Source organism: Amphibalanus amphitrite, unplaced genomic scaffold (assembly GCF_019059575.1).
Source record: "Amphibalanus amphitrite isolate SeventyFive unplaced genomic scaffold, NRLGWU_Aamphi_draft 000572F_arrow, whole genome shotgun sequence".
In the NCBI taxonomy this organism is placed as follows: domain Eukaryota; kingdom Metazoa; phylum Arthropoda; class Thecostraca; order Balanomorpha; family Balanidae; genus Amphibalanus; species Amphibalanus amphitrite.
In genome coordinates this window covers 43380-115468 of record NW_024882066.1, presented here as the reverse complement: position 1 = coordinate 115468, position 72089 = coordinate 43380, and the positions used below count along the sequence as shown (strand labels likewise).

At 47.8% G+C, this 72089-nt stretch overlaps 1 protein-coding gene and 1 long non-coding RNA gene across 2 annotated transcripts; both read right to left on the bottom strand.

Annotated features, from left to right (window-relative positions):
• Positions 1 to 46183: 46183 nt before the first annotated feature.
• Positions 46184 to 62073, bottom strand: LOC122394087. Its single transcript, XR_006258797.1, has 3 exons — positions 61988 to 62073; positions 53425 to 53426; positions 46184 to 46392 (listed from the first exon to the last, which is right to left on the bottom strand). It is a non-coding gene; the product is annotated as an uncharacterized LOC122394087 (long non-coding RNA).
• LOC122394085 lies at positions 55828 to 60157 on the bottom strand. The gene is made up of 2 exons (XM_043390668.1): positions 59915 to 60157; positions 55828 to 58170 (listed from the first exon to the last, which is right to left on the bottom strand). Exon 2 carries the CDS (start codon positions 57949 to 57951, stop codon positions 56791 to 56793), a length of 1161 nt encoding a protein of 386 aa, XP_043246603.1. The 5' UTR covers positions 57952 to 58170; positions 59915 to 60157; the 3' UTR covers positions 55828 to 56790.
• Positions 62074 to 72089: the final 10016 nt, after the last annotated feature.

The window sequence follows — 72089 nt, the reverse complement described above, 5'->3', positions numbered from 1 at the left end:
CATAGCTCCGTGACCTGACCTGACCCGGTCAAGTTTCTGATACCATACCAGTATAGCGCCTTTTGGGGCGACTAACGGAGCGAGCGAGAGGGTGAGCCTTGCACGTGCGAAATTTCGAGGAGGTACCTCTAACTGACTTGTGCACGGCACCCTACTAACCGGTCTCTAACGATGTGCCAAATTTGAGCACAATCGGCCCAGCCGTTCTCGAGATCTGGAAGCGGCACCCTGCACGTGCGCACGTGCAAAATGGGTCCCAACTGACTTGTGCACGGCACCCTACTAACTGGTCCCTAACTGTGTACCAAATTTGAGCGCAATCGGTCGAGCCGTTCTCGAGATCTGGAAACGACCCCTGCACGTGCGCACGTGCAGCAGCACCCCCACTCTGGTACATGGGTATGCAGTGCCTAGTGGGTGCCTACCCACATGCCAACTTTCAGCGCAATCGGCCAAGTAGTTACCGAGATATTGCAACAATTACAAAACTGACACCTCTTCGTTTTGCGTGTGGCACGTGCGTAAGGGGTCACCCACATGCATCGGGAATAGTCCAATACTTGGTAGAAGGAATGAAGCTACCCTACAAAAATTACCCCGTGTAAATCGGTCAAGTGGTTGCTGAGATATAAGCCTCGCAAAAGCGTCCGCACGGCCGGCCGGCCGGCCGCTCATACTCAGAAATTTCCGTTAATCTAAGGAAAGACTACGCTCGCTTCGCTCGCTCCGTAATGATAGCCAATACTTGCTCCAACATGCATGGGAAGTTTCATCACGATCCATCAACCGATGTCCGTACCACCGGCAGGAAACCTCGGGCGTTGGCACTCAGTTTGTGAAAATCCGGCCGGAGGCTGTTCCCTTTGTGACGTCGTAACTCCGTGACCTGACATGACCCGGTCAAATTTTTTTTTATCAAAAGATGCGCAAGGTTTGCCCCATAAGGTACCCAAAATTTGGCGGCGCTGCGCGCCGCCGTTTTTGCACTATTTCCGAAAAGCCTCAGGGGGGGGGGGGGGGGGGGGGGGGTTGCACCCGCTAATGTTACAAATCTGCAACACTACGGTGACGTCACCGGGGCATACGCTCCCTGGCTCCATCCGGACCCTGATGCGGCGGCTGCAATCGCTGCTAATCGAAAAATTACTTGTGCAATAGCGCTTTTAAATGAGTTTAAAAAGGGGGAAAATATGATAGCAAAATAATTATGAGAATCCTTTGCCCTGACTGAGATTGTATGACCCCGCCACCTATCGGACAACGTCGTAATTAGGGTTGAGTTGGAGATCGCCAGGTGGCTTGTCAGTAAGCTGTCAGCCGGACAGGAGAGGGGCCGTCGGGCGCTTAACATTATGTAAACGCCAGATCATGCTCACGAAAATGCGACACGCTTAAGAACGGTCATTCATCTCGAAAAAGATGCGGTGCCCTGTGGTGATATGGCCCACATGACTCGGGACCCGTAGGCCGTATACGGCCTACGGGTCCCGAGTCATCAGGGGCCTTATAAGGCCCCTGTGGTCAACTGCAGCTCCCAAGGCCCCTACGGACGCGATACATGTTTCGAAAATCGCTAGACAAAGGACTCAGGGGCGCATCCAAGGGGGGAGGGGCACACCGGGCTTTAGCCCCTCCCAAATCTAGCAGGCGCCCTCTGGAAAGACGCCATCCAGGGCGCCGAAGGCGCCGTGGATGGCGCCTTCCACGATCATTCTGTGCGCCGATGGCGCATTTTCAGTGTCCAGCACTCTAGTCGCCCTCGACGATAAGCCATTGCGACGTCCTCATTCGGTACTGGCGCCCAGATTTACAATTTTATATCTCTTTGTGGGTGAAGATGCACCCACAATCCTGAAATGCCGGATATCCACTCCCAATCTCCTGACCATCTAGCGCCCTCGGCTCACCTTCAGCGCCCTTCTGTCTGCTCGGCGCCCTTCTGATCTGTCCGTGCCCTTCTCGCCTTTCAGCGCTCTCCTGGCCTGTCGGCACCCTCCTAACATTCGGCGCCCTCCGCCCCAGTTAGCGCCCTCATGGACATTATCACACAGCATCCTCCTGATCTGTCTCGCCCTCCACACTTGTCAGCGCCCTCCTGACCTGGCAGCGCCTATCGTATTATAGCGCCCTCCTCACCGTACAGTGCCCTCCTGACCTGTCGCCATCCTCCTCACTGTATAGCGGCCTCCTAACCATGCAAAGCCCTCCAGACCGGCGCCCTCTACGTTCAGCGCCCTCCTGACAAGTCGGTGCCCTTTTCACCGCAGATGCTTAACCCTCCTGATCTGTCGGCGCCCTCCTGACCGTACATCGCCTTCCTCACCTTGTCCGCGCCCTCCTCTTTATACAGTGTCCTCCTGACCTGTCAGCGCCCTCTTCACTCGTATAGTGCCCTTCTCATCGTACAACATCCTCCTCACCATGGGCGCCCTCCTGACCTGTCGGCGCTCTCCCCACCATACAGCGCCCTGCTGCCTTGTCGGCGCCCTCTTCACGGACAGCGTTCTCCAGATCTGTCGCAGCCCTTATCACCGTGCAGTGCCCTCCTAGTCCTGACCTGTCAGCGCCCTCGCCTGTCGGCGACATCTTCGCGTTCAGCGCCCTCCTGACCAGCCTGCGCCTTTTGCAACGCATAGCGCCCTCATCACCATGCATCGCCCTCCCGACCAGTCAGCGTCGCCGTTCATCGTACAGCACCCTCCTGACCTGTCGGCGCCCTCCTCACAGCACACCGGCCTTCTGACCGGTAAGCGTTCTCCTCACCAAGCAGACAATGTAACACTTGACAATTAGGAAAGCGTTAAGTAGCCTATGCTTAACCCTCGCCGGCACAGGCCATTTGGCGTCATTCGACGGCACAAGGGGGGGGGGGGGGGTACGACCCCCCTCGTGTTTGGCCCCTGATTGAGCTAGAGCTTCGCGGAAAAACGAGCGTGTTGCCCGTCACGAGAGGAAGCCGATGATATCCAATTTTAAGATCCTAGGTCATCGGGTGACCTTCTAGGTCAGGTCAATGACCCAAAAATTAGGAATATCGGGACCTGTTAGAAAGTCGTAAAGTGTGGCTGCTATGGAGTTCTCCGGGGTGCTTATCACGAATATCGTGTTAGTTTTGATCAGAGATGATGTCTTCAAGCATTTAGACCAGGTCGGGTCAGGTCAGGTCAGGTCAACCGGTAGAGGTCGTGACGGGTATTCGTAATACGTGTCAACCGCCTCTGACAGCTTCGTAACATGTTACGAAGGCACCAAAATTACTTTGTAAATGTTCAAATGGTTGCTAAATTCGAAATCAGCTCCAAAAACTGGCCTAGAAAGATGTAAAACTCGAAAAAGTGAACCGAGGTCACCAAAGGTCAATGACCTGACCTGACCTTCAGGTGACCTTGACATCCACCCTAATGCATAAGAGCAACATCAAATCACATGTTTGAACGTTTGAAACCACGAAAAGCTTGCAAACGCGCGGCTAATGCGAGCCGACATACGCCGAATCGCGATTCCGGCCAAACATGGTCTCGGAAAGTAGGTCACAGGTCAAAGGTCATTTGGGTCAGGGTCATGAAATTTTCAGGATAGGTGTACAATTGATCAATGCGAGGGTACTGAAAGTTCCGTCGCGATCGGCCGCTTTTTACGCTAGTTATTCGCGAAAAACCTTAGGGGGGGGGGGGGGGGGTTGCATCAACTCAACTCCCTGTGCCGGCGAGGGTTAAAGTGATTTTAGGCGCGAAGTAGTAATGAAGCAATTTCCGGAAAGTAAAAGGATGACAACGTTTCCAGCGTTTCCGGAACGTTTCCGGAAAGGAATTTGTTTACAACCGTGACCCTCAAAATCGTATTTAAGGCCAAACTTGCGGGGAAGGCCAGCTGACAAGTGTACGCCCCGGTGACGTCACGGGTAATGTTAAACAGTCGGGCGCCCGGTACATAGGAAAGCTCGGGATGACAGCCCCCTGGTTGCACCACCCCCCCCCCCTACATGGGCGAGGGTTAAGAATGAAACAGCTGCGCCATTTCCGCCTGCCATAGATTCCTTCCATCTTAGTATCAACTATAGGCTTTTCAACTAACTTTATGCTAAGTTTTAAACTATGGTTAGTATGTTATTTCTGGTTCATATAATTTAAAAATAACTGCTTTATGAATTTGGCTTTTCTCGTCAGAATGGAATGCTCTATTTATTCCATATTAAAAAAATATATCACCTTCCATGTAACTTATCCCGGTAAAATGGGCGCTTTCCGCGTCGTTGGTGTACCCGTTGTTCTATATACCCTGAGCTCGTCTACCGCCCGCTATGTCTGAATAATATTGTCAGATTTAATTAAGGTCAACGGCTTAGCATGTAAATAACAACTACCACCATCGGTATTATGAGAAAACCAATTACTTCGCAAAAATGGTCGCATTATCGTCATTTCGATACAATCGTGTTTTCTGTTCTCAGACGCGTCGATTTCTATGCTTTTTTTGTTAAAGGGACTATCCCACCTTCTAAAATGTTGTTAAAACCACTTAAATTGTGCCCGACTTTATAGATTGGATGACCAGGAACACGGTTCTGGCATTTATTTTTCATTAAACATCTTAGGCTTCCCATATTCCAAACACAAACTTTCAAATATGTGACGTCACAGCCCAAAATTACCTCCTTCCCCAGGCCACATTACTGTCATAAAGCTGATTCTTTTTACTCTGTAGGCACCACAACAAAGTTCAGACCAAGTTTTAAGCGATTTTTCAACGAACAACCCCATTTAAATCAGAATGACTTAACGAGGTGACGTCACACTGACGGTCGCTCCATGTTGAAGATAGGGCCTTGTACAAGGCCCATTTTCAAATGAAGGGAACGAATTTCTTCAACACCAAGAGGCCGCGGGGGTTGCTACAGGCCCATGTCACTCCACTTTTGACGACATCATATGGGGGCCTCAGGACAATAATGGCGCGGCGCGCCACAATCGCTTCAAAGCTACTTGCCAAAAGTTGCCATTTTTGAAAATATTATTTTGAAATAAAGTTCCAAGTAATAAAAATATTGTAATAAAGTTGTTGAATAAATCGATACCATATCCAAAAACTTACTGAAAAATGATTTATTCATGTAGTAAAAATATAAGCTCGATGCGTTTTTACGTTGCTTTCCTGCAACTGCAGAGGGTTTTTAAATCGTCTATATCTTCAAAACCGGCCATTTCTTAGCATATCGCTTCTCTTTTTTTATCGCTAGAAAATTAGTTGGACTTTCCAATGACATCAATGGTTGAGCGATATGTTTAGAGTGTCACCAACAATCTTCAAATGAAGTTAGTCATTTTTACGTTGTAAAGGAATGGAGTACCCCTTTCGAGCATCAGGGGTGACGTCACTCAGGATCTGTCTCTGATTGGTCGGCGGGGGAGTGACTGTACCTTCTATAGATGGCCTTGGGTTGCAACCTAGATAGATAGTGGTTTCTGAACCTCGCCGCAAACCTGGCTATCTCAACTCAAACCCCATGTTAAAGGTGGGATAGTCCCTAGGTGAAGCAATTTAGGATGTTTACCTACCTGGGGATGGTATTTAACTGTGGGTTGATGCAAGTACTGGCCCATGAATGAGCTATTCATCCATTATATATCAATGTACTTTAACTTCGGTTGTCGCGTCTCAAGCCGCACGACTTCACAGCATGAAACGAGCAGCCGAGGGAGATTGGCTGGAGATGGCGCGAAACGACACGAACCCAACGAAAAGGGCTGTGGTGTACATCAGGCCCATGTCACTCCACTTTTGATGACATCATATGGGGGCCTCAGGACAATAATGGCGCGGCGCACCGCAATCGCTTCAAAGCTACTTGTCAACAGTTGCCATTTTTGAAAATATTATTTTGAAATTAAGTTCCAAGTAATAAAAATATTGTAATAAGTTGTTGAATAAATCGATACCATATCTAAAAACTTACTAAAAATGATTACGGCGCGAGCGAAGCGAGCGGAGTCTCATACTGAATTAAGGGAAAATTCTGAGTATGAGCGGCCGGCCGGCCGGCCGGCCGTGGGGACGCTCTTCAAAAGCTAATATCTTAGGAACGGGACATCCGATTGACAAGCGGTCTTCTTTACTGAATGTCACTTGGACGTAAAAGTTCTGTGGTGTGATGGCCACCATGCGTTCTTGCCAAACACCGCACGTGGCGCGTGGTAAAGTTGGACATTTTTTAAGAACCCCCAAAATTGCAACCTCAATAACGGTACAACGGTTGGGCCAATTGAATTGAAACTCGGTACACAGTTAGGTCTCCATCAGATAATTCATCTGCATGTGTTAAGGTTGGGGTGCTACAGCACGTGCGCACGTGCAGGGGGCGCTCCCAGATCTCGAGAACGGTTGGACCGATTGCGCTCAAATTTGGTACACGGTTGGGGACCAGTTAGTAGGGTGCCGTGCAAAAGTCAGTTTGGACCCCGCTTGCACGTGCGCACGTGCAGTGTGCCGCTTCCAGATCTCGAGAACGGCTAGGCCGATTGCGCTGAAATTTGGCACATCGCTAAAGACCGGTTAGTAGGGTGCAGTGCACAAGTTAGTCGGAGGTACCCCCTCGCAATTTCGCACGTGCAAGGCCCATCCTCTCGCTCGCTCCGTTGGTCGCCCAAAAGGCGTTTTACTGGTTTATTCATAGTAAAAATAGGACGCCATTTAATTGCGTCCCAGAAAAGCTATTTCTGGCACCTAAAAGCTGACTCGCCCCAAAATTGGTCCTCAGCACCTATTTGGTGGATACCAGCACCAATCATGGAAAATGACCTTAATTAGCTGTTTCTGGCACCTATTCATCGGTACGCCTTACTTTTTTTTCTGAATCTGGCACCTAAATGCTGAGCGTAGCACCAATCTAGTAGAAAAATGAACTACTGGCTGGTAGAATCATGTTGTTCTGGTATAATGACCCCTGGAGTCTAGCCTAAAGGTTGCCAGTGCAGCTACACTCTAAGACAGCCCCGTAGTGATCTCAGCATTGTATATGACGTTTAAGTAAGCAAATAATATTGATTTGTTTGAAAAAAAAACAATGTCATTTAAATATTTAAAAGTATTTATTTGTAATGCTTAAAGGGAAACATTTTTGTGAGTAATTGTCCCGATTTTGACCATTAAAACGGGTATTGTATTTTTTGACGTCATCAAATAGCTCCAAAAAAGGAATGTAATGTTTTCATTCCGTTCAAGGCCGCTGAAGAAACGCGGGATCTTGCGTGGGACATTGTCCGTTGTTAGCCGCGCAGAGTTGTGCCGTGGTTGTGCCTTTTTCATCCGTTTCTTACTGATGTCATATGTGTGCATGAAGCTTTGATTTTGTTTTTGGTTATTGTGTGGCCGGTCAGTCAAACGCCCCTGTAGAAACCGGAGGCTGCGTTTGATCGAGATGGAGTCAGACGATGATTGCAGAAAGCTAATAATATTGAAAAGAGGGCCGGTTGCGTGGCATGTCTGTTCAGAGTTGACATTTTGCTTTCCTCCAGTTTATTACCTGAGAGCCTGGCTGGAAGTGACGGATCCAAACTTTTCACGTTAAAATGGCTGAGGGTGCAATAATCTCTAGTCTCTTCTCTACATAGCGGGCTGGTATAGGAGCGTCTTGCTATGCTGCACCATAGCTGGCTAGCGATTTTCTTTTGGCTAGAAATGGCATTAATCATTATCTCCACTGGCGAAAATGGCACTTGACATCACCGAATGCAACGTTCATGTTGTTAGGATACATAAAATCAGGAAGATTACGCGAATTAGGTAAGCAAACGTGGAATAAAATAGGTGCTGGATGTTTTGGTTTTGGTGCTGAATCAGCAAAAAGCAAATACGGAGTTCAACTAGACGATCTGGCAACTTTAGGCTGTGTGGAAGCATTTAGGTGCCAGATTCAGATATTAGGGTCGAATAAGCATTTTGGGGCTGATCAGCAATTAGGTGCCAGAAACAGCTTTTTAGGGACCAGAAACAAATATTCCCCTTAAAAATATAAGCTCGATGCGTTTTTACGTTGCTTTCCTGCAACTGCAGAGGGTTTTTTAAATCGTCTATACTCTATATCTTCAAAACCGGCCATTTCTTAGCATATTGTCGCTCTTTTTTATCGCTAGAAAATTAGTTTGACTTTCCAATGACATCAATAGTTGAGCGATGTGTGTAGAGTGTCACCAACAATCTTCAAATGAAGTTAGTCATCTTTACGTTGTAAAGTTATGGAGTACCCCTTTCGAGCATCAGGGGTGACGTCACTCAGGATCTGTCTCTGATTGGTCGGCGGGGGAGTAACTGTACCTTCTATAGATGGCCTTGGTGTACATGCACGATGTATGGAGAGAGAATCGGCCCACGTCGTCCCGTACCTCCCTGTGTGTCCAATAGCTCAGATGACGTCACACGAAGGGGCGGAGCCTAGCGCAACGGCCGCCATATTTGAATTTGCTTTATAAGAATGTTATCCATATTTTGGGTTTCAGTCAATTATTATCGATAGTTTTATCAACGGTTAGCTGTATCATCAGTGATTTATAAAGAAAAACACATTCTGCTGGCAATTTTGATTTAGATCCGACCCGTGCCTAGATTCGAACTCACGATCTTTGGATCACGGCGCAAGCATCCTAACCACTACACTACCGCGGCGGCGGGCGGAAGGGAGGCTGCATATACTATGCATATACATATAAACTGCGACATCTGTGTGCTATGATTCTAGTTAGCGATTAGCTAGGGCACCAGGGTGGATCCAGACTTTCAGTTTGAGGCAGGGCCGGGGTGCGGAGCCGGAGCCGGAGCTGGAGCCGGCATATTTTGCCCGGAGCCGGAGCCGAAGCCGTGAAACAATATAGCCCGGAGCCGGAGCTGTCAAAAAAGACTACGGCTGCTTTTTTGAAGAGGAAAAAATTATTCACCTAGCTCGGTTTGTCAAACTACTACCTACCTTACTACCTGGAACTCGCAGTTCCAGGCAGTAAAACATGCGGTATTTAAAATATGAAAATAACCTTGTTATACAAATGCAGAAGCAACGTGCACCAAGTCCCATCTTCTTTTTTCTGCCGCCCGTATTTTTCAGGGTAACGAGGGATGCGGAAAGAGGCTCACAGATAAGGAAAAACAGATCTGACCCTCTTGTAAGAAAAAAAGATCCCAATGCCCAACCAAGAAACGAACCTCACAGATGATCAAGGAAATCAAGGGGATCATCAAAAGAAACCCTTGAGGTGACCAAGGCTATAGAACTCCAGGTAAGGACACCAGCCGTTTGACCTTGAACGCCGCCGGCCGGCCGATGACGTCATTGGAGGCAAGCCGGCTCGGCGGACGCATCGGGCGAGCGTATAACGGAGGAGCGTTGGGACGTTGCGGGAGCCGGGGAGGGATTTTAAAGCGTTTTTTGCATACCACCATTGTTATGTTGATTGATCTAGACTGCATTCTTATAAAGTTCGACGCATCTTAGGCCTGGATGGTGCGTACATTCGTAGAACGGTCCGACGTCCGTGGTCGAAGCTGTCTATATGTAGGTACAGCCCACCGCTAAAGTAATGTAGGGTTTTACCAATCTCAACGGTTGGCTTTGACTGGCGATTGTTTAATGCGGAGTGATCGAAAAGAAGATGTCAATAGCTAAAGTTGCAGCTGCAAGGGTGATGATACATATAAGCTACATTCAAAGTTTCATAGTCTGGCTAATCGTTCCTAAGCTTCATAAGCAGAACACACCCATGACTGAAACCCCACATTACTTCTGCTGTGGACTGTACCTAAAGACGCCAAGACCGGTACAATAACGGCGACCTGATCCCGTCTCTGGCGATTCTAGGACTCGTTAGGACCCAGGCCGAGTCTGACCCGTCCATTTTAGGGAAACGGGGTGGGTGAATTGAGAACCGAATACCGATGGTTAGAGTGGATCCCGTCGTCGAGCGATGGTTGATTGACAGACAACACATGTAGTGGGGTGGGTGGGTGGATAAGCATCAGGGATGATGCCTGAACGCAGGCAAGCATAATTGGTCTGCCATATTGTTTAGGAATATAAAATCGTAACGGAGGTCCTTGAGGATATGATCTTTACATTACGAGGATTCGCCACCAGTGAAATTACTATACTGTTAAACCCTCAGTCCCGGGCAAATTCGGGGAGCTGCAGTAGTATCCGGCGGCCACCTCGTCGACTCGCAGGTCCTGTGTAGAGTTGCAAAATTTCCCTACCGCACTACCGGCATGCCGGTAATTTTTCACTACCGCAGTTTTTTTCGTGGTAGCTGGCATGTGTTGCCGGTAGCATGCCGGTATTTCAACATGGCCGAATCTGTAGTTTTTTATATTGTGATTTGTGACTCTCTATAGTTCATTATTTGGTTGGTACCTGTAACATTTTAGGAGAATGTGGAAAATAAGAACGGTTGTGGTAAATGTGATTGCTACTCACTGTGCAGTCTTCAGAAACACATTTCTGTGCCTAATTCAAGTTCTTTTTGTCCTTGCTTTTTTGATGAATGTGTTTATGCTTTTTTGTAGGCAATACCTCTTTGATTACAGGTGATATTTCAACATCTGTAAACTGGAATTGAGTTTCAAAATTGTGGTATTTGTGGGGCCAACAGCCAAAATCAGGCTGCTTGTAGTTTTGGTTGGACAATGGGTGGCTGCTGGGTGGGGCGGTTACTGAAATTGCCAAAATGTGGCATCTCATGTAGGGGTAAGCCAGAATCAAGAATGCAGGTTTTTAGTATGCCGGTAATTTGGCGGTTTTTTTGCTTGGGGCGTGGTAGCATGCCGGTATCCCAGAAAATTTTTGTGGGGCGGGGCGGTGCCGGTAGCAGCCCATTGGCAAAACTTTGCAACTCTAGTCCTGTGGGCTTCCGTGATACTTCAGTGCTTCACCCATAGAGGCACAGGTAGAGCAGTAGGATGTGGGGTGTGGTGTCTATACGCCTCTTCATTGTAGGCACGACGTATACAGCGCCCGGTCCCGCCGAAGCTCGATACTCGACCGTGACATATTCTTAACTGGCGTATCCAGTAGGGTGTGTCACTAATCGCAATGCAAGGTGCTCCATCGATTTTATTGTGCTCCACTCATGTGGAAAGGGCGTGGCATTGTTAATTTCCCGCAAATTTTAACCCCCAGGCGGCGCCGAGCGAGAGAAGTTTGCCCTATCTCACAACATAGGCGACCCTAGCGCCCCTGGCGGCTGTTTGCGAAACTAACAGGCCGTTGACTGTATGGGCTTATCCCTGCTCTCTGTAAGCGCGTCTAGGGACAAATAATAGTATGGGCAGATTGCAGAGAGTGCACGCTAATGACAAATACCTATAATGAATACAATATATTGCCACAGGGGCCCAGGAACATTCTTCAAGTTGGGGTGCAAGCCAAAAATACCTGACATGACGCATATGAAATAGTTGCGTAGTCAGGGGGTCCCAGGAGGCACATGCCATCTAGTCCCCCCCCCCCTATCGCATTCAGAGGACCCCTCGGGTCGGAGGGGCTCTGTGGCACCAGTTTACCGCTCAGGGTCTATGCTGGCCATATTTCGATTCAGAAATAATAGGGCTCGTGACAGCACCTCGTGAGTTCAAAGAAGCCTCACTAAATTGTCCATGAGGGTTACACGCCGGCTTCTGAAGGCTACTGGCGGCCTCTGAGGGCCCTTTACCGGCCTCTCATGGCCGCTAGCGTGCCTCTGAGAGTCCTTGCCGGCCCAAGGGGGGCCATATCTAGGGCCTTACGCCAACCTGTAATCAGTAATGGCCTCACACCAATGTCTCTGACGGCCCCATTACGACGACTGTGAGACTGAGGGCCCTCACTGGTGCTTCTGAGAGCCCACCCGGCCATAAAGACCCCTGCGGTACCAACTGACCTCTGAGGGTCCACGCTGACTATATTTCAGCTGAGAAAGACCTCACAGGTCTCGTAAGAGCACCTCATGAGCCCCTAAGTAGCCACACTAAGTTCTCCGTCAGGGTCTACGCCGGCTTCTGAGGATCCCATAACGGAGACCGTGAGGTCCCTCAGCAGGGCCTCTGAGGGTTAACAACCAGCACCTCTGAGAGACACACACCAGTGGTTCTAAGGGCCCATAAGGACACCACTGAGGGTCCCCCAAGCCAGTGCCATACCATTTATGCAACCCTATATTGGTGGCTCTGAGGTACCCACACCTGCGCCTGTGAGGGTTCGGCAAAAGCATATCTGACGGCCACCTCCTGCAACTCTGAGGGCCCTACACCAGAGACTGAGGGCCGCACTGGCGTCTCAGAGTACCTTGTCGGTATCTAAGGACCCCACAGGGCTTCTGAAAATGCCGCCGGCCTCTGTGGGCCCCTTGCCGGTCTGAGGTTCCCCTCCCCGGTCGTTGAGGGCCCCCTGCCGACTTTTAAAGGGTTCGCACCAGCAGCTCTAAGGGCCACACACCCACATGTAACGGACCCACACCAGTGTCTCTGAGGGTCCACAACGGCGTCTGTATTCTGTGAGGACCCTCACCGGCGCTTATGAGGGATTCACACTAGCACCTCTGAGGGGCCACACGGGCGTCTGTGAGGACCCCACACCAGTGCCTCTAAAGGCCCCTAATTGGAGGCTCTGAAGGCCCTGCATCGGTGATACTGAGGGTCCTACCAAAGGCACAACACAAGCCATTAGTCTCCTTCTGAGTCCCACACGCCGCCCTCCCACCATAGGCGGCGGAACGGGGAGGGCACCGGGGCACCGTGCCCCTCTGATTTGGGCATTTTAACATTAGCCCTATGGGCGTTGCATGGAAAGAATGGGACCAAAAGTCGGCAGTGTCCCCCCCCCCCTCCACTTAATTGAAGGTGTTCCGCCGCTACTGCCTCCCACCGGAGCGAGTAAACCTGTATCAATCAACGACTTTACCACCGTTGTACGTCATAATGTTCTCATCACGCCAAATCCAATACCATCCGGAACCCCAAAATGGTCCAGTATAAAATCTGACCTACCAAAGTTATGATCAAGTTCAGATAAAATCAAAGTGGGATGACAATAGCAGGTGTTCTTAAATCGATGCCGAATCAGCAGAAACCATTCACATGCAAGAGAAATACCTTGTGCTGATGTTTATATAAAAACAGACATGTAGGTCCATAAAAGGGAGCAGAGATCCTTCATCGTTGCATCAATGTTGAGGGGGCGGCGCCCACTCGGCTCTCAAGTTGGGGGGGGGGGGATAAGCGCCCCCACTGCCCTCCCTGTTCCCCGGGGTCTATGCAGTGAACGACGCTACAAAAAAAACATGTGACACCTAATAGCAGGCACTATAAACATGCGCTCGTACGTATCCCGTCAGACCAGGACGGGGATCGGGGGTAGTACTATGCAATATACATTAACACAGAACTATTTCGTGCTTTAAGATGCGTAACATCACATTTTCACCAACATTCTGAGTGCCAGACAAGCCAACAGCAAGGCGTCATTTCGGTAAAATGCATTTAATGATGATCGTAAGCTCACAAAGCATAGCGAGCGTGTTAGTTCAAAACATTGCCGCTAGGGGCGCTGAGGTCGCTAATGCTGAGAGATAGGCCAAAGTGTCGGCGGTCGGCGCCGCATGGGTGTTAATATTTGGGGGAAATAAAAAATGTCACACGGTTTCTACGTGTCTGGGGCACGATAAAATCAGTGGAGCACCATGTTTTGCGAAAAAAGTGCCCAAAATGACACACCCTAGTATCCAGGAAGCGGTCTTGAACACATCGGGGGGCACCCCCTAAAAAGGTTTCTGTGAATTAAAAAAAAAAACATCGGATTTTGATTCCTTGCGCTCTACTGTGCAGTTCGATCAATAAAATTTTCCTCAGAAAAGTTGTGAAGTTTTCGTTTTGTTCTTGAAAAACGAATTCGGACGCTGCCCCGGATGTGGGCCTGTGGGGGATAACATTTGTCCCAAACGCCTTCCCTTGGATCCGCCAGCGGGTTGCCCCACCCTGAGCTTAACTAAAAAGTAAAAACGTCTTAAAATCCCACCAGAGAGCCCGATGGTAAGGTCAATTCAAATCCGATAACTCATCTGTCTGTCCGCCTAAATTACTGCGCACCGTACCTACGGCGCCCGGCCCCGTCGGAGCTCTGAACCGACCGTGATATTTTTGGTTTTCCCCATCCCAAGCTCCATTAGAAACGTTCTCTCTCCCCATCAAATTGCTCATGATGTCATTTCAAATTCAATACCTACCGGCTACCTCATCTCTGTCTGCCCGCCCATTCATTGCATGCACCTTACGGCGCCCGGCCCCGCCGGAAGGATCCTAGCGCGCTGAGTGGTTGCCTCCAGCCGCGTCATCGCGAGGCCCGTAAATTAATACATTGCGTGAATAGCCGTGTCGCCCCCCTGGAGGTGACTACGAAACATCGCCAAGACGGTTAGCCTCTCGCTAAGAACGTTGCGAAGGGCCGTACATGAATACTTCATGTGCTTGTGAATTTCCTTCATGTACGAATTTCCAGTCGCAATGAAGGCCAAACACCCCGCGGGAGTGATGGTTCTGGGAGTGGTGTCAAGCGATAGGCACGTGGTGCCGCCCCACTTCTTTGGTCCCGGAGAAAAGGTCACTACCGACGTTCATCTGCTCGTTCTGGAGAAGGTGAAGCCGTGGAATGATCAGGTCACCGGAGGAGCGGATTGTGTTTCAACAAGACTCGGCACCCGCACACACGGCCAAGAAGACGCAAGACTCAAGAGTGGTGTCAGCAGAATCTCCACATGGTGTGGGCCAAGGCTATAGAACTTCAGTCAGTCAGTGGCCTGGGTGCTGTGATCAGTCAGCGGACTGGGTGCTGCGATCAGTCAGCTGCTGTGTCAGTGGGCTGGCCCGGTCTCACCTGGCGCCGGGATCGGGAACACCTTGTTGTTTGTAATGTTGAAAATAAATGTGTATGTGTATGTATGTATGTATGTCGCCCGTGGGAGTCTCCTCGAGTCGGACCAGCTCCGGTATCGACTCCATCAGGCCCTTCAGCGAGAAGCCCAGCGTGATGTACGCGATAGCGTGCCCGACCATTGCCAGGTGCTTCTGGTTGAACTCGTCCAAGTATATTCCCTGTGCAAATTAACAATGTCACCGTCACCGCCGTGAACTAACATGCAAAATCATACTTTCTTCTGAATGACTTTTTGAGAAAATCCATCAATGGTGTCCTAAAGTAGAGCCTAAATCAAATCAAAGAATCGCTACAATGAAACGAACGAAAAGACAAGTCATGTCTCGTGGACAACAGCTACATATCGCCCATACGACAAAGTGCACCATTTGATGGACGTCCGCGCTCCACCGCCCGGCTGCACCTGCCGGCGGCGGCCGGGGGAGGCGGCCCCGACCAGTCTCCAGCTGTCGAACTCGCCTGGGGGTGCTCGGCCACCAGCCGGAGGATCGACTCGCGCGCCTCGACGGGCACAGAGCCGCCGGCCGGCCGCCACGGCGACTCCGACTCGGGCGGCGGGCCGACCGGCCGCGCCGCGCCGCCGACCGCCGCTCGTCTTGGGCCGCCGACTGCGCTCCACCATTTTGAGCACGTGTTGGGTGGACGAGTCGCAGACGGGCCGGAGGTGCAGCTGTCCGCCGGGCAGCCGCTCGCAGCGGCACACGTCGGTGGCGTCGAGCAGCAGCTCCTCCGGCGAGTAGTAGCCCAGCCGCCGGTACGGGATCGACGTGTTGGTCAGCTCCCTGCACACCGACGGCGCATACGGACGGTTAGCACACCGACGGCGCCCGGTCAGCACACAGCACGGACGACCTGGGGCTAATGCATAGGAATACCCCTCTGAATGTGTGACGTCAGCGCAGATATCTAAGGATTTTTAAATGTTTGACTAAAACGTTTTGTAGCACGCGGTGGTATACGCTGCTTTGCGCGCAACAAATGCCGCACTTTCAAATAAAGTCGCTAGGAACAGCGGGGATCCCAAAAAGTAAACAAAAGTTAAAGTCTAATATCTTGAAAACCGGTGAATACTTTTCGATGAAATTTGGTAGATATTTGTTTTTGCTCTTTCTGAACCGAGCGACATCACTTTCATGCCAATTCATTAACTTTTCTGAAGGTGGGAGGGTCCCTTTAATAGATGGCGCCCGAATAGCCAGAAATCCCTTGTGGATCGTCGGGAGTTAGACGCAGGTGGGTGACGGCAGGTGATCGCCTGAGGCGGTGGGGGTAAAAATATTTTCGTCATTTAATGCTCAATGCAATCGCTGCGACTTTTTACAAGACCTTCTTCTCGTCGTTGTCAGGGGGCTGTCATCCCGAGCTTTCCTATGTGCCGGGCGCCCGACTGTTTAACATTACCCGTGACGTCACGGGGGCGTACACTTGTCAGCTGGCCTTCCCCGCAAGTTTGGCCTTGAATACGATTTTGAGGGTCACGGTTGTAACAAGGGAAACGTTCCGGAAACGCTGGAAACGTTGTCATCCTTTTATTTTCCGGTCAGAAGGGCGCTGTACGATGAACGGCGACGCTGACTGGTCGGGAGGGCGATGCATGCTGATGAGGGCGCTATACGTTGCAAAAGGCGCCGGCTGGTCAGGAGGGCGCTGAACGCGAAGATGTCGCCGACAGGCGAGGAGGGCGCTAACAGGTCAGGAGGGCACTGCACGGTGATGAGGGCTGCGACAGATCTGGAGAACGCTGTCCGTGAAGAGGGCGCCGACACGGCAGCAGGGCGCTGTATGATGGGGAGAGCGCCGACAGGTCAGGAGTGCGCCGAATGGTGAGGACTGAGGAGGATGCTGTACGATGAGAAGGGTACTCTACGAGTGAAGAGGGCGCTGACAGGTCAGAAGGACACTGTATAAAGGGGAGGGCGCGCCGCGCGGACAAGGTGAGGAAGGCGATGTACGGTCAGGAGGGCGCCGACAGATCAGGAGGGCCGTCTACGGTGAAAAGGGCACCGACTTGTCAGGAGGGCGCTGAACGTAGAGGGCGCCGGTCTGGAGGGCTTTGTATGGTTAGGAGGCCGCTATACAGTGAGGAGGATGGCGACAGGTCAGGAGGGTACTGTACGGTGAGGATCCTCACCGCCCTCGAGGGCGCTATAATACGATAGGCGCTGCCAGGTCAGGAGGGCGCTGACAAGTGTGGAGGGCAAGACAGATCAGGAGGATGCTGTGTGATAATGTCCATGAGGGCGCTAACTGGTCTGCCCGGAGGGCGCCGAATGTGAAGAGGGTGCCGACAGGCCAGGAGAGCGCTGAAGGGCGAGAAGGGCGCCGACAGATCAGAAGGGCGCCGAGCAGACAGAATGGCGCTGAAGGTGAGCCGAGGGCGGCCCCCGCCGAAGTTAGTTGGTAGCACTGCTGCTCCACGGCGTAGGGTTTACATGTTAAATGGCCTGTTTTCGGCGAGCGATATCTCGGTCAACCTTTGAAGGAATCAATGGTTCTTAGTCTCAAATGATAGATCGATGAATTTTCATTCGACAATTCCTCTACCATTTTTCACGAAACCCAGCCGATCTTCTACGGCGTACAGGGTAAAGATTTCTCTGCACGCCAGCACCCTCGATCCGCCTCTCCGATCGTCGGCGCGCGATCCTCGGTAGCGCAGTCGGTAGCGTATCGGGCTACGGATCCAAGGGTCGTGAGTTCGAATCTTGGGAGCGCCGAGTGATTTTGGCTAGAATTGAATGATGTAGATTCTTGAATGTTTGCATAATCAATTATTAACAGCTAATTGAATGTATCTGCCCACTAATCGGCCCCTAAAACCTGTTATTTAAGAAATTTAAGAAATGAATGTCACGTGCGCGCCACGACTGCCAACCATGAGCGCTACCATATTCTAGTTTGAACTAACTTTTTGCTAGTCCCGACTACATATAGGTTTTCTAGTAGTTATACTAGAAATTCCTACCAAAGTTCGTCCTACCCTTCACTCAATATACCCTGAGCCGAGGGCGCTAGATGGTCAGGAGATTGGGAGTGGATATTCGGCATTTCAGGATTGTGGGTGCATCTTCACCCACAAAGAGATATAAAATTGTAAATGCGGGCGCCAGTACCGCATGATGACGCCGCAATGGCTTACCGTCGAGGACGACTAGAGTGCTGGACACCGAAAAGGCGCCATCAGCGCACAGAATGATCGTGGAAGGCGCCTTCGGCGCCCTGGATGGCGTCTTTCCAGAGGGCGCCTGCTAGATTTGGGAGGGGCTAAAGCCCAGTGTGCCCCTCCCTCCTTGGCTGCACCCCTGAGCCCTTTGTCTAGCGATTTTCGAAGTATGTATCGCGTCCGTAGGGGCCTTGGGAGCTGCCGGTGACCACAGGGGCCTTAAAGGCCCCTGATGACTCGAGACCCGACTATACGGCCTACAGCCTACAGGTCCCGAGTCATGTGGGCCATATCACCACAGGGCACCGCATCTTTTTCGAGATAAATGACCGTTCTGAAGCGTGTCGCATTTTCCTGAGCATGACCTGGCGTTTACATAATATTAAGCGCCTGACGGCCCCTCTCCTGTCTGCGGCTGCAACAGCTTACTGACGAGCCACCTGGCGATCGCCAGCTCAACCCTAATTACGACGTTGTCCGCTAGGTAGCGGGGTCATACAATTCCAGTCAGGACAAGGGATTCTCATAATTATTTTGCTATCATATTTTCCCCCTTTTTAAAGTCATTTAAAAGCGCAATTGCACAAGTAATTTTTCTATTAGCAGCGATTCCAGCCGCCGCATCAGGTTCCGGATGGAGCCAGGGAGCGTATGCCCCGGTGACGTCACCGTAGTGTTGCAGATTTGTAACATTAGCGAGCCCGGACGATCTTAGCTAACTTATACGGCCTTGCTGAAGTATAGCCTAAATCAAATCAAAGAATCGCTACAATGAAACGAACGAAAAGACAAGTCATGTCTCGTGGACAACAGCTACATATCGCCCATACGACAAAGTGCACCATTTGATGGACGTCCGCGCTCCACCGCCCGGCTGCACCTGCCAGCGGCAGCCGGGGGAGGCGGCCCGACCAGTCTCCAGCTGTCGAAGTCGCCTGTGGGTGCTCGGCCACCAGCCGGAGGATGGACTCGCGCGCCTCGACGGGCACAGAGCCGCCGGCCGGCCGCCACGGCGACTCCGACTCGGGCGGCGGGCCGACCGGCCGCGGCCCGGCCGCGCCGCGCCGCCGACCGCCGCTCGTCTTGGGCCGCCGGCTGCGCTCCACCATTTTGAGCACGTGTTGGGTGGACGAGTCGCAGACGGGCCGGAGGTGCAGCTGTCCGCCGGGCAGCCGCTCGCAGCGGCACACGTCGGTGGCGTCGAGCAGCAGCTCCTCCGGCGAGTAGTAGCCCAGCCGCCGGTACGGGATCGACGTGTTGGTCAGCTCCCTGCACACCGACGGCGCATACGGACGGTTAGCACACCGACGGCGCGGTGGTGCAGCTGTCCGCCGGGCAGGTAATTTTTAAATAAAAATTTTATTATTTTTATTACTATGCTTAACATTAGGTGTTAAGCATAGTAATTACGGATGAACTTTGTGCCAATATCTTCAATGCACAATGTATGTAGCATGTCTACAACCCTCACTGATCCTGCTATAGCTATAGGCATTTGGCACCAGCTTGACGAAGGGCATGAACTTCACAGTTGCACAACCTTTTGTCATGTACCACCCAAGGCTATAGAACTCCAGGTAAGGACACCAGCCGTTTGACCTTGAACGCCGCCGGCCGGCCGATGACGTCATTGGAGGCAAGCCGGCTCGGCGGACACACAGGGCGAATGCATAACGGAGGGGCGTTGGAACGTTGCGGGAGCCAGGGAGATATTTTAAAGTGGTTGCATACCACCATTGTTTGTTGATTGATCTACAGACTGCATCCTTTTAAACCTCGGTGCATCCTAGGCCTGGATGGTGCGTACATTCGTGGAACGATCACCCCGTCCGACGTCCGTGGTCGAAGCTGTCATAGTACTTAAGACACTAAGACGGGTGCAATAACGGCGATCCGATCCCGTCTCTGGCGAATTAAGAGGGGTCGTAAGGACCCAGGCCGAATCTGACCGTCTATTTTTAGGGAAACGGGGAGGGTGAATGGACAACCGATGGCTTAAGAGATGATGAGAAGGGATCCGTCGTCGATTGTTGTTTGACAGACAACACATGTTGTACTGGGCGTATGACCATCAGAGGTAATGCCTGAACGTAGGCAAGCATAATTGGTCTGTCATATTGTTTAGGAATATAAAATGGTAATGGAGATCATTGAGGATCTCTACATTACGGGAATTCACTAATTACTATGGCCCATAGGGGCACCGCCGGAGCTGTTGTTTTGCCATCGGTCCCAGGCAACTCCAGGGAGCTGCAGTACCCGGCGGCCAAAGCGGCCACCTCGTCGACTCGCAGGTCCTCTGGGATTCCGTGATGCTTTAGTGCTTCACCCACAGAAGCACGGGCATAGCAATTAGCAGTAGGATGTGGGGCTAGGTGTCTGTCCACCTCTTCATTCAAAGAACAACGTGTACAGCGCGCGTCACTACTTTGCTTCGCCATAGGTCCAGTACTGATGTCATTGGTTTCGGACCCGGTGACGTCAGTGCTGGCTACATCCGGGAACTTCTTGCACTTGGTTCTCATTAGAGGTGGCCATATTGTTTTGTCCCGTGACGACACATTTGCGTCACTGAGTCCGAAACTGGCTGTAAACAAATCGCTCAGTGTCGCTACCTCCTATATATGGCCTTGGTACAGCGCCTGGTCCCGCCGAAGCTCGGTATCGACCGTGACTTAATCACAACTGGCGGATCCAAGAAGCGGTATTGGACACTGCGGGGGCTTTATACCCCAAAAAGGTTTCTCGGAATTAATTTAAAAAACTCGGATTTCGATTCCTTGCGCACTGCTGTGCGGTGTGATTAACCAACATTTCCTCAGAAAAGTTGTGAAGTTTTCATTTATTCTCGAAAATCGATTTCGGGCGCTGCCCTGGTTGTTGGGGAAGACATTTGCCCCAAATGCCTTCCCCTGGATCCGCCAGGCCGTTGCCCCACTCCGAGCTTGATTAAAGACGTCTTCAAACCTCACCAGAAACCGATGGTAAGGTGAATTTAAATCCAATAACTCATCTCTGTCTGCCCGCCTAAATATACTACACATGGTACAGCACCCGGCCCTGTCGGAGCTATGAGCCGATCGTGATAATTTCGGCTTTCCCCATTCCAAGCTCGATTAGAAACGTTCTCCTTCCCCACCCGATTGCTGATGTCAATTCAAATTCAATGCCTCATCTCTGTCTGCCCGACCATAACCCATTCATTGCACACCGTTCAGCGCCCGGCCCCGCCAGAAGTATCCTAGCGCGCTGAGCAGTTGCCTCCAGCCGCGTCATAGCGAGGCCCCGCGCGGCCCATAAATGAATACATTGCGCGAATAGCCGTGTCGCCCCCCTGGGCACACAAGGGTGTGGGCGAAGGACATGTGGCCCCCTAACTCCCCTGACTCAAATCCAATGTACTATTTCGTGTGGGGCGCAGTACAGGCGAAGGTCAACGATCGCCCACTGGTGGGTTGTGTCTCCATGCAAGAAAAAATTAGCCGGGTGATTTGCGGGTGATGTGCCAGATGAAGCACGAGGTCACACGTGCGTGCGGGCGCTTCCGCCCACGGCTGGAGGGCATCATCAAGGCTGGCGGTAGCGCCAGCCTTGATGATGCCTGGCTGGCGATGATGATGCCTGGTTCACGTCTTGGCACCAAAAAATAATGTAGTATTTTTCGCTAATTAATTCAAATACAGAATTGCATAAGTGCTTAGTAAGCTCATTTTTTTATGCACGGAAATTGGATGAGCGGCGACGTCACTAGGGGAGGAAAAACTAAGCGAATTTGGCGCAAGTAATTCGTTCGGGATGCAATGCCCAAATCGTTCAGACATGTATGGATAGAAATCATTCAAAGTTAAAGGGACTATCCCACCTTTAACATGGGGTTTGAGTTGAGATAGCCAAGTTTGCGGCGAGGTTCAGAAACCACTATCTATCTAGGTTGCAACCCCCGCGGCCTCTTGGTGTTGAAGAAATTCGTTCCCTTCATTTGAAAATGGGCCTTGTACAAGGCCCTATCTTCAACATGGAGCGACCGTTAGTGTGACGTCACCTCGTTTAGTCATTCTGATTTAAATGGGTTTGTTCGTTGAAAAATCGCTTAAAACCTGGTCTGAACTTTGTTGTGGTGCCTACAGAGTAAAAAGAATCAGCTTTATGACAGTAATGTGGCCTGGGGAAGGAGTTAATTTTGGGCTGTGACGTCACATATTTGAAAGTTTGTGTTTGGAATATGGGAACCCTAAAATGGTCAATGAAAAATAAATGCCAGAACCGTGTTCCTGGTCATCCAATCTATAAAGTCGGGCACAATTTAACTGGTTTTAACAACATTTTAGAAGGTGGGATAGTCCCTTTAACATGAAATTAATTAACCGCGAGTTGCTGGGGGGGGGGGCCTTAAACGCCCCCACTTTTTTCGCCGGGCCATAACATAAAGACAGCGCGCCGCAAGCGCGCCAAATTTTGGGTACCTGTAGGGAATTGATTGAAGTTTATTGTGACAAGGTTTAAAAAAAAACGGTCGGAAAGTTTTTGAGATATCGAGGTGTTAGTGACGTCATGATTTCTGAGTTTTCGACCAAAAACGGCATATGTTAAAAAAATCATATAAAATCACAGAATAGACATACAGACATGCCGTAAACGCCATTTGACTGACAATACCATGAACAATCAAATGGCTATCTTCGATTATTGATTATCGTTACGCATTTGCCAAAATCGTGAACTGAATCTTGACAATTTCTCGTGACTTCTTCAGGACCATGATACATGCATTTCTTAAATTGAACTTTTTTAGCCAAACACGTACACATATGATAAAATGAATGTCACCATCGTGTTCTACGCCCCAAATTACCCATAAAACATGTGTCACAGGCTGCGAATATCAGTTTTGATTTTCGGGATATGTGCCTGCCCGGTTGACCTGACCTTGACCCTGACCTATGCTTGACTGACCCCTACATGGAGCTGACACTCTTGTAGGCCTTAAAGGATGGATTGTGCACCGTTTTGACAGAGTTTATGGCGAGAGGCGCCCATTGCGAAGTCCTGAAGTCCATGCTACTGAAAGCCCGATTTCAGGTGTTTGACCTGACCTTGACCCGACCTGTGACCTCAAAACTCAACTTGAAAGTACTCATCTGAAGCGTCTCGTCGCGTTCTCTCGTTTGCCGCCTCGTGCGTTTCGCTGCGCCTATCGGTTCTCGAGTTATCGGCTGGGGGCGTTTAACGGGTGACTAAATGCTTACTTCGAAATCTAAGCTGGGTTGCGGCATTGGCGGTTATGTGCGGCGTGTATGCCGCATGATTAGTAAGCGGCGACCACTAAATTAAAAATTCAATAGCTTCGACCTGTTTTCAATGGATAACACTGCATACCAAAAATGTCCATCGCTCTCGTCATAGGATATTTAGATTTAAATAACTAACTTATCTACATCATTGTTTTGAACCAAATTAATACTCAGCCGCGAACGTATAAGGTATAACCCCTTGCCGTTTCGCTCCTGATCAAGCTAGAGCTTCGCGGAAAAAACGAGCGTGTTGCCCGTGACGAGAGAAAGCCGATGATACCCAATTTTAAGGTCCTAGGTTATCGGTTGACCTTCCAGGTCAGGTCAATGACCCAAAAGGCGGGAAAATTGGGACCTGTTAGAACGTCGTAGTGTGGCTGCTATGGGGTTTTTCGGGGTGCTGATCACGAATATCATGCTAGTTTTGATCACAGATGATGTCTTCATTCATTTAGGCCAGGTCGGGTTAGGTCAGGTCAGGTCAACCAGTAGAGGTCCTGCCAGGTATTTGTAGTAGGTGTCAACCGCCTCTGACAGCCTCGTAACATGTTACGAAGGCACCAAAACTACTTTGTAAACGTTCATGTGGTTGCTTAATTCGAATTCAGCTCGAAAAACTGACCTAGAAACATGTCAAACTCGAAAAAGTGAACCGAGGTCACCAAAGGTCAATGACCTGACCTGACCTTCAGGTGACCTTGACACCCACCCTAATGCATGGGGGCAACATCATATCACATGTTTGAACGCTTGAAACCACGAAAAGACTGCAAACGCGCTGCTAATGCGAGCCGACATACGCTGAATCGCGGTTCCGGCCAAACATGGTCTCGAAAAGTAGGTCACAGGTCAAAGGTCATTTGGGTCAGGGTCATGAAATTTTCAGGATGGGTGTTAAATTGATCAATGCGAGGGTACTGAAAGTTTCGTCGCGATCAGCCGCTTTTTAAGCGAGTTATTCGCGAAAAACCTTAGGGGGGTTGCATCAACCCCCCCCCCCCCTGTGCGGGCGAGGTCATGTTTTGATAGCAAGACTGAAACAGACTTTTTTGGGTAGCCAGGAAATCGCATGCCAGAGCCTATTCAAATTCTTTTATCGGCCTTTATATGCACCAGTCGCATACAGGTACGGGATTTAGCATACGATTTCCAGACAATCGAACGACTGTTTGGAGACAACAAAGGAAGGAATGAGTGAGTTAAGTTGAAAGTATTAATTTGGTTCAAAATGATGATGTAGATAACCTAGTTATTTAAAGCTGAATATCTTATGACGAGAGCGGTTGGCATTTTTGGTATGCAGTGTTATTCATTGAGAACCGGTCGGAGCGTTTGAGTCTTTAATTTAGTGGTCGCCTCTTACTAATCATGCGGCATACACGCCGCACATAACCGCCAATGCCGCAACGTAGCTTAGATTTCGAAGTAAGCATTTAGTCCCACCCGCGTTTAACGCCCCGCCCCCCCCCCCCCCCAGCAAACGGTGGGTGGCGAAATACCCCAGCAACTGCCGGGTTAACGGACAACCGAACACATGTCATATTAAACACAATCATTTTGTTTTCACGGTTTGCATGGTTGCATGTCCATGATTGTACATGGTTTGCTTAGACCACAAGCACGTGACCTTTTAGTACATGCTTCTCAATGCCCTCTCCGACAACTGTTTTCCACTTTATTCACGAAAATGTTGGAACTTGGAATTCATGAAGGCTGTGTATACCGGGCTTTGCAAAAGTTCTGTTACACTTTCTTTTTCTTTATTTTGAGGGGTTTACAGGTCTGGGCCAAACTTTTCGGCGATATCAATTGAAAATTCTGCTTATTAGAGACATGGTACCATGACGAATTTAACCTTCTTTTGCAGTTATATCAAAATGGAGGCCAACAGAATAGAGATAGCCGCTTTGCTCCGCGCGCAGCATACCAAAGCTTTCATTGCCAAGCACCTGTAAGTCAGTTACATCATCACGGAGGCCGGATGTTTGGTCTTTGACACGCGGCGGACCTCGGAAACATCGTTCCCAAAGGTGACGACGCGGTCGTTCTGCTTGTTCACGACCGGGTCAACCGTGAAGGTTTTCTCGTCAGAGAAGATGAGGACGCGTTTTCCGTTGCTCTTCAGGTCGCTGAGCAGGTGCTGACAGCGCACGCTGGGCCGGCGGACCGGAAAAGCGCTAGAAATACCCCCAAGAGTGACTTTCCACACTATGAACAAAATATGTATCATTCGATCCCAAATTGATCAAAGCATACGATTCTGATGCCATTTTTGCCCTAAGGTCGAAATTGAGGTTGTCAGTTGTCACCAAACACAAGACTATTTAGACCCGCTAGTGGCCACCACATTCGCCGATTTTAATGCCAATCTTTAATTGATATTTATTAGTTGACCAGTTGTCGTTTTGAACGCAATTTTCTGTCAGACTAGTTCAGGGCACTGTTGTTCACTGTACCAACAACATTCTTACATATTGCATCGCTTTTCTGCAAGATAAGCTAGCTTTTTGCAAGCAGCTGCAAGACCATAATAAAAATCATATCTAAATTTTTAAATAGACTTTTATAAAAACGTTATTCCGAGCGGCTAAAAATGAACACCTTAAACTAGCCTCTGATTACTCATCTTTCGTTCCATATAGGTGCTTTGCTGCTTTTCCCTGCTACTTTTCGAGATATGCGCCAGTAAACCATATGATGTAGGGGCAATTGTCACCTCGCCGCTCTACTGACGGCCCGGCGCTCTTTAGAATTGATCAACGCACACAATGCTGTCAAAATTTTTGGGCCAAAGTCAATAATTAAGTCATTATGAACCCCCAAACACAAGTCAGTGATAATAAACAACAACTCGCTCTTTAGTTAGACTTTTTTAGAAATGTTATTTCGAGCCGCTAAAGATGAGCATGTCATGCAAACAACTAGTCAATGGTCTGCCATGCCCTATTGACGATTATTGCCTATTACTGCTACTTTTCGGGATATCGTCTGCTAAGTCACCTGATATAGCTGCTATGCCACCCTACCGCGGTAGGGTGACGAGGTGACAATTGCCCCTACATCATGTGGTTGACTGGCGCATATCTCGAAAAGTAGCAGGGAAAAGCAGCAAAGCACCTATATGGAACGAAAGATGAGTAATCAGAGGCTAGTATAAGATGTTCATTTTTAGCCGCTCGAAATAACGTTTTTTTATAAAAGTCTATTTAAAAATTTAGATATGATTTTTATTATGGTCTTGCAGCTGCTTGCAAAAAGCTAGCTTATCTTGCAGAAAAGCGATGCAATATGTAAGAATGTTGTTGGTACAGTGAACAACAGTGCCCTGAACTAGTCTGACAGAAAATTGCGTTCAAAACGACAACTGGTCAACTAATAAATATCAACTAAAGATTAGCATTAAAATCGGCAAATGTGGTGGCCACTAGCGGGTCTAAATAGTCTTGTGTTTGGTGACAACTGACCACCTCAATTTCGACCTTAGAGCAAAAATGGCATCAGAATCGTATGCTTTGATCAATTTGGGATCGAATGATACATATTTTGTTCATATTGTGGAAAGTCACTCTTGGGGGTATTTCTAGCGCTTATCCGGTCCGCCGGCCCAGCGTGCAGCGGTCGCGGCGCCGCTCCCGCATTCGGGCAGTGAGCAGAGGCCCTTCCAGGAGTCGTAGGCTCTTTCCACCCTGGTTCTTGACGGCCCTGGACACCGTGGCGACCGAAATCTTCTTGCGTTTCGCGACCTCAGTCATTTTCAGCCTTGGGTTGCGTTCGAATGCCCGTTTTACGGCCAGTCGGCTCACTACTCGAGGTCTGCCGGTACGGGGTCGATCTTTGAGACCTGCGCTCTTGAGCCTGTCCGCAACTCTGTGGACGGTCATCCGACTGACTTTCAGGTGCTTGGCAATGAAAGCTTTGGTATGCTGCGCGCGGAGCAAAGCGGCTATCTCTATTCTGTTGGCCTCCATTTTTATATAACTGCTGCAAAAGAAGGTTAAATTCGTCATGGTACCATGTCTCTAATAAGCAGAATTTTCAATTGATATCGCCGAAAAGTGTGGCCCAGACCTGTAAACCCCTCAAAATAAAGAAAAAGAAAGTACATAATTATGTGAAATATTTGTATTTGCAACCCCACATTTTAAAGCTCACCTTAAAATGGTGCTGAGCACCATTTTAAGGTTGCGGGACTTGGTATGTGTCCAAGTCATAATGGGACACGCTTTCAATAAGGACTGCACAATCGATGGATTATCAGTAACTCTGACTCTGACTCAGACTCCAGTTTCCAAAAATATACTCGGATGCCGATTCCGGGAGACACTATTGACTTCAGTTTTATCATACAGATCACACAAATGCGTGAAATACTGATGACACGTTCCAAACAAAAACGCTTGCGATCAGTGAAAAGTAAATAAACAATAGATAACCATGTAACTGACTGGCGTGATCCGAGGCTCTCTCTCACTGTTGTTGCTGACGCACACAGGACATCACGGCCGAATCGGCCACGATGGAGAGCACGGAACGATGCTGGTGACTGGCGGACCAGCGGAAACAGGAAAGGAGATGGATAGCTCTAGCTCCCGTCTGCGCGCGGAAGGGCGCTGATTGACGCGGCTCACAGACTCCTTTGGCTTATCAGACTGTTGTCGCCTGTCCGTTTTCTCCCTCCCCTCCCACAGGCGTAGCCAGGTAGCTAAGTTGTGCGCGGAAGCGAGCGGCCAGAGCGGCGGCGGCTAGCGCCACTAGGCGTTGCCCTCCTAGCGACCGGGCAGCGTTGGGGCAGCGCCCAGCTGGACGTGCCGCAGATGGTCCGCCGCCTCCTATCTCGGCACACTCGGCAGAGTGCGGCCGGACGCACCACGAGTTAGGTTAGATAGCGTCGATAGGCCGTATGGTGTTGCTGTCGTAATTATAAAAGCGCAAGTAGAAGGTCGAAGCAAGATAGAATGCTATCTTTTTCGAGCTTTGTTACACAAAATTTGTAATGGCCGTTTCTTCACATATAATATCGCAGAGCACAGCTTTATGCGCTGGCTACGACATGTGCGCGTCGGTTGCGACAGTAATAATCGAAGAAATATATGATTTGTGAACGTTTCTTGATCAAAGAATGATAAAACATTGCAATGTTTGCCTGTTGCGGGGGTCTGCTCCCGTGCTTTTCCGCTATCAAAAACTGGCAATAGGCTGGCTCAAGGCCGTTGGACAGCGGCCGGCGCGCTGATTGGCTGACGGCTGTAAATAGGGCGGAGCTAATATGGTGACGTCACAGATCACTCTGCCCGAAGGCCGATAGTGTTATAGTCAATGGAGGGGAATATTGTGCACCTGTTTTTTCCTACTTTGAGTGTCACGTAAGGTCTTCTTCTTAATTTTGGTACAATTGAGGTCGTTCTCGTGGCTGCTACACATCAACTTTCCATTCGTTAACGCATTTGTCCGATTTAGAGCGTCTTGTGGCCATTCTTATAAAGAAAAGAACGGAGGGACGCTCCGTCATTTCTGAGATTAGACGGAATTTGGTTATCATAAAAGGACGAAGACGAAAGACGGAACCCGTTAAAAGAACGAAGCCAGATTGACGCTACCCCCACCCAAAAGGACGTGTTTCCGTATCATAAAGAGACAAAGACGCCTCTGGTGACGTAAGACTTTGCGTTGTTCGTGAAAAATAACGCATCAGAAATAGCGGCATTGATACGATATTTAGCTAGTTGCGAGACCAACTTGTGCGAAATGTGTTTCAGGCTGCGTGCTAATCGATATGTGAACTGTATGACATTGGTCGGGAGTTATTTCACACGAAAATTAGTCAATTTCACATGCAGACCAAGTACCTATAGACCGCCACCTTATCGTTCTGCAGCTATCGTTGTTTATGGGGCATACACATTAACAGGCAGGATTGGACACCTTGAGATGCAATATCCAGTAAGTGGTAGGTGTTTACTGTTTGCAACTGCCTCCCAGTAGCTCCACCCTCACCTGGCCTGTGTCCTGTGTCCTCTGGCACCTCGACTGGTATCACGGTTGGAGGTCTGAGTCACGTGGCACTACAACTTCTCGTTAGCACTTAAAGTTCTTGTTTGCACGCAGAGAAATTCGTATACACTCCACCACGCTCAAGCGCTCTCGCTGGACTGTCCTCGCTGTCCCCACACAGAGAAGATCCACAGGCCATTTCTTCCCCCGCTTCCCCTCCCCCCTCTTTAGCGTCAGTTCGTCAAAACAACACCTGCGCCCCCCGTCTCTCTCTCTCTCTCTACCTACTCCTTCCCTCTCTCCCTCCCTTTCATCCCGAGCCGCCGCGCGCGTTCGCCGCGCGCCGCGTCGTCCCCTTGAGCGAAAGATGCCTTATCAGTATCCCCTCCTCTTTTATCTCTACCGCTTGTCCCGAGCCGCCACGCTAACTCAGGGTGTCTGCGTTGTTCCCTTACCGCTTATTAGACATCCTATCACTGAGTAAGACATAGGCATTACCACATTTATACGCAAAAACAATCTTTGGTGGGTTTCAGCCTAGCAGGAAAGACTACAACATATTACATACTTCGCCTATCTATATTATCCTTGATCGTAGCCAAGGCCTCTGGCCAAGGCTATGTATCGTAGCAGACAACAGTCCCCGGTCCCATAAAAATTCAAATGTGATCCCAAATAATTGCAGGTTCTCATTTTATTATACCCATATAGCGATCACACAGTATTTTCTTAGTCTTATTGCATTCTTTGTGACGAAATTTATAAGAAAATATTGCAGGAAATAATTCCTGTTTCATTTAATAAAGCTCTTGATCATTTAGACGAAAAACGCATCCTAGCAAAACAACGAAGGGGGAGGGGTAGAGGGACGGAACCTTTAAGATAACCAAAAAGGACGGAATCGTTTAATTCATTGAGTTCTTTTTTTCCTTCCGTCCCTCCGTCCTTTTTCTTTATAAGAATGGCCTACCAACTGCATTTTCGGGTCTATGACGTCATAAGTGAACCTCTGCACGGCCCCACAATGTCGTGACTTCGCAGCGCTCTCACAGTGCACAAGTGCCGAGGAGCTTTCACAGGGAGATGAACTTACAGGACCTAGTATCCACGAGAGGTCTCACAGCTTGTATGTCTTGGATTTTTCCTAAGGGTCACCTGAGGTCAAGTCCTCACCATGACGTGACCTCGCCATTATAAGTCGATGGCCTGGGAAAATATGGATACGATATGTAAATATGGATCATTGCCGGATGGCGCCGGCAATGATCCAGAACTATGTCAAGCGCACAGAATCGTGATTTCATGCACACGATCCGATGCTTCACTTTTGTATTGCTGACCTTGCGTGACGTCATTTATGACGTCGATAAGGTCATAAGTCTTTCGTCAATAGCTCCTGATCAAATTGAGCTAGCGTAGCGGAGTACGGAAACCCACCAATGGACTCGGGAACACCTGTCGAATCGAATGATATGCGATATGACCTCCTTCGACCAACTTGGTGACCTGAAGGGCTCTGACCTGACCTTCACCCGAAGTCAACATTTTAGGTTGAGCTCGACCGAACAAAATGTATACCATTCGACGTGCCTGAGCCAGGCAAACAAGATGCCGTCAAAATCGCGGCTCTGTGAACATTTCTGACGAAGTTGTTTGCCAAAAACTGACAGCTTGGGCCACTCGACCGGACCTCAGATGTGACCGGTTAACCTGAGGCCTTGAAATCGGCTACTAATCGCTGCGTAGTGCGTCTCGTAACGGCGCATACGTTTGTCTTTTCCGCGAAAATCTAGCTCAACCAGGGGCGAAACGGCGAGTCTTATCAACTAACCCCTCCCCTCTCGGCCGGGGCGTATATGAAGAAAACCAATAGGTCCGGCGAGGTTTGGTTTAAGAAATACGGCTAGTTAACGATAGGTATTTTAAGTAGCACTGTTTCTTAAGGTGTTTGTATACAAGCGCTGCGCACATAAAAACAAAAAACAAAAATGTTGGCTGGCACGGCCAGGCAACGGCCCTGCATCTGTACTGTACCGCTGTTTCAGGCGCTTTATATAGGCATTACAAGTGCTTTATATAGGTATTAGGTATACATTACACAATATGAAATTTATCATTTCACGATTCAGTACGCATTAGTGAATTGCGATGCTATCTAGAATCAGAAACGGTCCAGTTGCGATAAACTTTTGAAATAGCGAAAGAGAAACAGCCACGGATGGGCTATGGCGAATGCATTACCTACTCCAAGGGCAAGATAGAGGAGGTTGGAGCAGGGCCCTCCTTGACTTTGTTGGGGCTAGAGCTGCCACTTGAACAGGGAAGCAATCTTGGAGGAGTTTAGATGGCGTGTTTCTTTTTTCCAACCAAAGGAAGGCGCTATACCCGAAGATGCTTCTTGGTAAACAAACCAAACAAAAACAAACATAACCTAACCTCACCTGACCTAACCTTCAAACCTACAACCTAACCTACAACCTAACCTACAGACCTACAACCTACAAACCTACAAACCTACAACGCGCCAAAAAGTTCGGCCGGCGGCGGGGATCGAACCCTAGTCATTAGATCACTAAGGCGAGTGTGCTCACCACTACACCACGCAGCCAGCTGGCCGGTGAGAGGTGTAAGTCACTTTTCAATGACGCAATGGGATATTCTCCGTATAGCGCCTTCCTTTGGGTGGAAAAAAGAATTACGCGTTTAGATGCGTTAGGAAGTGAGACTGGAACAGACCCATTGTGTCCGGCAAGATTACTTTACTACTCAGGTTGGTTCACTAGGGAAATAAAGGCGCCGTGGTGACGTCACGGATTTGGTAGCAATCTGGTAGCAATTTTTGCAGACATCAATGGCGCACGTGTTGTTTGATCGTCGCCAATACTATTTTACTGCACTATTTTGTTATTTCACTGCAATGTATTGTACATTACATTTGAAAATTAAAATAAAGAAATATTCATAACCCAGCAAGTTAGTTATTCTTTGAGGCAGCACTCTGTCAGCATTGAGCCTTCAGAATGTGTTATTTGATAGACTTTCCCACATTTTCTACTCTTGTGGAAAACTTTCTTAGTCATCAAAAATGTATGCACATATGAATAATTAGAACTTCATTTTCAAACTTTTATAGAAAGAAGATTTCACATTACATTATCATAAGGCTACCTGTCCATTTCGTCCAACCAATTAAATATTCATCCAGCAGAAGGCAGGTACCTCTGAGAAGGTACTGATATCTCTTATCTACTGTACACCAATATTTCAGAAAAATGACAGAGACTGAGAAGCTATTAAAACTTCAGAGTATGAAAACGGTCGTCAAGTTAGATGTAAGTGAATCCTAATCTATAATCTAAGATTCGGAATCAGGTGAGCCCCTACGATTTGGACCAAACTTGGTCAGTGGATAGTACGTAACGTCCTGATTACGATGCACCCAAAATCTAAGCTCGGCCCGCCATATTTACGAAGTTACGGATGTTTGAATTTCAAGGTCATTCGGGAGAGCCCCTACGATTTCCGTCAAAATTTGTGTACGGACACTCTAGATGCTCCTCATTACGAATATCACAAAATTTAAGCTCGGCCCGCCATATTTACGAAGTTACGGAGGTTTGAATTTCAAGGTCATTTGGGTGAGCCCCTACGATTTCCGTCAAAATTGGTGTACGGACACTCCAGACGCTCCTCATTACGAATATCGCAAAATTTAAGCTCGGCCCGCCATATTTACGAAGTTACGGAGTCACAAAGTTACGGAATTTCAAGGTCATTCGGAGAGCCCCTCCGATTTTCGTCAAAATTTGTATGCGGACACATTACATGCTCCTCATTACGAATATCATAAAAGCTAAGCTCGGCCCGCACTATTTCAAAAGTTAGAGATGTTTGAAACTCACTGAAATTCAAACATCTCTAACTTTTGAAATAGTGCGGGCCGAGCTTAGCTTTTATGATATTCGTAATGAGGAGCATGTAATGTGTCCGCATACAAATTTTGACGAAAATCGGAGGGGCTCTCCGAATGACCTTGAAATTCCGTAACTTTGTGACTCCGTAACTTCGTAAATATGGCGGGCCGAGCTTAAATTTTGCAATATTCGTAATGAGGAGCGTCTGGAGTGTCCGTACACCAATTTTGACGGAAATCGTAGGGGCTCACCCAAATGACCTTGAAATTCAAACCTCCGTAACTTCGTAAATATGGCGGGCCGAGCTTAAATTTTGTGATATTCGTAATGAGGAGCATCTAGAGTGTCCGTACACAAATTTTGACGGAAATCGTAGGGGCTCTCCCGAATGACCTTGAAATTCAAACATCCGTAACTTCGTAAATATGGCGGGCCGAGCTTAGATTTTGGGTGCATCGTAATCAGGACGTTACGTACTATCCACTGACCAAGTTTGGTCCAAATCGTAGGGGCTCACCTGATTCCGAATCTTAGATTATAGATTAGGATTCACTTACATCTAACTTGACGACCGTAGTATGAAAGGGATGTTATGGCTTATGCACATTGAAAAACATCAGATAATGCTTTTGAACCATCTCATTCACCAGCACACATCAATCCGGCTCCTGGCTTCTGTCAAGGAAACATTCCAAAATAATGCATTATTTTATTTCATTGACCACCTTGCAAAAGACAAACAGCAAACACATCACCACCAAAAACAAAAATAGTCAACAGGTAGGTACCAGCTGATCTAGCCGTGCTGTGTCATGTGCCTTTGAAAAAACTTGAGCAGTCAGGGTTGAATAAACACCCCAAACTTAGCCACTCATGCATGAACAAGTGCAAATTCTGGTCGAGCATTTAAATAAAAATGAAACTAACAGCACTGTAGGTTACAATTATAAAAAAGACAATTACAAAAAAACAGCAGAGCTTACTCTACAAGGCATAACCATTAATTTTATAACTGACATCCAAATTCGCATCTCCGAAGTTTAACCCACCTACCAGCCACCTGCACATTTCTGCGCACATGTGCTGCGCAGTGTGCAGTCACTACACATTACACAATTATGAGAATTAAAATAGTTTTAAACAATCAAGCAAGTCAGGACTGGTATGCAGATTCACAAGTTCTCTCAACATCTTCAATTACCAACAATCAAGAGCACCTTGTGATCTCAGTAACTCCGCAGATCCATCTTCTGTTTTCCATTTTCAGTTATCAATTGAAATATAAGTTCCATCTGGGAGACACATGTTGCACCATTATGTTTAAACAATTATTATGTTTGAACTTTTGATTTTTCATGTGAACTTCACTTCAAAAGTTGATTCAATTTTTAAAGTTGATATATGTAGGTATATGTATAATGCTACGATCACGGCGCACCAAATCACATAACTTGAAATTAACCAAGCAAAAGTCACATTCTTCAGCAAACTATGAGAGCTATCTGATCCATGCTGCGTTGAAATAATTGAAAATCGCCAAAATCAGTCGAAATATGACAATTAAATTAATATAAACTTCACAAAACTCTGATTTGTGAGGCAATGCGCAACAGAAATGCGAGGGAATATGGTAGTAATCTGGTATCAATTATGAAGGATTTCCCCTGTAGCTGATCAAAATCACAAGAAACAATTTTTTTTAACGCAGAGGAAATCCTTCATTATGAGTTGCAAGGACCATTTGATAGGCCCATTTTAGTCAAATATAGGCCGATTTTTTCGATTTCAACCCCATTTATCGTAATGAGACGAATCCATTGGCTTAGTGGTACGTCTTTTGAACACATGTAGGCCTTAGATTTCTCCTTAGCCCGCCTGAAACACACCATGCTTTGCATGCATTTCTATGGGTGAAGGAAAATTCATGCGCCGTGATGACGTCACGGTAAAGGAATTCTGAAGCTCGTGAACGGGGGCTGGTGTCCGGTAGATGGGTGGAAACTTACCTATATCTAAGAGGTAGGTAAGGCGGAGCGTTTACCAGTACCGACTGTTATGTTAATTCTAACGGTTCATTTTTCCTCACTGATCTGTCTTGTGAAAATGTGAGCTGCTAGCTGAGCTGAATGACCGGGAGTAAACGCATTTTAGCGTTAGTTGCATTGCAGCCGACGGGCGCAGAGTGATCTGTGACGTCACGAATCAGTAGTTCTCCCGCTGCCCATAGATGACGCTAGTGTGGTCTACGCATCCCGCCCATAGATGGCGCTGATACATGTTGCCACTTCTCGCGGCCGGAGCAGCCTACCTTTCTATAGAGCCTTGGCCTGTTGTGAAGAACACGCACCAGTGATGCCATCCACATTTTTGCTCCATCCCAAGATCTCGACCAGAATTTCCCAAGATTCTCGTCTCGAATCCCAAGACTACCCATCGCATATCCTCAGGAGTACCCAAAGTAAATCCATAGCTTATTTTGGACATATTAGTGTGTTTAGTATTCAACTTTCTCTTCTTCGGGTCCACCCTTGTCCTTATTGGCGTCTTTACAGCAGCTAATGTACCTAGAGGCCGGGGGGAGGGGAGGGGGAGGGGGTCGATCGGACTCCTACAGCTGATCGGTTCCTGACCGAGTATAAGAGCTTCACGAAAAATGAAGATGCTGGCCTAGACAACATGAAGCCGGTGGCATCTGCTATTACGGTCAGGTCATTCGTCGACCGTCAATGGTGGGTCAAGGACCCAAAACACTAAGTTCGAATTTGTTAGAACTTCTTGGAAACGAAGTCTGTGGCATTTTGGATTTATTTCGAAATTTGTCTCGTGACACATTTGGAGAAGCTAGGGTCAGGTGAGGTCAGGCTGATTTTTAGTGTTTTCCACCACTGAGTTTTGAAATATGGGCTCCAAAACAAGCTCTGAAAAGCTTATGTGAATCCCGAAATCGAAAAGCCTATGCTGTGAATCTGCGCGTAAGCCAGTGCCCGCTGTGGCCCATGAATTTTCAAGCCGACGATGGCGAGGGGGTCTAAACGAGGACCTAACTCGTCCCCTGGACTATATAGTTATTAGTTACAAGACGTCAGCAGTGTTGTGAAGGTCGCAAGGTTACGCTTTGATTAGGTCCAGCAGAGCCCAGAGGTCAGGTGACCAGATACTTTTCCGAGGTCAAAGACAAATTGCCCTTATTTTGGTTCGCGGTCAACGGATAAGCCTCCATAGAGCAAAACCGTAAAATGAAACGCTTTGTGCGGGAGCCGCTTTCTGAAATATTTTATAGGCATAATGTATGTAAAAGCTTTTCATAGCCATCCAACATCATGCCGCCAAACCACCCATCCCCGTTGATCGGTAGTTGGAAATTAAACAAATGAGCGCCAGTTGCGAACAGCGACTGAAAGCTGCTACTATACCCATAACAAGTAATGGTACAAAAATAATCCCGCGACCTCGGGAAGATAATGCCTGCAAGAAACATCCCAAGCTGCGTTCGTTACTTCAATATGTTTTACGTTACTTCAACTTTGAATGCTATTAACCGTCCGTGAGGCAAATCCATCCTAAATTTATTATCGACCAAGGAAAAAAGCATTCGACAGCATGAGAAGACAAAGTGAAATCAGCTTCTGCCAGATCCCAAGATATGCAGCGCAAATCACAAGATCCCAATGTTAATGTTCAAATCCCAAGGAATGGCATCGCTGACACGCACCTATCCGTGCTTCTATCCTCAGGATACTGAAATCCTTCTCCTCCATGCCACAACCCCCTTCCGGGCTGGACAGGCAACTTTATCTCATGCGGGCTGCTCCCTTGGAGCGGCACCGCTGCTCCCGAGGGAGCTGCACCCCGTAGCCGGGTGCAGAGAGTGCTTGGGGGGCTGGTTGGCCTGTCCTATGGACGGGCTCAGCCCCGGCGACTCTCTAGGGTGCCTGCCCAGACCAATGTCTCCCCCTAATTCCTATCATCCTTCCGGCTCTGCAATGGTCTTGTCGACCGAAAGGGCCTAACCCAACAAAACAAACAAACAAACAAATGAAGAACACGCACCTTTCCGTGCTTCTATCCTCAGGATAATGAAATCCTTCTCCTCCACGCCGCAACCCCCCTCCGGGCTGGACAGGCACCGCTGACTGGAACTTTATCTCATGCGGGCTGCTCCCTTGGAGCGGCACCGCTGCTCCTGAGGGAGCGCACCCCGTAGCCGGGTGCAGTGAGTGCCTTGGGGCTGGGTGGCCTGTCCTCTGGACGGGCTCAGCCCCGGCGACTCACTAGGGTGCCTGCCCAGACCAATGTCTCCCCCTAATTCCTATCATCCTTCCGGCTCTGCAATGGTCTTGTCGACCGAAAGGGCCTAACCCAACACAAAAAAAGAAGAACACGCCTATCAGCTGATTTTTGTTTCCGAGTCCGTGACCAACCGGTGCCTCCCTGGGGAGACTGTATTCTTCATGTAGGGTGGCTGTTGCACAAACCACTTCTCGTCACTCCATATTACACGTTCGAACAATTCTTCCGCTTGATTGAGCCAGAAGGTGCCCGCTTCCAGCATAGACACCGTTCTGTTATCGGAGTGGACGGTCGTTAGGATCGGGCGATATGGTTTCCATTGTTTCTTGTGCAGATTTGTCCACACGTCCGACTACAAGGTTTCCTGAAGCATTGCAAAGGTGGATGTTGAGCTGCTTTTCGAGAATTTCGTTAAACTCTCCGCACCACAGAAGGACCGGCAAGGACCAAGTATTCCTGGCTTGATCCCTGGTTAGTGGTCACCATGCAGTCAGTCCGGAGTTTTTTTTTTCCTGCCAGGACTTGTGCTACGCGTAATTCTTTTTTCCACCCAAAGGAAGGCGCTATACGGAGAATATCCCATTGCGTCATTGAAAAGTGACTTACACCTCATACCGGCCAGCTGGCTGCGTGGTGTAGTGGTGAGCACACTCGCCTCGTGATCTAATAACTAGGGTTCGATCCCCGCCGCCGGCCGAACTTTTTGGCGCGTTGTAGGTTAGGTTGTAGGTTTGTAGGTTGTAGGTTTGTAGGTTGTAGGTCTGTAGGTTAGGTTGTAGGTTAGGTTGTAGGTTTGTAGGTTGTAGGTTAGGTCAGGTGAGGTTAGGTTATGTTTGTTTTTGTTTGGTTTGTTTACCAAGAAGCATCTTCGGGTATAGCGCCTTCCTTTGGTTGGAAAAAAGAAACACGCTTGTGCTACACCCTCTGTCAGATAGATAGAAAAACTCCATATTCGAGTAGGCTGCCAGTTGGGCTGTCAGCTCAGCAGTCAACATGGCTTTGTCACGAAGCTCTGCCAGCATGGACTGCAGAGTCGCTCGGAGACGTTTCTCGCGTTCGGTTTCGCTGCGGGATTGCTTGGAGAGAGCTTCCGCCCTTCTCGCAGCCTCGTCCAGGTGGGCGACGACGCGTAACCGCCTGAGGCGGTGGAGGGGGGGGGGAGAAATGTTTTCCGTCATTTGGCACTTCATGCAATTCCTGCGACTTTTTGAAAGACCTTCACCTCGTCGTAATTTGTTACTTTCAGCTATTCAAAAAAAAAAAAAATCCTTTGAGCTGCTGGGCTCCACATGATGACTGCCTATCCTCACGCAAGGTCACATGAAATGAGCTAACAATTGAGCCCACAAACATATGGAAAATGTCGCAAAACATTTCTCTTGAAGGAAGTGAACTGAACAGTATTGGAGCCTCACATGACATGTTTCAGAAATGCGCGCCACATAGATTGACGTACAAGGACTGTGTTCAAAAGCGCAAGCAGCAGGCCCGCAAGCACTTACTGACAAGCGAATTGTGTATGTAATGCTTAGTCGTCATAGCGACAAGCGAGCGTTACGAACTTTGAACACAATCGAGTGCGCCGAAATCGACTACAAGGACGAAAGGTGATAGGCCGATGAAAATAACGAGAAGCGATTTAACCCGCGCCCCGTTGGGGTCTCCGACCACGCAACATAGCGACAAGCAGCAAACGGTGTTAGATAGCCCTAACGGGGACTACCTTGTAACCCAATTTCATTGACCTCAGTCCAATCGATGACGTCATAGGTCCGGTCAAAAGCCGTATTTTCACCGTTTACAGGCATTTCAACAAATGTGTTGTTAATCGAGTTAAATGCATGTCATTGAAAATCGTCGATGGGGTTTGATTGTTGTTCGAGATGTTGTTTGAGATGTGGTTCGTCAACCACATCTGCTTATTGAGGTCAGTGATACCAGGTCAGGTCACATAGGTCAGGTCACTGAGGGTACAATATGAAAATAGTATGTGATGCATATTTTATGGTCCATTTTACATGATAAATGTGATCATGTGGGTCAGGCAGCCTTTGGGGCCAGTTTGGGTTATGTTCCGGTGACGGTCAGGTCGAGGTCAGATCAAATCAGGTCAAATTTCAAACTTAATTTTTTTTTTGCATTACATGGGCATTGATTCGATGCAGCTCGTCATGGCGAGTTTAATGGTGGTCTTTGTTACGCGCTACGGGGTCTAGAATTGCTAAAAAAAAATTGAGCTTAAATTTGACGCCATGAATTTTGAAGTTTTCGCTCTAAATTGGCCAAAGAAAAAGGAATCCATCTCATATTTGGTATGTATATTTCATATTTTTTTTGCTATTATATTAAAAAATTACTTTTTTAGTTTTTGGGGTAAGAATCCTTAATTTTCAAAAATCCGAGGTAGCAGTTTGATAGCCCTGTTAATTTTACGCTTTTATGTCTTAAACATTTTTCTGTATCTCTAAAGCTGTAGGCCTAAAGCTGCAGCTCTTCCCGCAAAACTTTTTTAGGTCGAAAATGGCCAGAAGTGACGTCACTCCGACATCATTGACAGCCAACCTATCATAGCTTTTAGATGTATCGAAAAAAAACGGGGGGGGGGCAAAAAATACCCCCCCCCCCTTCACCGCCTGGGTGGTTAGCTGCAGCTGTTGTGAGCGTTTCAAGAGTTCATGTGTTTTGCTCATTTTTGCTTGAACATGACCTCAGTTTGACCTAAATAACTAAGGCGACCTAAGACTTGATATTTTGTGTGAAGGTGTCAAATTGATGCCAGGGAAGGAACCGAAAATTTGGTGGCGCTGCGCGCCGCCGTTTTCTTGCTATTCAGGAAAAACCACAGGGTTTTTCCTGAATAGCAAGAATTGCTATTCAGGAAAAACCCCAACAGGCGGGGGGGGGGGCAAAAATATTGCCCCCCCAACAACAGGCGAGAGTAAACCCTCGCCTGCACGTGTACACATTGTTTTTTTTTTTTGCCAGCCACGAACGTATAAGGGAGGGGGGCTCCCCCCCTCTTTAGGAGAGAGGGGAGCGTTTGACCCAAGGCCATATATAGTAGGTAGCGACACTGAGCGATTTGTTTACAGCCAGTTTCGATCCCGATGACGTAAATGTGTCGTCACGAGACAAAACAATATGGCCACCTCTAATGAGAACCAAGTGCAATAAGTTCCCGGATGTAGACAGCACTGACGTCACCGGGATCGAAACCGACATCAGTACTGGACCTATGGCGAAGCAAAGTAGTGACATCCCCCTGGTTTGACCCACCCTTGCCGTTTGGCCCCTGATCGAGCTAGAGCTTCGTGAAAATAAACGAGCGTGCTGCCCGTGACGAGGCAAAGCCGAAGTGAAATGAAATGAAATGAGACCTGAGTCAAATTCATCCGAATAGAAGTCGGACACCGAGTCAGCCTTAAATGCATAAAGGACACGTCATTGATGACGCTGAAGCTGACTCGCCTGCAAAATAAAATCAAGGCCTTAGACAGGTGGGTGACGGCACGTGATCGCCTGAGGCGGTGGGGGGTAAAAATATTTTCGTCATTTAATGCTCAATGCAATCGCTGAGACTTTTTACAAGACCTTCTCGCTTTTTCTTGCTTTCAACGACTGGTCCCCGAGTGATGACTATCTTCACGCAAGATAGGATGAATGGAGCTAGCAATTAGCCCAAAAACATCGAAAATGTTACAAAACACTTCTTTTGAAGGAGATGAATTGAATGGTTTTGAACCTCACGAAACATGTTTCAGATACGACGCGTCACACAAACTGACGCATCAAGACTGTGTTCAAAAGTGTGAGCGGCAGCTCCGCAAGCACTGGTTGACGAATGAAAAGCGTAGGTACCTACTGCCCGGTCGCCATAGCAACAAGTAAGCGTCACAAATTTCGAACACTATCAGAGTGCGCCAAGTTCGACTACATCGAGGACGATGGGTGATTGTTGCCAGCTGACTAAAGTAATGAAACGCGAATAAATTCAGCTTTTGTTTGAGATTGCGAGTAAAAATGTTTGTCAATTTAAAATATCATTGATTTAGTTTTGTAAATAAATTGACTACAAACACGTCTGTGCAAAGTGTTTCAAGAATAAATCAAGGCTTATGAAAATCGTGAATAGGGTTGGAAAAAGCAGAGAAACGGATCACGTGACTAGCACGTCCCAACCTGATCTGTATGAATCTTGGCCTTAGATAAACACCGGCCAAATTTCCACCCCACCCCACCGGCCAAATACCCCTGCTAGCGGGGCACTTGAGCCGCTTTGCAGTCCTTTGTAAAACGTTAAAATTCAGGTATAATTAGTTCCTCTATCATTTTCAGTTTACTGTACAAGATAGTAAAATGAATGTTACACCTACCAGCGTTGAAAGAGTGCACAAATATGTCGCCAATTTCGAGCCACAGCGCTTCTTAACCCACGAGCCGCTGGGGGGGGGGCATAAAGTTGCCCCCCCTTTACGTTTTGTGAAATATCTCCGAAGCCTGATGAGCTACGAACGTGAAACTTGGCATAGCTTCAAATGAATACCTAGGCAATGTTTGAGGAAAGTTTGGTGGTTGTAGCACCTAAGATGACGTCACAGTGACGTCATAAAGTTTTGTCGTTTTCCGATATGGACCGTTTCTGATGACGCTGAGCATGAAACTCAACTGTAAATGAACTAGATAGCACCTGCTGTCATCCTAAAACATCTAACTACACTTCCATCTAGTTTCTGACCAATAATCGACCCTTTATATTCGGTCCCATATATCTGATGTATCGTGAGGAATGCGAGTCGCAAATCTATAATTTCACTTATGACGTCACTGTGACGTCATTTCAAATAAGATCGACACCAAATTTGGACACAACCTCGGCTAGGTATTCAGAAAAGTGTGTGCAAAGTTTCGCTTCTCTATCTCTTCGCGTTGCGACGATAGCGTCGCAGAAGTAAACGGGGGGGGGGGGGGGCAACTATATGCCCCCCCCCCCAGCGGCCGGCGGGTGGCGCGGAGGCCCAGCGGCCGCCGGGTTAAAAAAGCGGCCAAATCACCCCATCCTACCATAGACTGCTGTATTACGCAGATATATAACCGTCAATGAAGACGGTTTTCCCTCATCACACACGTCTTCCTTAACATGGGTGCAATCAGTGAAATCGACCACTCCAGGTATGCCGCTGACGTAAAAAGCTTGGTTAGTTTGCATCATTTCGTGCCCCGTAGGCATCCGGATGATCTCGTCCCTTCTGTCAGCTATGCGTGGAATGACTTGCCATATTGTTTCGTTTACTCTGCCTTTAGCCAAGCCGAGTGTCTCCCTGACACCCGGGTTGGCCTTATGACCTGAAACGAATTACTAGTAAGGAAGCAGGCCGCAGGGTCGCGAGTTTCTTGGTCTCAGCTGATGTTGGGTAAAGACTACCCATGGAATCGAGGTCTTTTTCAAATAAGTCGATAAGATGGCGAACAGATTTCTTATCGAACCTGAAGCGATTGTAGAACTCCCGGTCGTCACTCATCAAAATAATTGACCGTGGTTCCCCGCTTTCGCACCGATCGCCGGGCACATAGAAGGATGCGACGTCCAGTCATTTCACAGTGCGCTTTGGATGTTCGCTGCTCTCACACAACTGTTGTTCTTAGCCGAACGTTTGGTCCACTAGAATGTAGCTTCTGCTGTACCTTTTCTGCCACTTTTTGTTGCTTCAGGCACGCTTTTGGCTCAAATTACGTCGATCGCCAGCTGAACAACATTCCCGTCACGGGCTTCGGGAATGCCGGTTAAGTTCAAATAGTTACGACGCGAGGTACTGCTCGAGTTCGGACAGTCTGTCGTTCTGTTCGGTGATCAGAACTTTTTGAGCATCTACTTCTTGCTTTAGTTCCTTGATCTTCTCGATCCCGAACAGGCCTCGCAGCGTCGCTCTGATCTCGCTGTCTTCCAGTATGGCGAGTAGGGTCGTTTTCTCTCTACCAAAACTGGCATTTTGTCTGTCTCACTGCACTTACCCTACCAACCCGAACAAAAGACCTATATCTTGCCTATATCATGACACTAGCAGCACTTAAAGGGACCCTCCCACCTTAACATTAGATTTGAGTTGAGATAGCCAAAATGGGGTCCCTGGCTCACAATTACCGGTTTCGGCACTCTAAACATCGAGAAATGCCTTAAATCGGAAATATTGAATTTCAAAATTGCAGCATTTTGATTCAGAGGGGCTAATGCATAGGAATAACCCTCTGAATGTGTGACGTCAGCGCAGATGTCTAACGATTTTTAAATGTTTGACTAAAACGTTTTGTAGCACGCGGTGGTATATGCTGCATTGCGCGCAACAAATGCCGCACTTTTAAATAAAGTCGCTAGGTACAGCGGAGATCCCAAAGAAGTAAACAAAAGTAAAAGTCTAATATCTTGAAAATCGGTGAATATTTTTCGATGAAATTTGGTAGATATTCGTTTTCGCTCTTTCTGAACCGAGCGACATCACTTTTATGCCAATTCATAAACTTTTTTGAAGGTGGGAGGGTCCCTTTAACCATTATGAAATGAGCGGAGCATTACAAACGGACGTCGGACAGGGCCAAACATCATCACCAGCAACCATCCGCGGGGCGCTCTCGTGGCACACCTTACGCGAGAAGCCGCTCACCCTTGTCGGAACCAAGATTCTTACAGAAAAGGTTGGGACGCCGGTCACGTGATCCTTTTTCTGTTTTTCCCAACCCTACTCACGATTTTCATAAGCCTTGATTTATTCCTTGCACAGAGGCGTTTGTATTTATTTTATTTACAAAAACTAATTCAATGATATTTGAAATTAAGAACACATTTTTACTCGCCATCTCAAACAAAAGCGAATTTATTCTCGTTTCATTAATTTAATCAGCTGGCAACCATCACCCATCGTCCTCGATGTGGTCGAACCTGGCGCACTCAGATAGTGTTCGGAATTTGTGACACTTCTTGTTGCTATGGCAACCAAGCAAAAATTTTGTCAACAAGTGCTTGCGGAGCTGCCGCTCACACTTTGGAACACAGTCTTTATGCGTCAGTTTGTTTTACGCGTCATATAATGATAACGAATCAATGCTGTGACAAGCTTTAACTTCCGCCCCAAAATTCCTCAAACCTGCCACAACCTGTGGTGTGTGCCCCGACAACATATTGTCAAGACCTGCCACGTTTTGCAGACTGGCCCATTTCTGTATGCCTACCTTCCAGGTGAAGATGCCTGGTGAGCGAGGGAAAGGACGAGGACGGGTGAGGAGAGGAGGTGGTCGAGGGGCAAGAAGAATTCTCAACTTTTCACCCACCGCCCAGCCCGAGCCCCAAAGGTAAATAACTTAATGTTTCTTACGATGTGATGTGAAAGTATGAAACAATTGTTAATATTTATTTAATTGCCATGTGTGGCCTAGCCTTTATCTAGGTTGCTAGCCAATATATACTTTAAGGTGATTATTGCAATTAAAATTATCATGTACCTACCCCACAGAGGAAGAAGGCCTACCCGGGCCAGGGCACGAGCAACAGTGGCCAGTCACTGTGAGCGGCCAGCTTTCCGGAGGTTTGTTTCTAGTACATAATGCATGAATTATTTGGCCCATCTCAAATGGTTGCTTGCATTTTTTTTCATAATGAGTCTGTTTCTGGGAACCGATATTTAAGGAAGCATCCTAACGGGTGAGCACTAAAATTTTGCACAAACTTTGTATGTCAATAGAACATTAATTGCCTGATGCCCGTGCAAACAACAACTACCAGGTGAAAGGTTGGGAAAATACTTTCTGTTTATATGCAATATAAGCTGTTTTGCCCTGCCAATCGTGAACACGGAGCCAAAGAAGAAAGACGCGTTGTTAAAAGGGGTGGCGAAACTTAACGAAAAAATCGTGAGCTCGGTAAACCGTTTACCGTAAGGCACTCCGTGGCCGGAAAACCAGGGATTTTATACATCGGGTCCTCTTCAGGAAGATCCTGAGCATGTTCGGTTCAACTAAAAAAACAAGTTTCCGTAGAAAATAATTGTGTGGCTTGCCGTCAGCGAAAGAGGTGTATTTTAGCCCTTCTTCTGTCAAAGCGGAGGTGCCCTGGGTGGTCAAATCTACCGAAAACAGCGCGTGACCAAGATGTTTGTCCTCTTCATCGAAGAAAAACATAGTGGAGACGAAATTATGTTCTGGCCGGAGCTGGCATCGTGCCATTACGCTCGTGAGACGCAAGAGGTGCTCCATGAGAGCATACCGTCGGTGCCGAAGGGTGACAGCCAGCCATGCTGCCCACTGAGTGCATACAGCTGAGACCCATGTGCAGCGTCAGTGGCAGTGGCGGCGGAAGGTAATTTGGGATGGGGGGGGGCACCGCTGGCGGATCCAGGGCTTGGGCGCGGGAGGGGGCTACGGAGACAAACCTAGGGTACCCCCAAATCCTGTTTTCTCATCGGATTTAGGCCACTTACTTTTCGTCACAGCCCTGATACGATATTTTTTTAAATATATATATTTTTTTAAAATAAATGGGAGGCCACCTGACACCACTGGCGGATCCAGGGGGGGGGGGGGGGCATTTGAGGCAACTACCCCCGCGTCGCCCGAAATCCAGGATATTTTGCGGCTTTTCGAGAATATAGCGAAAGCTAAACTTTTATTCGCCAGAGACCAGACAAACGTGTATCACATACACCCATGCACTGCATCACATACACTAAAGTGACGCGGAGCAGCCATCAACTACCATGCCCCGAACACTGGCACTCTTTTCTGGGGATGGTTGCGCACGAACTCTGATAGGATGAGCTCAGGGTCCAGACCTTTCGCTATATCCTCATGGAGGCTTAGAAGCATGAGGCTGCACAGTCGCTTCTGGCCGATTGTGGAGCGCAAGTCGGTTTTGATTCTGCGCAAAGTTGAGAACGATCTTTCAGCTGTCGCTGCGGACATCGGCACAGTCATGATGAGTTGCGCTAGTTTAAGTACCTCGCTGACCATCCCCTTCACCACCTCACCCTTTCCAAAGAAAGTCTCACATAGTTCGGCAACCGAACCAGTCTCATTGCGGAGAAGTCCACTAGCGTGAGCACACCTCAGCTGGGCCACTAGCAGGTCAGCGTCGATATCCGCGGTCTTGTCCACTCCGGTTTTCTCGCCAAATACACCGAGCGCTGACCTAGCGCTCTCCGGTGTGATGGCCACATCGCTCATGAGTTTTTCCAGGTCTTCAAGTTTCTTCAGATCTGGCTGATCAAAGCGCCGTTCAAGCTCGTTGGCGACGATATCCACAGTCTCAAAATACTGTCGACGCAGCGAAGACTTGGCATCTAACGCGGCTCCACGCGCGGCATCAGAGCACTGCTCCAATCGTTTCGGTGGACGGGTCACCCGAGGAGCTCTCGGCCGGTCGATGTCAGTTTTCATACTCGCCACGCGAGCCTCCGTAGCTTCGTATAGCTCAGCGAAGGACTCGTCCGTCCTCAGGTGCTGTATCTTCCTCAGAAGTAGTGTGTATCCCTGTAGCACTTCGCCGGCTGAAATGCCGGGCTTCTGCAGAGTTTTGGCAAAGAGCTCAGTGGGAGTGAAAACAGTTTCACAAACGCCCATGCCAAAGACAGTTTCAAAGCGCTTAAGGTGGCTTATTTGTCCCCTTGCCTTGCTTGCGGAGTCCGGAGGCACGCCTCTGTCCTCATTCATCATCATACACATCATACAGCGCGTCCACGACACAGTCATAGAGTTCCAGGAAGCGTGTAAAAGCCGCAGTTCGTACGGTCCAGCGCGTGGGGCACAGCGCCAGGAGTGTGCACACAGGACCACGAGTGCCGGCCGCCGAGTCCGAGACAGACTGGGAGCTATGGGTGCCGGGATCGCCTGTAGTGCTTTCACGGCTTTCGAGCACGTACTGTTTCAAAACGTTTTTACGTTTATCAGTGTTCAGGGCACTGGACACATCACGAACAAGATTCATGACATCTGCTACGAGAGGCACGTGTTTGGCTAGCTCGACTAGAACAAGGTCAAGCGAATGGTTCGCACAGTGCACGTACAGGGACTTAGGCTGCACTTCAGCGACACGCGCACGGACACCAGATACACGCCCGGACATATTACTGGCGCCATCGAAACAGTGGCCACGAAGCTTATCGACACTGCCGATGAGCCTCTGTATAACGTCCAGGGTCACTTTGAAAAGCACTTCAGCTCCAGAGCTTGGAGCGTCATAGAGACCTAGACACACTTCTCGGGGCCTCAGATCGTCATCGACATACCTCATACACATCGACACTTGTTCACAAGCCGCGACGTCCGTTGTACCGTCGACGATGATGGAGAAGAACGGCGCTTTCTTGATCTCTTCCACGAGCTGGTGCTGAATCATCCTTGCCATTATGTCCAGCAGCTCATCTTGGCAGTCATGATGCAGGAAGTTCGTCTTCTTTTTTATCCAACGGCGCATGTCCTCGTCCGTGGCAGCGCTCTCATCCAAAAGAACCGACAAGTTCCCATCGGAGCTGCTGTGGCCACGGAATGCCACGCCACATCGACCGAGACCACGCAGCAGGCATATGATCTTCTTATATAAGGCTCTGTTTTTCTCCTGCTCTCTTTTTTGTGCATCACAGGCAACGGCGTCAACAGGCACGCTACGAGACAAAACCAACTTTTCTGCTGCCTTCAGATGTGCCTCAGATTTTGCGTGAGCTGCAAACCTGTCTAGAGCCTTCTTCCAGTTCCTAAAACCGTTGAGGAATGCCACCTCTCGGAAGTCAGACTTGCGCATCAGGTCCTTCCCCACAGCAGAACAACAGCTCCGACAGGTTACACACCCCCGATCACCATGATACTCCAGAAAGGGGTATTTACTCATCCATTTTGAACGGAATTGTCTGCCACCGGACAACCTACTTGAGGGCATGACTGATGGGGTGTCACAAGCAACACTGGGTTCAGTGGGAGACACTGGCGGATCCAGACTTGCGTTTTGGGGGGGGCCAACTCGTGCAAGGAGCCAAACCTAGGGTACCCCCAAATCCTGTTTTCTCATCGGATTTAGGCCACTTATTTTTCGTCACAGCCCTGAAACGATAATTTTTTTTAAACTAAAAAAAAAATAGAGAGAGAAATGGTAGTCCACTCAACCCGTGCCTTAATATTACTTTGAAAACACTTCAAATTGCTTTTGTCGACCACCGCTCCGGGTCGGTGCTTGGCGCAGCCTTCGCGGGCTGGGAGGTGTCGGTTGAACCTCTCTGCCGTTCGGCCCCTGATCAAGCTAGAGCTCGCGGAAAAAACGAGTGTGTTGCCTGTCAGTGACGAGAGGAAGCCGATGATACCCGATTTTAAGGTCCTTGGTCATTGGTTGACCTTCCAGGGCGGTGTTTCACGGTCGCGCTGCCAGCCGCTGCCAGCGCATTCCGCGAGCTAAGGTCAACCTTCGGTAGTGTTGTAGGTATAGGCTAGTTGATGTCTCCATGGAAACCAAAAGTGCCAACAGCGCTGGAAGCGTGCCGTGAAACACCGCCCAGGTCAGGTCACAGACCCAAAAGACGGGAAAATCAGGGCCTGTCAGAACCTCCTAAAGTAAGGCTGTAATAGATTTTTTTGTGCTGATCACGAATTTCATGTTAGTTTGGATCATAGATGATGTCTTCATGCCTTTAGGCCATGTCGGGGCAGGCCAGGTCTGGTCAACCAGGTCAAACAGTACTTATGGGTGTCCGTGTAGCAGGTGTCCGACTACCACTGGCAGCTTCGTAACATGATACGAAGGCATCAAAACTACTTCGTAAATGTTCAAATGGTTGCTAAATGCTAAATTCAAAATCAGCTAAACGAAACTATCCTAGAAACATGTTAAACTCGGAAACGTGCACCGAGGTCATCAAAGGTCAATGACCTGACTTGACCCTAAGGTGACATTGACACCTACCACAATGGTTGGGACCAACATCATTTCACATGTTTGAGCGTTTTAAACCACGAAAAGACTGTAAACGAGCGGATAATGTGAGCCGACATACGCGGAATCGCGATTCCGGCCAAACATGGCCTCAAACATGGCCAAACATATGGTGCGTTCGGAGAGGCACATTCCACGTGGAATCCGTGGAATACTCCATGCGCGCGGAACATTCCCGGAGATTGGCCGTTCAGAGAGATACGCCTCCGAACGCGGCACGGGGAATATTCCAGGGGACGGTGAATATTCCATGCTCTCCGAACGCACGGATAGTCTCGAGAAATAGGCCACAGGTCAAAGGTCACTTGGGTCAGGGTCATGAAATTTTCAGACTTTGTCAACATGAGGGTGCTAAAGTTTCGTCGCGATCGGATTCATGATAACTTACACGATAACTTCACGCGTCGATCGAGAGGTAAAGTATGCAATAAGAACTTCTTGGGAGAAGACGAGACCAACACTCAAGCTCACATATTTTTAATGATACGGTAGTTTCTACCTACTACGCTACTTTCTCACATTCATATTTCTTAAGTGTTTTTGGGGGCCAAAATACATGTTGCCCCCTTTCAGGCTTGGGGGCATGACTCCGTGGCCCCCCTGGATCCGCTAGGCCGAAACTAACTAGGCCGTTTTCAAACGGTCTGATATTTCAGGTCATGGTTTGCAAACGGCCGGTGTTTTCAGGCTGTTTCATATGCCCTGACTGGGCCAGGCCGTTTGCAAACGGACAATTTTTCATACGGCCTGTAACATATATTCATATTTCACCATCTGTCGCAGCATCAAATGCTGATGTGGTGCACTCAAAAGCCGGAATTGGTCCTTGGATGCCGTAAGGACCCTTTTAAGAAATAAGTGACCCGACTGACCCCTTAGAGATTGGCCTGCGCTCTGACCGAAATAAGTCTTTTACCGTTTCACGGGAAGGGACAAAAAGGTCCCTGATATGCTTCTTGTACAATTACCAAACAAAACAAGCTTTTCAACGCCAACTCAGTGAGTGTTCCTAAAAAAATTATTGCGCATATTCCGTGAATGAAAAATTGCCGGGTCATGTCAGGTCAGGCTGCCAGAGCAAGTTTGTTAACTTGACAGTTCAATCGATATGTATGCAATAAGACCTTCTCGGGTGACGACAAGACATGACGACACTTTATGAAGGAAGCTAGTAAACCCGGTGGTTTCTCCATAGGCACGGGAACCGGGGCAGTGGGGACAGCTTGCCCACCCCCCAACTATGGGGCCGTGGGGGCGGTGCCCCCACAACTTTCAGACGGAATACCCCATTTTTTGCAAATGTTTTCTTTTTTTGTTGAAAAAAGCCAAGGGATGAAAAATAAGTGGCCTAAAACCACCGGTGAGAAAACTATATTTGGGGAGACCCTAGGTTGATCTCTATTATGGTGTGCCCCCCCCCCGTCTGAAAGTAGTTCCCGCACCCCTGAGTTTCTCTACGCTATTGAATCACGCCGGTGATTCTAACTTTTAGGTATCTACTACGCAACCTTCTCACATTAATTTTTCTTCAAGCGTTTTGGGAGGGGGGCCAAAAGTTATGTTGGCCCCCCTTTCAGGCTTTTGGGGGGCCATGGCCCCGGTGGCCCCCTCCCTGAATCCACCAGTGGGGGGCGGTGCCACCACAACTTTCAGACGGAATACCGCCCTTTTTGCAAATGTTTTCTTTTTTTGTTGAAAAAGCCAAGAGATGAAAAATAAGTGGCCTAAAACCGGTGAGAAACTAGATTTGGGGGGACCCTAGGTTGATCTCTATTATGGTGTGCCCCCCCCCCCCCAGTCTGAAAGTAGTTCCCGCACCCCTGACTTTCTCTACGCTATTGAATCACGCTGCTGATTCTAGTAGGTATCTACTACGCAACCATCTCACATTAATTTTTCTTCAAGCGTTTTGGGGGGGGCCAAAAGATATGTTGGCCCCCCCTTTCAGGCTTTTGGGGGGGGGGGCCATGGCCCCGGTGGCCCCCCCCCCCCCCCCTGGATCCGCCAGTGGTGGGAGAGTCACTGGTATGACGTGCAGGGTCACTGCTGCCGGCCAGCCCGGCGGACACAGGAGTAGGAGCGGCAGCTGCCCGGCTGGTGCTTGGTTCGACGGCATGGCGTGCAGGGTCACTGCTGCCGGCCAGCCCGGCGGACACAGGAGTAGGAGCGGCAGCTGCCCGGCTGGTGCTTGGTTCGACGGCATGGCGTGCAGGGTCACTGCTGCCGGCCAGCCCGGCGGACACAGGAGTAGGAGAGGCAGCTGCCCGGCTGGTGCTTGGTTCGACGGCATGGCGTGCAGGGTCACTGCTGCCGGCCAGCCCGGCGGACACAGGAGTAGGAGCGGCAGCTGCCCGGCTGGTGCTTGGTTCGACGGCATGGCGTGCAGGGTCACTGCTGCCGGCCAGCCCGGCGGACACAGGAGTAGGAGCGGCAGCTGCCCGGCTGGTGCTTGGTTCGACGGCATGGCGTGCAGGGTCACTGCTGCCGGCCAGCCCGGCGGACACAGGAGTAGGAGCGGCAGCTGCCCGGCTGGTGCTTGGTTCGACGGCATGGCGTGCAGGGTCACTGCTGCCGGCCAGCCCGGCGGACACAGGAGTAGGAGCGGCAGCTGCCCGGCTGGTGCTTGGTTCGACGGCATGGCGTTCAGGGTCACTGCTGCCGGCCAGCTCGGCGGAGACAGGAGTATGGGTGGCACCTATAAAGGATTTAGCCGTATAAGCGTGGTACAAGAATAAAATGGCTGAGAAAAAACTCAACTGGACAGATTCTGTCATTGGACTCCAATGATACCAGCACAATACAGTGCAAATACAAGATGTGTGCCTAAAATAATCCACAAACGGGATGTTGGAAAGTGAGCTTGAATTAGTCAAATGAGCGGAAGGTACCCTACTTTGATAACTGATTAAACAACTCTGCTTTTGCCATTGGATAAAAATCAGCCAGCGCAAACAAGCACCCCAAGCTGTTGAAGAAAGATCGACTCATCAAGCACATCCCATTGGCATACACAGAATGCACACCACTGACCTATATTGAAATAGACCAACAAGGCTGGTCAGGGTCAACAAGCTCATCTGGGCAAAAACTGATTTGATGCACATCACAGAATACAAGATGAAGCAGCATCTGAAATACTACTTCAATATTTGATTGTGATATATTCTTAACGGGGACACATGCTGACACAGTGAGACCATGTTCAATCCAGTTGGAGAGGTACATATGAGTATATGAGGACAGTATTATATGATAACCTAAAACACTTAAACTTGTATGAAATGTATTAATCATTGACAGATTGCTATTGATCTTCACAAAACCACATTGATTTTTCACAGGCAGTCTGGGGTGTGTAATTTAATTAGGACTAGCATACCTGTCTGGTTAGGAGCAAGGTCAGGAAGCCCAGTGTTGCCATCTCTGCTGGAACCAGGCTCAGGATCTTGGTGGCTAAGGCAGTTGAAAATATTGTGTGTTAGCGAAGTAAAGCAAGCATCCCAGACATGAGACACTTCAATGAAGTGAAATTAATTCTAATTACAAGCTATTGGCTGAACCTTGTCTTGCAGGAAAATAAAGTTAATTTATTTATCATTTCTAAAAGCATATACATCAAGATGAGTCATTGAAACTTGACAGCAACTGCATGAACAGTGTTCTAATTGGATTAATAACTATGTGGAAGTACTGATCACTAGGGTTTCTGCAATAAGCTATCCACTCACCTCCGCTTCCTTTTGAAAAAGCCCAACAGTGAGCTCTGACGCTTCATAACTTATCAGTTCTCACAACTAAATATAATAAACTTAGTATCAAGCTGTGGAAACCAACAGTAATCAGGTCGGTTGGCAGCTGAACATAGTTTTACAAACTCCTGTAATTACAGAAAACCACAATCATTACAAACAAAAAACAAAGTTACTATGAAAGTTTGAGCAGGCATATTGGCCACGAATTTATCCCTGGAATAGCCTGACAGATAATGCAACTCTGGATTAACAAATTAATTCAAGAAATGATTGGACAGACATTAGAAACACAAAATGTTAACTATGAATTGAAACTCAGAATTTAACTGATGAATAAGTCAATTGAGTGGGAAACCCAAACACTTTCTGAACCTATCTTTTCCCCAATTCTAGCATATCCAGTATCAGAGAGGCATAAGCATGAGAGAACTTTAGACACATACGAAAAGATAAAAAAAAACAAAGGAGTTGGACTAAAGACCACCTGTGGGCATGCCCACAAAATGAGAATTAAAATCGCACAATAGGTATTGCTCGTGATCCATGTAAAACCTAAAAGTAAAATTGGGGGAAAGCAAACCACGCACGAACAACATTATGAAACACCATAGACATGTGAATTCCACTTTTGGCCTCAGGTTTAAAAGTTTTCCTTGAACCTTTGAAGAAAATAGTGTTGGACTTCATTCAAACCATTAGCCCTCGCCCCGTTGGGGGGGGGGGCCATTTTGCCCCCCCCCCCCTGTGGTTTTTCCTGAATAGCAAGAAAACGGCGGCGCGCAGCGCCGCCAAATTTTCAGTACCTTCCCGGGCATCAATTTGACACCTTCACACCAAATTTCAAGTCTTAGGTCACCTTAGGTCAGGAGTTATTGAGGTCAAACTGAGGTCATGTTCGAGCAAAAATGAGCAAAAAACATGCAATCTTGAAACGCTCACCAAATCTACAGTTATCAAGCAATTTCAAAGTTCTTTATATGGTCTAGTAGACAAAAAGCGGCGCTACAAAACTGCTATCTCGGATTTTCAAAATTTTTGGTTTTTGACCAAAAAAAGTTCAAAAAATTGATTTTTTTAGAAAAACTTTGAAAAAATCCAAAAAATTTCCGAATTTCGAAAAAAACCGGAATATATGTGATATTCCCAGCGCTCTTCTATATACATACCAAATTTCAGATCGATATCTCGTTTTTTGGCCAAGTTATAGCGAAAAAACTGTTCAAAAATGATGACGTCAAATTTTTGAACTCAATTTTTTAGCAATTCTAGACCACGTACGGCAAAACAAAGACCACCATTGAACTCCCCGTGACGAGCTGCATCGATTCGATACCCATTTTATGCAAAAATATTAACTTTGAAATTTGACCTAATTTGACCTGACCTTGACCTGACCTTGACCTGACCTTGACCAAAACGTGATCTAAGCTGGCCCCAAAGGCTGCCTGACCCATATAATCGCATTTGTCATGAAAAATGGACCATAAAACATGGGGGAATATTTGTTTCTGGTCCCTAAAAAGCTGTTTCTGGCACCTAATTGCTGATCAGCCCCAAAATGCTTATTCGACCCTAATATCTGAATCTGGCACCTAATTGCTTCCACACAGCCTGAAGTTGCCAGATCGTCTAGTTGAACTCCGTATTTGCTGTTTGCTGATTCAGCACCAAAACCAAAACATCCAGCACCTATTTTATTCCACGTTTGCCTACCTAATTCGCGTAATCTTCCTGATTTTATGTATCCTAACAAACATGAACGTTGCATTCGGTGATGTCAAGTGCCATTTTCGCCAGTGGAGATAATGATTAATGCCATTTCTACCCAAAAGAGAATCACTAGCCAGCTATGGTGCAGCATAGCAAGACGCTGCTATACCAGCCCGTTATGTAGAGATTATTGCACCCTCAGCCATTTTAACGTTAAAAGTTTGGATCCGTCACTTCCAGCCAGGCTCTCAGGTCATAAACTGGAGTAAAGCAAAATGTCAACTCTGAACAGACATGCCACGCAACCGGCCCTCTTTTCTTTAGGTTTGGGGGATGTACTGGGTCGGATCCGGAAACGGAGCCGGACCATTTTACTCTGAGCCGGAGCCGGAGCCGCCATGACATTTCACCCGGAGCCGGAGCCGGAGCCGTAGCCGATTTTTTCTCCGAAGCCGGAGCCGGAGCTGTCTGAAATTTCCACGGCTCCGCATCCCTGCGCATAGGGGATGTACTGAGTCGGATCCGGAACCGGAGCGGCCGGAGCCGGACCATTTTACTCTGAGCCGGAGCCGGAGCCGCCATTACATTTCACCCGGAGCCGGAGCCGGAGCTGGAGCCGACTTTTTCTCCGGAGCCGAAGCCGGAGCCGTCTGAAATTTTCACGGCTCCACATCCCTGGGTTTGGCATCTAAACTCCCATGTGCACTTAACGTTCCCGCGCAATGAACTCGAGACCTCGCCAACTGTGATTACGAATTATTTGAGATAATAAAATGAAACAGACTATCTTCAATGTACATTCTATAAGCTGTATCAAAGTCAGCATAACATCCACGAAACAAGTGACTGGCATCGACAAACCGTTGTATTTTTCTTGAAAACGTTGCATTCAAGGTTTCTCGACATCTATGCAAAGCAAACGTTTAGGTCATCCAGTTCAAAAGCCGGAGACCCTGTCCTGGGCAGCAAACAACTGATTTGTAAGTAAACAAGCAAATGGTCCTCAGCAACCGATGATATGATCGATCATCGTGCCATGCATGCACGCCTCAACAAACACAGAACACAAATTCTGAAATTCCACTTGCACGTCACGCTTGGCGCGTTACTCTCTCAGCTAGCGCTGACATTTGAAGAAGGTGGACACGCCATTGTTAGGTTCTGTGGATTTACTAAGCTCGTAAACGGATAGGGGTTTACGCAGTACACACGCAACACCTAAGCGCAAATAGCAACCGTCAGATAACGATGATACAACCCTGAGGTGGAACACAGTACGTGAACGGGTTACACAAACAAGTCGCAGTCACATGAAACGACACCAAGTCAAGTGACTACACACAATACATACATGTATGGACGCTCATGTCTTGGGGAAAGCGGGGTAATTCGGCGAAGAGGTTGAATAGTCAGTATCCTCCACCACATGTGCAATGCCTGACAATGAAAATAACTAGCATTACTCTAGTAATTTGCTCTTGCTAGAATTAAGCAGTGAAAAATAGCAAAACTGTCGTTGATATCAAGTAAACGTAAGATACGATGGAGGCATTAACTTGCGTCTGAAACAAAAATAACTCAAAATGTGGCATATACCGGTACTTATATATAGGGCACAAAATGTGTCGCAAATATGGAGGGAAACAGCCATCAATGAAAACGTATTCCATCAGTTCCTGCATGAGCAAGGGTCTTTACGTTGTTTCTTGACTAGAAGCCCTACTAAGTGTGAGGCAAGGGCCTGTACATTGTCTCTGGGCTGGAAGCCCTACTCAGTGCTCAATGGAGAAGAGCGGGCCTAGCCAGGGCGGGCCGACCTCGCTTCCTCTTTTGCCCCAAGGGCACGTCCTTCGCCCGCTCGGACACCATGATCCAGCCGGCCGTGATGGCAGCGGCCACCACATGTTTGCACATCGACTTTTTTAAGTACGGGGGGCACGTACATGTCAGGTCTCGAATGCTCCTCTCGGTGCCCTCGCCGCCCCTATCCTCCATCAGCCACGTGGAAAACCGCACCTGCATGAGCTCCCCGAATGTCACCGGCGTGGACCCAGACATCACCTCATCGTAGTGTAACGCCTCATCCCGCGACACGCTCTCCCGGTCACCCGCAGGGACATAGGTACGGGCACCAGAGGTGAAGCATCGCTGACCCTTCGTTATCCACTGCCAGGCCGCCGTCTGGACAGACAGATGCACGGGTGGGTCGCTCTGAAAGACACGACGCTCGCCATGCTCCGCCGCCCACTCACTCACCATGTCGAGGGCGGTCCGAAGGAACCGGCCGACAGGTGCGCGCTCCCGGATAGTGTGCCGAGCCTTGATCTGCCCGTTGAATGATTCGATGGCATTGTTGGTGGATGGCGAGCGTAGATCAAAGCCTTCGAACCAACCAGAGTTCTTCGTGCGATACTGCGTACGTATGTAAGTTACAAAATCACATGCTGACGGCCACGAACTGCTGAGCCAGCGCTCACACATCAGATCGAATGAATGGTCGAACTGTTCCGGCGTGGCACTCAGCTGTACCTTTTCAAGGTCTCCGAGGACCATTCCCCGCCACTCTTTGTCCTCACCTCGCAGCCTTCCGTCGATAGCCTTTTTAACGTGGAACCAGCAAACGCGGCGTGCTGCGTCAGGAAACACAGCCTCTGCAGCACGTGTCACAGCCTCCGCGCAGTCACCCATCACCACCCTCGGAGCGAACGTCTGCTGCGTGGCCTTCTCCACTTCATCCTTCATAACCCGCAGGAGACTAGTATAGTCCCCCTCCTTCTCTGACGTCATCACTGCGAAGATGCAGGGGAAAAACTGGGACGCCGCGTCTGTCACTCCGGCGATCAGGACAGGATACCCCTGCCAGTTCAGTTTGTATGTAGCATCTACGTGAATGACGTCGGCCGCCGCAGCAGCGACAAGCAGGGAACGGGTGGTGAGCATGACGCTCACCTTCTGCTGCTCACGGTCAACATCATGATGCACTACGTACGCCTTATCGTCGTCGCTAGGTACAGCTTCGGCTTGGACGCACCAGTCACGTAGCTCCCCATAGCTGATGGTAGGTGCTCCTAGAAGCTTTCGCCGAAGGTGACCGATGAAGTTGCTGAGCTGCTTGACAGATTGCCCTCTGACGCCCTGGCTATGCAGAGCTGATTGGACCTGGAGAAAGAGCAAAAACGTCATTTTTCCATAAGACCAATGAGCACAAACTGCCTATAATAATGACATTATAAGTAGGTACAGAATAGAGGGGGGGGTAGCTACCACCAACCAGCCCACTCAATATTCATTATCATAACTGGTGGCTTGGTGAGCGCAACGTCTAGCCCTTTGTAGGTGAGCGTGTGCCCGCTCATAAAATTTGTTGCCAGCTATATGTATAAATTATGCATTTAAGGACAACATGATTCACTCTGAATTGCTCGGAATCATTTCATTTGTAGGTAGGTATGTAAGCATACCGCGACCGAAACATACAACCACTGCAGCTGCCATCTAACAAATGGCTAGGGCGGTGTTTCACGGCCGCTGCTAGCACGTTGCGAGCAGGCTGACTCGCATAGGATCGCGTAGGATACATAGAAGCAGTCTATCATATCATATCAGGTTCAGTGTACCTATCATGTTGGAGGGTCCGAGTTTGTTAACGTCTTCATGGAAATCCATTTTGACACATGTGCTGGCAGCGCTAGCAGCGGCCGTGAAACACCGCCAAGGACTACAGTGCTGCCATCTAACGTACAGATAGTTTGTGTGGTACTGCCCGCACAAGCAGACTGAAGGCATTAGCTGCCATCTGGTGGTTTGCCATCACCATGCGCACTCTCCCAACAAACCACATCCTTAACCAACGTTTCTAATAAACCATGATCACTCATCTCAACAAAGATAACATCAGCTAGACATTTGCTTCTTTTAATGGTAAACACCTTTCCCTTCTTAGCCAGAGTTACCTACCTGGATATGCAGGAGTGAATTCATCAAATGTTTTAAAGACAGTTGAGCAATGAGCACACAAGGCTTGTGGAATTAAAATGAAGGTAACCATGATTTGACTTTGGTAGGTGGATTAAGACCAGAAAATGAGCACAGCATAATGGTTCATCTTGCCATCTTAGCACACTCTCTTCAAATATCTGCTATACCTATAGGTGGAAAAAGGCTAATTTTGAGAATACCTTTCTGGTACCATGAATCACGTAGGTACTCATGCATGCATAATTTTGTCTCATATCATAATGAAATTGTTTTTGATTTGATTTGAAGAGTTAAATGCATGATCATTTGCTACATTCTTTCATACCCATAGCATCTGTTTTGTATTTTGATATTTAAAATTGTGAATTGAGATCAGATGTCGGGTCCGTACTCAAGGTAATGTAAGACAAGGCTGTAGTAAGTAGGTTGAGAGTCAGATTAAAGCGCTGCTATACCTATTTTGGCAAGCCAGAATTGCACCCCTTTTCACTTTATTTTAAGTAAAAGGTGATTAACCAGCTGTATGTGGAATCAAAATTTTGATTCCCTTAATTATTTTTTGGTTGCCTTTTACCAACCTTTATAAATTTAATTGGTATGATTAGAGCAACAGCGTTCATTGTATTAAGTAGACCTTACATTTCCTGCACTATCAAATGTTCGGCATTAGTAGAGCAGACGTCACACGAAGGTTTTCCAACCAAGGAGAGGCGCTGTAGGTTTTAGGTTTTAGGTACCAAAACCAAATGTTCCTTTTCTTGGTTTTGTAGCAACCAGCAGAACAAAAAATGCCTGCATAGATGCCTTCATAAGGTCATTAGGAATCAAAATTAGTATCTAATGCCTCCATTATTTATTCCAGAAGCCTAGTTTCCCAAACTTAAGATTAAGGGAAACACTTTACATCCAACTGGTAACAGCTTACCTGCAGTGGCTTTGTCACACCAGCAGAGAACAGTTTCTCTACCTCCAACTTGGTGGCATGAGTCAGTCCATGGCCATGGCGGTTGTTGTTGGCGTCTTCAGCATGGAAATGGTTTTTACCATTGCAAGAAATCTTGACGCTGTCACCAAGCGGACAATAGAGGGCACACAACTGTGCTTGGCATTTAAGGCCAGCTACACACCGGAAATAGCCTTTTGTTCCTTGCAGTGTTGGTGATGTGCGCTTCTTCGACCATTTTGCCCCCAGTGAGAGGGCATATTGGCCATGCATCCACTGCAGAAACTCATTGTGATCTTTGCATGAGCGGACCGGTGTCCAGGACTGGCCGCAGCCTCTTTTTCTGGTTGACGGGCCAGGCTCCTTGACAGCAGAGGACGCAGCTGCAGGCTCTGTCCCATTTAGATCGCCTTGAAAATCATCGTCTGACTCCATCTCTGCCACACAATAACAAAAACAAAATCAATTGGCACAACCACGGCACAATTCTGAGGGGTAAAACAACGGGAAACAACGGACAATGTCCCACGCAAGATCCCGCGCTTCTTCAGCGGCCTTGAACGGAATGAAAACATTACATTTCTTTTTTGGAGCTATTTGATGACGTCAAAAAATACAATACCCGTTTTAATGGTCAAAATCGAGACAATTACTCCCAAAAATGTTTCGAAATAAAACATTTTTACTTTTAAGAAATAAATACTTTTAAATATTAAATGACATTGTTTTTTCAAACGAATCAATATTATTTGCTTACTTAAACGTCATATACAATGCTGAGATCACTACGGGGCTGTCTTCGAGTGTAGCTGCACTGGCAACCTTTAGACTAGACTCCAGGGGTCATTATACCAGAACAACATGATTCTACCAGCCAGTAGTTCATTTTTCTACTAGATTGGTGCTACGCTCAGCATTTAGGTGCCAGATTCAGAAAAAAGAGTAAGGCGTACCGATGAATTGGTGCCAGAAACAGCTAATTAAGGTCATTTTCCATGATTGGTGCTGGTATCCACCAAATAGGTGCTGAGGACCAATTTTGGGGCGAGTCAGCTTTTAGGTGCCAGAAATAGCTTTTCTGGGACGCAATTAAATGGCGTCCTAAAACATGTATCACACTACACTTTCATATTGTGACCCCCCCGTGACCTGACCTCTGTGACCTGACCTGGTATCAGTGACCTCAAATAGCAAAATATGTGTTTGAAGAACATTTCCCCATCGATGATTTTCAATGAAATGCATTTTACTCGATTTTACAACGCATTTCTTGAAGTGCCTGTAAACGGTGAAAATTGGACCTTTGACCTGACCTGTGACGTCATCGGTTTGACCTAGGTCAATAAAATTGGGTCACAAGGTAGTTCCCCGTTGGGGCTATCCATCGTCGTTTACCGCTTGTCGCTATGTTGCGTGGTTCTCGAGATCTTAGGGGGGGGGCCAAAATGGCCCCCCCAACCGGGCGCGTTGCTCGGCAGAGCCCAACGGGGCGCGGGTTAAAGGAAGACCATGAAACAACGTTTGCACCCTACTACTTCAAACATCATGGGCGTAGGAACATCACGAGAAGTGGGGAGGGGGGGAGGGGCAGCGAAACTTTGATGTCACTTTGTGGGAGCCCCAATACCCCTATGAAGAAATTCTGGTAGTCGTAAAGCAGGCGTCACACTTCTTTTTGCAACCAAGGAGAGGCGCTATACCCAGAGATGCTTTCTAATCGAACCGAACCAAATCAAACCGAAGTCCTAACCAAACCTGACCTAACCTTAACTACAACCTACAACCTAAAACTTACCACCTAAAACCTACAACCTAACCTACAGCGCCTCTTCTTGGTTGCAAAAAGAAGTGTGACGCCTGCTTTACTGCTACCGAAATTCTTTGCATTGTTGTGCTCATCTAACCTTGCTGAACCATTTCCTGCTCTTAGTTTTGGATTTAAATAAAAAATAAAGATTTTACTTAGAAAAAATGGCTGAAAAGTGTGGGGCCATGGCCCCCCGCCCCCCCCCCCCTGTTCCTACGCCTATGTCAAACATTGTCCTTACGGCCTACACCCTAGCTCCTAACGGGCAACTGCACCCAAGATTCCTTTACTACTCACTGCACCTGCGGCGCAAACCTGCTGCTGCCATATCATACAGCCTTGATGTGTGGTCATAGCATATTATGGAATTGTAGAGCAATACAGGCATGACCTTACAATACCTACATTCCGATGCCTGAAAAGTACCTACTCTTTGAGGCTTTAACATCCCTCAAACTGAAATATTTTATGTTCAAAATAATTTTAGAAGTTAAAATCCGGGCATTTTTGCCCTCAAATCACTTATTTATTTACAAACACAGCAATTTTCGGTTCTAGTAGCCCACCTTTCGACTATGAGGTATCAAATCAGCGTGGCAACTTGCTCCCTCTTTGCTCCCTCGGGTATCTAATTCCGGAATTCTTAAAAACAAGGAACGTATATATCGAGTTCTCTTTTATACCTATTCAGTTATGTTTTAATGGTGATTAAAATATGGCAAATTTTTAAATAACATTTCATGTAAGAAAACACGCAAAACAATGAAACAAAAATAACTACGGCGGATAATTACCTTCAGGTATCTAATTCCGACCAAACAGCACCTCAGTAGGATATGATGTCATACAAGAATGGTGTTGAAGGCCGTTTGCAGTCCCGGCCGGTAGGTCACGTGACCGCCGGGAGCCTCGGGTCACGCGGCGGTCGGGAGTCGGACGCGGGACGTGGTCGCGGGCGGACGCGCGGGGCATCATGCTTTGCTTTGCTTGCTTTGTCAACTTATAACTTACGATCGCATAGTGTGAAACCAACACTGCACAGTGCCCTTAGAAATTGAGTTTTGGATAGCTCAAGTCCCTATAGCTCCTCAGGTCGGCAACATTTGAAACCTCATCTGAACCCATGTGAAAAAGCGAGGGTAAGGAACCTTGTGTTGCTTTTTCTTTTACCGTCATAATTATCTCGAACCATCACAATTTTGAGTTGCCACATTGTCTGGTTCACTACATTCGTGTAAAACTTTGGTGAAGGCTGGTGGCTCAAAGAAAGGTGAAGATTCTTTGCCTAATCCGTGAAATATCCCGGCTTTACAAATCTATACTTTTTATTTTCTCCACGATACATTTATTAAAATTGTTAAAATTTAATCTACATTTGTTAAAATCGGGGCTTTGGTTTTGTGTAAACTAGATCATAGAGTTTACTATAGTTTTGTGTAAAACCTGGTGGCTGAAGAAAATAGTGATTTTGCTAACATGATGTGCGGAAATTTGTTGCTTTCCAAATCAAATTACTTATACCTATATTTCATTCCAAATTAGGGGGCATTATTACTGTTTTTCTTGTAACATGAACTGAGTTTGGGTACAGTGCTCCGGAAACGTTGTGGAACTTTAAGCTAGCTACAGGGTGCGCCATAAAGATTTACCCATCAAAAAATGCACTGTATTTCCAAACGAGTTCACATAGGTAAGTCATTTTTTGCACACAAGTCACGAGACTATCTCCGAACAGGCTAGTCTGGCCGATTTCAGATGTGTTCGCCTTTTGCCTTGATCACACGTCTGAGACGCGAGGGCACTTCAGCGCACGTCCGCCGCACGGTCTCCTCGCTGATCCCCCTCCACGCTCTGAGGAGGTCGCGTCGCAGGTCGACCAAGCTGCTGTGGGGGACGTGGCAAGCCTGGCTCTCTAAGATAGACCAGATGGAAAAGTCCATGGGGTTCAAGTCTGGGCTGGACGGAGGCCAACAGTCCTTGGACCAGAACGCGCTCATGTTCTGCCGGCACCAGCTCTGGGTGTTGGCCGCTGTGTGGGCCGGCGCACCGTCTTGAGTGAAGACATACTGGTCGCCGTACTTCTCCTTCAGCCAAGGGAGCACTTCCCTCTCCAGCATCTGCACGTAGATGGCGCTGTTGACCTTGACTCCAGGTTCCACGAAGACCAGAGGAGATTTGGAGCCGTCAGAGCCAACAGCAGCCCAAACCATCATGCTTTCTGGTTTCTGTCTTCGAAAATGATACTTTTTTGTTGCAGGTATGTCTTCGGTACTCTTGGCGTATACCCGGTCGTTTTGGTTGTTGGATACTGACTCTACGTTGAAAATCTTCTCATCCGACCAGATAAAGGCCTTTTGACCGGCGGACTTCATCTCTTCCAACATTGTTGTTGCCCTGCTCAGTCGCTTTTTCTTGGAACTTTCTGAAATCATGTGCCGCTTTGACATCTTGTAGGCCTTCATTCTTAGCCTCCCTTTCACGAGTCTCCTCAAAGACGTTGGTGAGATATGCATCTCTTTTGACATCTCCCTCAAACTCCTCCTTGGATTTCTGGCTATTCTCTTCTTTACGGCCTCTGTGACACTTGAAGTTAGTACAGATCGTTTTCTGCCTGGAATTGGTCTGTCAGATGTTGTGCCATTCTCATTGTACCGTTTCATTACATTGTAAATGGTTTTACGGCACGCACCGACCTCTTTTGCAACGGCCCGGTCAGTGAAGCCGGCATTTTTTAGTGCAACGATTTTGTCACGTCTGCTTGTCCGGGTCATGGTGCATAAACTGTGTCATTCACCTAAAAAATAATTTGTTTTACATAAAAGTCACGTGTTTGCCTCGCGCATGCGCAATTTTCGGACCTCTATGTCTAAAAATAAAGTTTTGGCGAACAAGTTTGTAATGGGTAAATCTTTATGGCGCACCCTGTAGAGCAGTTTCCATAAAAATTGTTAAGATAGTTGACATGGCTTGTTGACAACTGTTTTGCTGTTTCTAAAAAGTGAAAAAATATTTTCCTGCATTAAAGGGACTATCCCACCTTCTGAAATGTTGTTAAAACCAGTTAAATTGCGCCCGACTTTATAGATTGGATGACCAGGAACACGGTTCTGGCATTTATTTTTCATTAAACATCTTAGGCTTCCCATATTCCAAACACAAACTTTCAAATATGTGACGTCACAGCCCAAAATTACCTCCTTCCCCAGGCCACATTACTGTCATAAAGCTGATTCTTTTTACTCTGTAGGCACCACAACAAAGTTCAGACCAAGTTTTAAGCGATTTTTCAACGAACAAACCCATTTAAATCAGAATGACTAAACGAGGTGACGTCACACTAACGGTCGCTCCATGTTGAAGATAGGGCCTTGTACAAGGCCCATTTTCAAATGAAGGGAACGAATTTCTTCAACACCAAGAGGCCGCGGGGGTTGCAACCTAGATAGATAGTGGTTTCTGAACCTCGCCGCAAACTTGGCTATCTCAACTCAAACCCCATGTTAAAGGTGGGATAGTCCCTTTAAGCAGACAAGGCATGTTATTCTCATAAGCTATCGAATGTGTGTGCGTGTGTTTTTTTTTTTTTTAGCTGTCAATTGTAACTTCAGTTACTTCACTTTAGAACATATTGCCCAGAATGCGTCACTGATCATGAGCTGGTATATCATATCATGTGTAGCATAAATGAGAATACATAAATGAGAATAGTGTGTCATGAATTTTTGTGCATGCTTCTGGATCATCTGTAATTACATCAAAGGCTCGGCTCAAGAGTGTCCTGCCGACCAGCTTATGCCCAACCCTTTCTGTCCACAGAACGTCTTTGGAATCGCATGGTTGGCAACACCACGCAAGCTAAAATGGGATTCCTTGATGAACCTTCTTTTTAAGCTTATCAGAGCATTCTTTGAAAGTCGTGAATAGGGCCACTGAGTACCTTAGCCGTGATATCCCCCCACAAAAACCTCTTTTAAATAACCGGGGATAGATAAATGAGCAGAGTAACTAAATGCTATTACGAACGCCTATCACAATGCTGAGCGAATAGGAAAATCCATAGATGGAGAATTGTACCGCGTTACGGGTGCTCGGGCGCAGCCAATCCACCGTTACCCCAGCGGTGACCTTGACCCGCATCGTCTGTCTCGGCTCCAAAGCCAAACCGGCGTGGAATTGGGAGAGCTCGAGCACTCATGGTCCAGCGCAATTATCACCTAAATCCATTCCTGATACACATTTGCTTGCTCATAGTCATGTAACCCCGGTAAATTCACCCAACTTTCATATTGGTCGCTCCATAGACAGATGGCCACAGAGATCAACTTAACCCGCGCCCTGCTGGGGGGGGGTGTTTGAACACCCCCCCCCCCTGTGGTTTTTCGCGGATATCTCAAAAACGGCGGCGCGGAGCGCCGCCGTTTTTGGTACACCTTATCATACATCAATTCTACACATGTTGTGAAAATTTCAGACCAAGGTCATTCAAGGTCAGGTCACCAGGTCACTTGAAGTGACCTCACCTCATAAAAAGTTTCAATGTCTGCCATAGCTACACCGAGTGACCGATCGCTTTGAAACTTTCAGCGATTACTAAGAGCAATAGCATGTACAAAATGTATATCTCAGAATTTTGATATCGATGACCTAAGGTCAGGTCAATTTTGCGACCTCCCCATTATAAGTCAATGGGAGAAAATTGAAATGCGCCTCTTTTGGACGAAAAGCATTATAAACACTCCCAAACACTGCATTACAAGTGGTTTAGACACACTGAACATGAAAATGGTGTCCGTGACCCCTGGTTATGCCCCTGAGGTCATCTTAGGTCACGAATGGTATCTAACAGTTTTTCGCAAATAACATTTGATAGAGGCATGCTAGAGCGATGAAAACGCCTTAGATGTGTTCAGCTCGACGATACGGATCGACTGATATGCAACATGACCCTTTCCGGTCAGGTCATGACCTTGACCTGAGGTCAAATTTTCAAGTTGACCTTTCAAGGTCAAGTTATAGTTCATTCGATGCGTCTTGACGAGAGGAACACGATGCCGGTAAAAGTAAGCTCGTACAAGGTTTGGGTCAAGAGTTATTGCAGAAAAAGTGTTTCCGAAAAAATCGGCTATTTTTGCAGTTTTTACCCCCTGCAGGCAAAACCGTTGACGCTAGGTCAAATCTGAGAGAATTACTCAGAAAGAGCGTTAATAGGGCTATCGAATGCGCTTTTCTGCAGAGCTGTAGCTCTATTGGTTCCCGAGTTATGCGTTGGCTTCTTGGAAATTGTCGACATTCGACGTGGAAATCGGCGAAATTTTGCCTTCAATGACCTCTGGTGACCTGACCTTTGACCTGACCAAAAAATTGACCGAAGTGATTTCGTCATTAGTTTTTACGCTCTTTCGAACGCCGCCTTCCGCGTATCGCTACGTGGCCCAGGAGCCGAGTTAGAAGGGGGGGTGTTTGAACACCCCCCCCCCAGCAGGGCGTGGAAATCCAGGACCCCCAGCAGGGCGCGGGTTAAAAAGCCATTGTTGCATTCATTTAGTGGAGATCATTAAAGAGCCGTGATAGGCCACAAGTCGCGTAACATCATATGTGTAACAACCAATGACGTCGGCCTGCAAAACCCAATGGAAGCGGATAGCAGCGTGCAATAAAACATTAAACAGGGCGCTGCTTTCTAAATGTCTGTCGTGCGCCATTAATGAATATATTCTTTGTAGCGTGGCAACTCAGTATCTTTTTTAAACTATTGTACTAGTATTTAATAATTTCATAATTTTTAAATTGTGCTTACGCTTTATGTTGATACTAGTGATAAATCCTTAGATAAAGCAAATCGATGTGATATTTAGCCCGCGCCCGGCTGGGGGTCCTGGATTTCCACGCCCTGCTGGGGGGGGGGGGGTGTTTGAACACCCCCCCTTCTAACTCGGCTCCTGGGCCACGTAGCGATACGCGGAAGGCGGCGTTCGAAAGAGCGTCAAAAATAATGACGAAATCACTTCGGTCAATTTTTTGGTGAGGTCAAGGGTCAGGTCACCAGAGGTCATTGAAGGCAAAATTTCGCCGAGAAAATTTCCAAGAAGCCAACGCATAACTCGGGAACCAATAGAGCTACAGCGCCGCGGAAAAGCGCATTCGATAGCCCTATTTACGCCCTTTCTGAGTAATTCTCTCAGATTTGACCTAACGTCAACGGTTTTGCCTGCAGGGGGCAAAAACTGCAAAAATAGCCTATTTTTTCGGAGTTTTTTTTTCTGCAATAACTTTTGACCCAAGCCTTGTACGAGCTTACTTTTACCGGCATCGTGTTCCTCTCGTCAAGACGCATCGAATGAACCATAACTTGACCTTGAAAGGTCAACTTGAAAATTTGACCTCAGGTCAAGGTCATGACCTGACCGGAAAGGGTCATGTTGCATATCAGTCGATCCGTATCGTCGAGCTGAACACATCTAAGGCGTTTTCATCGCTCTAGGATGCCTCTATCAAAAGTTATTTGCGAAAAACTGTTAGATACCATTCGTGACCTAAGATGACCTCAGGGCATGAACAGGGGTCACGGACACCATTTTAATGTTCAGTGTGTCTAAACCACTTGTAATTCAGTGTTTGGGAGTGTTTATAATGCCTTTCGTCCAAAGGAGGCGCATTTCAATTTTCTCCCATTGACTTATAATGGGGAGGTCGCAGAATTGACCTGACCTTAGGTCATCGATATCAATAATTCTGAGATATACATTTTGTACATACTATTGCTCTTAGCCATCGCTGAAAGTTTCAAAGCGATCGGTCACTCGGTGTAGCTATGACAGACATTGAAACTTTTTATGAGGTGAGGTCACTTCAAGTGACCTGGTGACCTGACCTTGAATGACCTTGGTCTGAAATTTTCACAACATGTGTAGAATTGATGTATGATAAGGTGTACCAAAAACGGCGGCGCTCCGCGCCGCCGTTTTTGAGATATTCGCGAAAAACCACAAGGCGGGGTGTTCAAACCATAGAGATCTTATATACATAGAGATGACATGCACTTAAAATCGTGGCGATTCAGTGGGTCTTTTTAAGCAACTTATTTTCAGCCAGTAGCGTGCCAATATGGCTGAGGCATTGTTAGTCTGAAGAAATCATTACGGAGCGAGCGAAGCGAGCGTAGTCTTTCGTAGATTAACGGAAATTTCTGAGTATGAGCGGCCGGCCGGCCGTGGTTACGCTTTTGCGAGGCTTATATCCCAGCAATCACTTGACCGATTTACATGCGATAATTTTTGTAGGGTAGCTTCATTCCTTCTACCAAGTATTGGACTATTCTCGATGCATGTGGGTGATCGCTTATGCACGTGCCACGTGCAAAACGAAGAGGTGTCAGTTATGTAATTGTTGCAATATCTTGGTAACTACTTGGCCGATTGCGCTGAAACTTGGTATGTAGGTAGGCACCCACTAGGCAATGCATATCCATGTGCCACAGTTGGGGTGCTGCTGCACGTGCGCACGTGCAGGGGTCGATTTCAGATCTCGAGAACGGCTGAACCGATTGTTTTGAAATAGTTGGTACATTGTTAGGAACCAGTTAGTAGGGTGCCGTGCAAAAGTCAGTTGGGACCCACTTTGCACGTGTGCACGTGCAGGGTGCCGCTTCCAGATCTCGAGAACGGCTAGGCCGATTGCGCTCAAATTTGGCACATCGCTAGGGGCCGGTTAGTAGGGTGCAGTGCATAAGTTAGTTGGAGGTGTCCCTTGCAATTTCGCTTATCCAAGGCCCACCCTCTCGCTCGCTCTGTTGGTCGCCCCAAAAAGCGTTTTACTGGTTAAAAATATTGCTGTTCTTCTCGCTGATTTCATCCCTGAGGTAAGCAATGAAATTTGTAGCATGATTTAATTTTGTGTTTTTATTGAATTCCTTAAAAGCTCGCCTAAAAACATTCTCTCTCATTCAGGCTCTCATCAACCGGGCAGGCGGTGGACCTCCCGGCCACCTTCCGCGCGGTGGGGGGAGGCATTTTTTTGCCCCCTCCCGTATCTCCGAAACTACTGGACGGATCCGTAACATTCAAACGATGTTCGATAGCCCTGTCAAATTTGTCGACGGAACTCCAATTTCATTGACCTCGGGGTCACCAATGACGTCACAGGTCAGGTCAAAGATAAATGTTTCGCCGTTCACAGGTCTTCTAGGGAATGATGCGCTATAACAAAGAGTAAAACGCATTTTGTCGAAAATCAGCAATAGGGCGTACGTTGCCTAGTATATATGCTGCTATTAGAGGTCACTGATAATACCATGTCAGGTCACAGGTCAGGTCACGAAGGGTCAGCACATGAACCCAACTTTACTAGGGTTATGGGATGCATGTTTTATGGCCCCCGACATGGTTCCCCCAAAAAAGGTTACGGGTCTAAGGTCATTTGGATTAGGTTCATGGAATTTTTAGGGTAGGTTTCTTGAGATTTGGTCAAGTTTGGCGCTTTCGGTCAACCATCGTGAAAACGGCTGTTCTAAACCTTTCTGAGCACGGTGCAAGCTCAAATATACATATGTTACATATTCCCATTCAATGATAAATTAACCCTCCCCGGACCTATTGGTTTTCTACATACGCGCCGGCCGAGGGGGGGGGGGGGGAGGGGGGGGGGTGGTACGATTTCCCTCGCCGTTTCGCCCCTGATGAAGCTAGAGCGTTGCGGAAAAAAAAAAACAAGCGCGTGCGCCGCTACAAGACGCATCGACTGGTACCCGATTTTAAGGTCTCAGATCAACCGGTGCCCTCTGAGGTCAGGTCATGTGACCAAGGGCAAGGGTTCAGTTTTTCATAACTTCGCAAAAAACGGCCGGAGAGCCGCGATTTTGGCATCATCGTGTTCACCTCGCTCAGGCGCGTCGAATGGTATACTTTTTGTTCGGGTGAGGTCAACTTGAGGTGTTGACCTCGGGTCAAGGGCAGGTCAGCGCCCCCAGATCACGAAGTTGGTTGAAAGAGGTCATGTTACATATTACTCGAATCGGCAGGTCTTCCTGAGCTTATTGGTGGATTCCCCGACTCGCTAACTCAATTTGATGGGGAGTTATTGATGAAAGACTATAATGACCCAAGTGACCATAAATGACGTCACGCAATGTCAACAATCTAAAAGTGAAGCATCGGACCTTGCAAGGCGTGCAAGAAATCACGATTCCATGTGCTGGAGACAGCTTGAGATAGTTCTCGGCGCAAACAGCAGTTTTCCCCGCGTTTGATGTCTCTCGGACGGTGAAGATTCTACGTCGTCCGGCCAATCCCGTTCAAGGTCAGCGGGGGCTCGGCTGCGGTTATGAAACGTGATTGGCCGGACGACGTAGAATCTTCCCCGTCCGAGAGACATCGAACGCGGGATTCATTTTTCCCCCATTGACTTATACCTAATGGTGAGGTTACGTGGCCGACCTGACCTCATGTGATTTTTAGGGAAAATCCGAGATATACAAGTTGTGAGACCTCTGGAGGATACTACATCCTCTAAGTTTCATCTCCCTGTGAAAGTTCCTCTGGCACTGACGGCGTTGCGAAGTTGCGACCATGAGGACTGTGCAGAGGTTCACTTATGACGTCACAGGTCAGTGACCTGACCTGACCTGAAAATGCGGCTGGTGTCACAAAATGCGGCTTGGATCATAGGTCAGGTATGCCAAGTTTCAGCTCTCTATCTCCGGCGTATTCGGAGCTATCGTGAAAAACCCTATGGGGGCGGCACCCGCCCCCCCCCGTCGGCCGGCGAGGGTAAATGATACATTTAGTACCTGATACGAGCATAAGGTTAAAACATACCTAATTTCATTTCAATAATAACGCTCGAAAGCGTCATAGCTAGACAAAAAAGAAAAGCTGTACTTAAAAATAAGCGGATGTGAACACAATCTCCTTGACCGAATCCTTACAAAATGCAAGTCACGGGCCATGGCACCCCAGAAACCTTGCTTAAAAAGACCCACTGAATCGCCACGAAATCAAGTGCTTTAACATAAGGCGTGTCATCTCTATGTATATAAGATCTCTATGGTTCAAACACCCCCCCCCCCCCCCAGCAGGGCGCGGGTTAATAGAAAAATAGCAAACTAACGCACCATTCATTCGAAAGCTGGGATACCTACTAAAAAGAACTACTAAAATTCCTGAGGAACCAAAGGATCAAACAGGTATCAAATAGATGCCTGCTATTCCGTCGTGAAAACGGCCATTATGGATCAGGCGGCTGTTCACGCTAACTTCGAAATGCACTTTTACATTTGGTAATATGAAGGAAACAGGTATACCGTGCTAGCACCGTCCGCGCTCATCCTAAAAAAACTGCACTCAGTTCTTTGTC

What these genes read in the sequence shown, in the direction of transcription:
- LOC122394085 (XM_043390668.1), bottom strand. Translation starts at nt 57,951, where the DNA reads ATGCTCACCACCCGTTCCCTGCTTGTCGCTGCTGCGGCGGCCGACGTC.